The sequence below is a fragment of the Papaver somniferum genome, chromosome 5 (assembly GCF_003573695.1).
Source record: "Papaver somniferum cultivar HN1 chromosome 5, ASM357369v1, whole genome shotgun sequence".
In the NCBI taxonomy this organism is placed as follows: Eukaryota; Viridiplantae; Streptophyta; class Magnoliopsida; order Ranunculales; family Papaveraceae; genus Papaver; species Papaver somniferum.
The window spans coordinates 149111187-149183275 of NC_039362.1; the positions used below are offsets into that span (position 1 = coordinate 149111187).

Genomic DNA, 72089 nt, shown 5'->3' on the forward strand with positions numbered 1-72089 from the left:
GTGAGATATGGACAGTTCAGAAATGCATGTCGGTCAGTGGGTATGCGTCCTAAAAAGCTCCAAACTGATTGTGAGCACAGGTGGAACTCCACTTATATGATGTTAAAAGATGTACTTCCCTATCGTAATGCAATTCAAAGGTGTCTCGCAGATATGGCATGTCGTTACAGTGTAACTAATTCTGATTGGGAATATGCTGAACTGTTGTGCAATTTTTTGCAGCCTTTTTATGAAGCAACTAACTACTTTTCTGGCGTTGATTATGCAACAAGTAACTCTGTTCTTAGATTTTTGTTTGTTATCGGAAAAGTTTTTTCAGCTCACAGAAATATTCCTAGTTTGAAGGTCATTATTGCTACCATGGAAGAAGAATTCGTAAAATATTGGGGTGAGACTCCTCATTTGTTTGCGATAGCTTGCATATTGGACCCTCGACTTAACTTCAAAGGTATGGAAACTACTTTGTCTGACATTGAGGAATGCTTCGGTACTTCTGCATATACAATTCGATGTCACAAGGAGCAAAGCAGTTTAATATCCCAAAAGCTGAAAAGTCTTTTTGCTGAGTACGTAACTGCCATGGAAGTGGGCGGACAAGTGAATACCGTTTCTAATACTTCTGCAACTCTCACTAGTACACATCCACCTTTACAGGGAAATTCATGGGATGCTAGCTCCTCCTCCTCAGTTGAAGACATTTTTTGGGAATCTCGAAGTAGGCATAGAAGTGACCCGCTTGCTACAACATCACAAGAACTTACAAGGTATTATGCTGAGCCACCACCAAGTTTAGAGGAGATGAAAATTTTTGATGTATTGGCTTGGTGGAAACAAAATGAAAAGAGGTATCCAGTCCTTTCTTGCATTTCGCGTGATGTCTTAGCAGTTCAGGTGTCCACGGTGGCATCTGAATCAGCCTTTTCTCTCGGAAAGCGTGTTGTAGGTGATTATCGGAGCTGTTTAACGCCAAAAATGTTGGAGTCTTGTGTGTGTTTGAAAGATTGGTGGAAAGTTGAGTTTAAAGACTACCTTCAAACCATGGATCCATTGAACGATGATATTTCCATGGAAGATGAAGACGATCAAGTGTCCACTTGATTCAGTTTATCTTTAAGGTATGTTACTATTGACAGTCAAAACATATATGATTTCTATGTTATTATTAATTCTGACAGATTTTATAACTCAGTTGATAGTTTTATAAAAATGTGTAGGTAGTCTAGTACATAACATTAGTTCAGTTGATAGTTGATAGTTTTATAAAAAGATAACAAAAGTAACTAGTCAGTAGGCAACCAAAATATGTTTTTCTTTTCTGGTGATAAGATTTCACTGTATATTGTATAGTATAGTGTATAACTCTTTAATGTTGCTCTCTTTTTAATATGTGTAGGTAAAGGAGCATAGAGTTCCAAGTTGTTAGACTGCATGAATAAACAACTTCTTCAAGACTTAGAGAAGCGCCTGGGAGCTCATGGATAATCTTTTTTAATTATGAACAAACAATTTTCTTAGAGTTTAGTTATTCTTTTGATAGGAATTTTATGTTTGTTTTTTTTTCTGCATCCTCCAAGACTATAAGTATTTGTTCATTACATTGTTTAGACATTCTAAAGTTGCTTCTCTAGTTATATTGTAATTCAAACATGAATATGAGTCATATAACAGACAAGAAAAAGGTGGCCTGCCCGGCCTGCCTGGCCTGTTTAATATTTGGGCTTTGGGCAGGCTTTGGGCTTGGAAATTATTGTTACTGCCCGGCCTACCCGGCCTTTTGGGTAACTTAACTCATAGCCTATCCAGCCCGGCCTGATATACAAAACAGGCCAGGCAGCCCGGCCTGCCCGAATTTACACCCCTAGCTGAGACTGCTTTTTGTTTCTAGACATTCCAGAATTTAGAGAGATAGAGAAAAGAGTCCCTTATGCTTCGCTGTTACTCAAGACGCGCGTAAGAAAGTTGCAACCACCTAACAAACACCTGTATAAGCTCTCCGTTTTCCATGCCTGTTACATAGGTTTAATCACTGCATAATTCCTGGTTCAATTCCAAAACAGTTCCGAAACAAACCGATTTCTGTTCCAAGGTAAGTAAAAAAAAAAACATCTCTGTCTCCTCCTCATTCTTTTCGTTATTTAGGTTTTCTGTTTTGTGTTTGGAATTGGATTATTTTAGTAAATTATAGGGTTTCGATTGTTATAAATCAACATTTGCGGTTTTACAGTTGAATTTTTTTGGGTGAAGAAGGTTTGTTGATTAGGGCATTTTTTTTTAATATTTTCAGAGAAGGCTCGTTCGAGCTATTTATAGCTCGTCGAGTTCTCCTTATTCCTCTTTGAATGATGGATTTGACTGAATCAATTGATGAAGACAATCATGATGATCCTCCTGATCCTGATGTTGTTGAAACAGATCCTTCTGGTCGTTATATTAGGGTAAACATTTTCGTATCATGAAATTGATATTTTTGATGCGTTTGTTTAAGTGTTTTTGTTAGAATTTTTATTGAATTCATTTTCGTTTCTAATTTTGAGCTGAGCAGTATAGAGAGATTCTTGGTAGAGGAGCTTTCAAAACAGTGTATGTTTTCTTTTCATTTTTTATTCTTTAAATAATAATTTATTGCTCAAAATTATCTTTGTTGAACATGTGATTTTTTTGGTAATTTTGATTTGTATGATGAGGGTTATTGTCATCTATATTGGTATAGTTACAAGGGATTCGATGAAGTTGATGGAATTGAAGTGGCTTGGAATCAAGTTAGGATTGGTGAAGTTATTCACAGTGATCAGGATTTGGAAAGGCTGTATGCTGAAGTAAATATCTTAAAAACTGTGAAAGATAATAACATAATCAAACTCTATAACTCTTGGGTAGATCATGAAAAGAAGACGGTTAACATGATTACTGAATTGTTTACCTCGGGTAGCTTGAGACAGTAAGTTAATTCTCTATACTATCTCTGTTTTGGGTGATATTACTTTACTTCTTTGTTTTGAATGTAGTTGGGCACTAAGACTAATTTGGTTTTAGATACCGCATTAAACACAAGAAGGTTGACATGAAGGCCGTGAAAGGATGGGCAAGACAGATATTGAAGGGGTTGACCTACCTTCATAGTCACAATCCTCCTATCATACATAGGGACTTGAAGTGTGATAACATCTTTATCAATGGTAATCACGGCCAAGTTAAAATCGGGGACCTGGGCTTAGCCACTGTCATGGAACAAGCTAGTCAACAAAGCATTCTCGGTATAAAATATTTCCTTTCCTGTTTGCCGTTTGAATTCGTAAGTTTTAGTTGATGCATTGTAAGCTTAACCAGGAGACATGGCGACTAAAATGTGGCTTGAACATTGAGAACCTGGTTTACTAGCTGGACCAATGTGCCAAAGAAGTGCACTTCTGAACACTACATTGGTTGATGCAGAACTCGTAGCTAAGTTGCTTAAAGCATTTCAAAATGTTGTTGAAGCATATTGACAAAGTTATTTTTTGGGGATATTACTCCTATATTGTTAATTCGTTTGAAGTAAAAAAAAACGGTAATAATGAGTTCAAAGGAAAAGCTTTTGGCGATAAATATGGTTTTGCGCGCTAGTTGTCATGTGTTTGTGCAAGTGATTCGTCAGTAATATATGAGTGTGAAAAAAAGATATAATAGAGTCAATATTTGTTTTATTTATATGAAGAAGCACATGCGTCCATCCAAATTCTGGTTTCGCTTCCTTCTTCGTTTTTTATTTGGTTTTTATGCCAAATTACATATTTTTGCATCGCATCCATATGCTTATTGATTGTGTGTCTGGCTTGAGCTTTTTAGGTACTCCCGAGTTTATGGCACCTGAACTCTATGATGAGGATTACAATGAATTGGCTGATATATACTCTTTTGGCATGTGCATGCTAGAGATGATCACCTCTGAATACCCTTATAGCGAATGCGCAAACTATGCTCAGATATATAAGAAAGTCGTAAATGTAAGGCTTAAGGTACCTAGTCATTTTCTTGTTTTTCTTTATGGAGCTTATATATCTTAATTATTTTACAGCGAATCATGCCAGCCGCCCTTTCAAAGGTTAAAGACCCACAAACAATGCAGTTTATAGAGAAGTGTTTAGGCCCAGTAGCTGAAAGATTGCCAGCTAAGGAACTTTTGAACGACCCTTTTCTCCAATTAGAAGATTGTGCTGGTTATTGCCCTGTACAGTTATCTGGTGGTGTGACAGCCGAAAAGGAAACCTATGCAGAACAATGCGTGATATCGGAAGACCGAACTATTACAAGGCAGGTTTCCGCCATGGATCTTGATTCTGTTGATGAGGCTGTAATCTCTATTCTCCAGAATAAATTTTCCGGTGGATCCCATCTTATGTCTCTTGAGGTCCGAAGGGTAATAAGAGGCAATGAATTCAGGTTACAAGGGGAAAGATTCGATGAAAATTCTGTATCATTAAACTTAAAGATTGCTGATAAAAAAGGTAATCGACTAACTATATTTTGTTCATGTTTAGTATCTACTCTCAGAATGTTAGATTTGTAAGTACAAACTAACATTACCCTTCATTTTTTACTTGCAGAGCGTATACATTTCATGTTTTTCCTCAAAAGTGATACAGCCCTTTCAGTTGCAAGTGAAATGGTTGTGCACCTAGAACTGGCAGCTCAGAATGTCCTGTTCATTGCAGAGTTAATTGATGTGTTGATACTGAACTTGATACCAAACTGGAAACCTTGTGTTCCAATTGATCACCTGGTAACTAGGAATGCAAATCAGTTCTCACAATTGGCGGAGCCCAAGCAAAAAGATAGCTCTTTTGGATCTTTCTACAACAAATTCGAAGCCACAAACATATCCAGTCATGCTCCAAGTGTTGATTCTATTGCCAGTCATGAAGCTTCTGGCACAAAAAAGGTTGACGAGATTATGGCACATGCTGATTATGGGACGAGAAGTAAAGCTGCTGTAGAAGATCGAGATTCTGATATGTCGATGGTTTCTGGAACATCTTCTGAAGGAAACTACGATAACTATAACATCAATACATGTGTTTGTGCCGATTTAGGATTCATGGAGTACAATGGGTGTGAAATTAATGATGGAATAGTTATAGACAACCTATCTGAAGGTGAAGCAGGCGTCAAAAATTCTGCTATCGATGTGAGTAACGGTTCTTCTGTAAATGATAATGACGAAAGTGATGTGGATGAAGAGACTAGACTGGCGTTGGAGATGATTGAATTACAGTACAAACAAGCTATGGAGGAAATCTCAAGGAAAAGGGATGAAGCTATCATGATACTTAAAAACGGGGTATCACAAAAAAAGATGGTTACAGGTTACTAGTCTTAAGTTTCTTAGTTTTCAACTTCTTTTTACTCCCTTGCAATTTGTAGAAATCTCTGTTCTCTTATGGGAGAGAACACATTTACTTTGTGAAGTATTTTCACATTTCTTCTCATGTCTATAAATCCATCTTTAAAGAGCGGAAGTAGCAGAAGTTGTTATTTCTTCCCTCTTGTTTCCTCATATTTTAAGATAGCAAGGATCATCTATTAGTTTTGGCCTGTGTTGCAGAGCCCAAAACAGGGTGCACATTCCTCCCCTCCTAATTGGAGGGGATCAATCAAAATGTGTATTATTTTTTTCCTTTTCACAAGAACCCTGATTTTGGGCATACTGAAATCTTATTAAGCATACTTAGGGCTGTCAATGGGTACCCGTTACCCGGAACCGGACCCGAGCGAATATGGTCCGGTTCCGGGTCCCAAAATTGGACCCATTAACAAGTTAGGACCCGACGGGTAATTATCCGATTGGACCCGAATCTAAACGGGTCCGAACGGGTAATACCCGATGGGTACCCGTGGGTAACGGGTACCCGGTTATTCATTCTTTTATCCCTCTTTTTAGCAAAATTACAAGTATTTTGCTAGTTTGGTTTTGAATTTTTTTTCTCATTTTTCATTTCTTCTTACATTTAATCTTTATTTAGTACATTAATAAAGAAATAATACCAAATTTTTATAGAAATAAGTTTGATTCAAGCAAAAAAAAGGGAAAGACATCAAAATTTTGAACTTTTATGTGTGTTTTCCTAATACCCAACGGGTACCGGGAACCGATGGATACCCGGGGTTTTAAACGGGTCCGGTTATGGGTCCACTAATTTAGGAACCGGACCCGGAACCGCTAGTAACCGGACCCGACTTTTATAAATAGGGTCCGGATCCATTGATACCCGGGAGGACCCGGACCCGTTGACAGCCCTAGGCATACTGCATAAAGATAAAAAAGATTGTGAAATAGCAAAATCAGATTATCCCTTAACCCAAAATTTTTTAATGATAAATCTGCCCTTTACGTATTAGTGTTAGTAATATTGATTAGTGATTAAATATTTTGTTTAGTGATTAAGATAATTTTCAGAATTAAAAAGAATGTTTAGATGATTTTTTGGATCATGGTTCGGCGAAACAAGTTGAGGTTCGGCTCACATCTATGAGCCGAATCTACCAATTGATGAACGGTTCGGTTCACTGGATCTGTTTACTGCATGCGCCGAACCTATAATTTTCAATCCCAACCCTTTTGCTAGACACTAGTTTGGCTTATATGAAAGTTTCATAGTAAGCCCAACAACATCCTGAATAGCCCGGAAAAAAAATAATTACTGGTTCGACTTATATTTCGAAAATCGTATGAGCCGAACATCAATTTGTTATTTTTTGGGTTAAAATATTGTTATTGGTTCGGCACATATTGAGAATATCGTAATAGCCGAGCCTCGTAAATGTGCTAGGTTCGGCACATATTATGATTATCGAATACGCCGAACCCATATTCATATCTATCTGTGACTAGATTCGGCTTGAAATTTCATGCCAAACTGTTCATATACACTTACAGGAAGCTTTTGTGAAGAACAGTTCGGCTAAAAACGCAATTCAATTTTGAGCCGAACCCAACACTGTAACCGTCATTTAATCGATGAAAAACAGCAAATAGGAGATTGGGTTTGTAAAACTTACTTTCTTATCCTCATTTCCGGAGTTGGAGATGTAGTTGGTTCAATTTCTGGTTCAATTGGTGGTTGATTTTCAGTTTCTACACCTTCATTTTCAATTGGTTCTTCTTCTTTAATTGATGGATTAGAAGACGATTTGGTTTGCCTAGTCCCTGCTTTTCTTTGTACGAGTCATTATGTGGTTGAGTTTAATCGACGATCATATTTTTATGAATCGAAAATTAATCACGATGATGATTTTTTTTTTCGCAGGAGGGGGAAGAGTTCGGCTAGAGGAGGAGGAAGAAGAGATGTTAAGGGAAACTGATTTTGATTTTTTAGAAAACTGATTTTAGATTTTTGTATTAAGGGTATATAGGTAATTGAACTACCCATAGGGTACCACTTATAAGAGCAACCACAGTCATGAGACGGACCAAATACCAAAAGCCAGACTAAAAGCCAAAAAAAATTGGTATTCTGGGTGTTCAAGCGCAATGGGGGACGACCAAAATTTGGTGAAGCGTAACTTATACGAACGCTTGGTGCAGACAGAACTTATACTCACGTTTCTTGACCGAGCGTTCTTTAAAATATGCGTCTGAATGAAACGGAGTTATTACGTGCGCCTGATTGAGGCGTAGGTATAGTTCACGCCTAACATGGGACGGCAATGGGAAGTGCGTCTACTGGGACGGAGAAGTTATGTGCGTCTGATACATACGGAGATAGAAAGTGCGTATGACTCGGGCGGACATAGAAAGTGCGTCTAGTTCAGGCGTAGATGGATTGTGCGTCTAGTTCAGGCGTAGATGCAATGGCAGAACCAGTCAAGTTTTTGAGCATGTTAAGCTCTACCAAAGCTGGAACTGTAGTCTTCAACACATTCCTCACTACTTCATCCTTGATAATTGCCTCGCAGACAACCGACTTCCCACGTCCTTCAATCCAGTTTACAACAGCTGGTTTCTTATCGGAACAAAAGTTCCCTACAAATGAATCCAAAGAAAAATCAAAAACCATAGATGCACAAAAAAAAGTGATACATCACCAAATTATAAGCAAAACTTTCCAAATAGATTACAGTCAAACACAATCTGGTAGGTATGACGGTGGTCACAGGATTCAGAAAGAGAACGAACCAGATATTCCGATAACATCCATGTCGGGAAAATCAGCTTGAAGAAAATCCAAAACGTTCTGAACACCTTTAGAAACCATGTTCATCCCCATTGCATCCCCTGTGCTGCAGCTAAATCTCATGTATAGATTCTTGCCAGCAATAGCACACTGAACTTTTTGGAGTCTTCCAAATCTGCTAGATCTGTAAAATATTGACAATAAGATCAATTAGTACAAAAACCAAACAAGTGTCCACCCTTACCAAGCCAAAAAAAATTGCCCCTTTGTAAAATTTTCATCTCAAACTTCATACGTCAAACCCTAAATCTCAAATTAACACAACTTTAACGTTGTAAAAGAATAGAATCTCAATTACGTACACAAATCTAACCACCGACAGATTCAAATCAAAATCAAATCAAAATTTTGCTAAATTGAGGTCATAATGAAAACGATAAATTTAACCCAAATAAAACGAAACTTCCGATCAAAATTAGCAAAAACCTGACACTCAACAAATTCACGGAACTGTACAAATCTCATAAAGGGGAAAAAAAACTTACTTGTTAAAAACGTGAGCCAAGGTATCGAAATTGTTAAGATCTTCCATAAAGAATTTGAGCTCAGAAGCTCTTTTTGCAGTTCCAAACCTAACAACAGGTGCTCTTGTCATAGCCTCTTTTTCTTATGTCTTTGTTATCAACGACGGTCTTCATTTGATGGAGATTTGTGATGGAAGAAGGGAGTGGTGGTTTGCTGGTGGTGATGGTGTTTCGCCGGCGAGTGTCCATGAAGGGGACTTACTCCGGCAAAAGAATTGAAGGTGAGTAAGAAAGAGAATGGAGGATTGTTAATTTTGTGTTTTCTAATTGGGGGAAATTGAAAGTGAGGAGGGGACGTCTGGGTGTACGCCTGGTAAGAGACGCTCGTAATACATGCGCCCAAAGCAGGCGTAAATTAAAGTTGCGCCTGCTAACAAACGCTCACAATACGTGCGCCCATTCCAGACGCTCATAATACATGCGCATCACACAGACGCTCATAATACATGCGTCTCACACATGCGCACGTAATACATGCGCCTCACACAGGCGCACGTAATATATGCGTCCAAACCAGGCGTTTTTAATAACTACGCCACATTGGGACGTACATTCTAATTACGCCTGCTATGGGGCGTATGTTTTATCTCCGTATGGCCCGGCGGTGTTTATAAATACGCCTAATTCAAACACTCTGTATACATCCGCCCCAATATCATATGTTCTTTATACATACGCCCGGTGTGAAGCGCCCACTATACTTCCGTCTCGATTCATACGCTCGTAATAACCCCGTCCCACTATTGATCATTTTAGTCTGGGTTGGCGACCACATTTGGTCACAAACCCTAATTCTCTGGACTAAATATGGCTTTATTCCTCACCACTGCGGTACTTTCTGGGACCAAATTTGGGTTTAGTACTCAAATTTGGTCGTGACTGTGGTTGCTCTAAGGTCACCTAAGATGGGACTGTTGTTTTGTATGCCTAGAAAGATTTAGGTATGCCCAAAATCAGGATTCTTTTACAAGTCATATTCTTAAACAAAGTTTCTATAAAAATGAATACCTCTTGTTATTAGTTATTTAAACTTGAGATTTACAAAAAGACGCCTCAACAAGGTGTCCAACTTCAACGGAGAACAAGAAAATTTAGAACATGCCCAAATATGTAACCGGAGTGAGGATGCGGTCGTTGGGCCGCGACACGAGCCCATGTAATAGTTTTTGGAAACATGCAAACTTACATATAAAGTATTGTCTCCCCTTGTATTGTATCGGGAAGAAGCGCTTGTCTATCGCCGTTTCAGGTTAGGGTTTTTATCTTCTCTGTTTAGTAATTATAGATTACTCGTAACTGTTATGATTCTTATGAATATATTCATGATTATAGGTGTTTAGTTCCATTACGTGATGATATGCTGCACATGCTTTTTTTTCCGTTAGGAACTGAAACTCCCCATCTTGGTTTTTGATAAATGTATCAGATTCTGTAGGTATACCAGGGATGTAAGTGGCGCATAATGATTACGCGTTACAGAGTTGCAAGGCAAGTCAGTATGCATCCAGGATGTCGCGACACTGCGTAGACTGTCAAGTGCTAAGAATGACATAATCACGCAGGGCCAATGAAGTGCAAGAGTGGCACTACATTGTAAATGTATTTGGCTAAGTAATGAAGCTATTGGCCGACACAATGATAGACACATTTTTGTGTATACGTTGTCCTTAATTTCATGTATTGCTGGTACTCGATTTTTGTACTAATATTGTGTTTTTATGTAGTTTTAGGAAATAAACATTTTCGGAAAAATTGGCTCGAAAAAGTGTTAAAGGCAACCCGGAGGACATTTACTATTCGGAGCTGCGTTGAGAGATTATCCTGTCACGAGTTAGAATCAATATATTTCGAGAAATATGCATGTTGGAACACGTCAACACTAAACAGACGCGTGATAAGCTAAAACAGGGAACAAATATATTTTCGTTTCACTTACTGTTGGTGTTACTGTGGGAAATATACGTGCAGAAAAGAAAAAACTAGGAAATTATTCCCGAGAATAATATTCCTTCACTGTGAAGATTTTGAGGAGTAATTGGAGATATTTTACAGCTCATTCATGCGTGCAGGAAAGAAAAAAATAGGAAATTATTCCCGAGAATAATATTCCTTTACTGTGAAGATTTTGAGGAGTAATTGGAGATATTTTACAGCTCATTCATGCGTGCAGAAAAGAAAAAAATAGGAAATTATTCCCGAGAATAATATTCCTTCATTGTGAAGATTTTGAGGAGTAATTGGAGATATTTGTGGTTACTGCTGGGTTATAAATAGCTCCTGAGATGTAAGATAAGGGGGATGAGTGATTATGGAGAGTTTGGGGATCGTTTAGAGCAAACCCGGTTTAATCATTATTTTCTCCCATTTCATCACTTGTAAACACTTTTGAGCAATGAAAAATTATTCTGAGTGTGTTTCCAATATGCGGAGCTAAACCCAATCCTTGGGGCTATGGAGGAAGCCGTTGTTTCGGTAAAAGTGATATATTTTTATTAATTAATTACAACAACTTTATTATGATTTTTGCATTGAACTAAAAAATTGTTTATATGATTTTGATTAGTTAGGTGTATTTTCTCTTGATAGAATATGCTTGCTTTAGGGTTTTGATATTCTATGCTTGGATTAACATCTATTCTTTTTGAAATCTACATGTCTAGGCAATACTATTAGAATCAATCTGAATGTTGAGTTGCTAATTATTGTTTTATTAAATCACTAATATCAACCAATGGTGGAATCCTAGTCCTATTCTCTACATAATTTTAACAACATCTTTTTAATTTAGTTCGCTATTTTTATTTATTAAAAAAAAATCTAAAAATCCGATTTCACAAGTCTTGAACGAATCATACTACTACAACAACTTTGAAAACACATCACACAATGAAGCTTCATTAAGTAGAAGACAAGACTAGGCCAAAGTTGCAAGATGCAACATGCGATGTTGGCATGTCCGTGGAATTGAGTTGGCCCAAACTCAAGGATAATGCAAGAAGGTAGAATAGGCCAAGAGTTGGTCTATGCATTAGTTCAAGGCTGGCCAAAGCTTGAATAATGCAAAAAATCTAGCAATGCGAGATTGCACATTACTATTGTCAAGCAGATTGGCTAAGTGAAGCATATGGCTCCAGATAACCAGATTGAGCTAAGGAGTTGGCCTCGATGATTGAAGCATAAGGATTGTACGTGCATTAGCTTAGAGTGATAAGCATGCAGGGCCAAGATGGCTGAGCTTTGGAGCGAGGCACAATTCAGTAAGGCTTACATAGGAGAGTTTTATAGACATGTAGTCTCATAGTTGAGAGAATAACGGCATCACTAAGAGGGTGATGGCCTGTTTGGTCCATGTGATGGACTGTTTTGTATAATCTTCCTTAATGCAATGAAATGAGTTTATTGTGTTAGTTCTTTGTGTTCTTGATGTTGCTGATCTTGTGTGAGAATTATTGAAGTGCATGGCAGAATCTCTTATGCTTATGGGGGCATGAAGAGTTAGAGAGAAAGAAGAAAAGACTTCCGTTGCGTATTGCATTATGAGTGAAGGAAGATGCATACTTTGGTGCAAGTATGCAAGGCTGAGTGATTTTGGGTGAAGTTGATTCACTGAACCACAATCATTTCCTGTCATGTCCCATGGAAATTTTAGGCGATTAAATGGCCATGTGGCAGCTGGTATCGGGGTGGTGTTTGGGGACACTGTTCTTGATTTTTCTCTCTTTTACTCAAGTTGGTTGTCATTTGTTTGTCAATTCAGAGGTGAATTGTTTGGGTTTCACCAGTATGAAGGCTAGAAGAAGTTGGTCCTGTGTGGAAAGATCAACTGGAATGAACTTTGAAGCTTGAAGTAGCAACATGCCATGAAAGTTTATGACAAAGGTGTCAAAATTCCTGCCCAAGGTATTAGACGAACGTGCGAGAATCATTGAAAACCGGGTTTTCAAGTGATGGCATGACAAAACTAAGGAGTATGCTAACTTCTATGATGCAAGTCAGGCGGTAAAGTCCATGTTTCTCATAAGTATACAAAGATTACGCATTTGGAATGCATATCTTTGTAGTGTTATCAGTAGCGAGTACATTACATGAGTGGTAATGGGAATTTTACGAAAATTTCAGAATGCAAAGATGTTGTTGGCCTTTGCAGTGGAAAAGAAGATGAAGAACATGTCTATGTGATATATTTAAGGTGTTTTCATCATATCCAGTTAGATAGAAGATTAAAGTTATCTCTCTTGAATGCATGTACCTTGGTGGTAATGCAAAGTCTGGTTGCGAACAAGCATGTTTGTGGCAATGTGATGCCATGAAAGAAGAATTGGATGGCCAATTCTTATCTAGCATAAAGCTTATGGAAATATAGAAGTGCAAGTTAGGGGAATAGCCGATACACCACGGTCTTGTGTTTGCAAATAGTTCTTCATTGATGCTAGATGCACACAAGGAGTGTGCTTGCACCTGGTTTTTGAGTGGGATCAGTATGCTTAGACAAGGGCGTCCAAAGACCTGCATTTGATCATAACCACAAGCGGATGTTCTTGTCAACTGCAAATCAACAATTGTTGCTACTGAAGTTGATTTTGGAGAAGGGGAAAGATAACACTAACCAGACGTGCATGGACAGTAAAAATGAGTTCCAAGCTTGAGGAAGAATGCGACATTCTTACTTCATGGAACGTAGGCAGTGGCGCCTCATTTGCAAGGATTAGGGCCTTGTTAAAATTTTCCAAAGTGTTTATCCGCGGAAATCATTGAGTGATATGACTTTGCTTAGCTCTATGGTGATGATCAGAATCACCAAGTTAAGTCTGTTCTAGTTGTGTAAAGGTGCACAAGTTTGTGTCAAGATTTGGGTGCTAATTGGCATAGCATGTATGCAACAGTAGCATGCGCCAAATGAGATTTGGGCATGGCCAAGATGCATGATGCGGTTGGAGATGTAAGTTAGGCGAATCATAGATGCATGGAAAAGAAGGACAAAGTAATGGTAATGCATAAGAATGACATGAGGTCATTTTTGAAGAAATCTGCATAAAAGCTAAAGCAAATTGATAGCATCAGTTTGAAGGAGTATTAAACTAAGTTTCAATTATATTGTGCTTCGTTATGGGAGTCGCATAAGAACGTTGATATTTGGCAGAGTGCGCGTGGCAAAGTGAATTGCTACATTGGGGACAATAGGTGCTGTCTCGCTTCCTTTGTTGCTTAGAAGCAAAGATGAAGTCAGTATTGCAAGGCTTGTTAGGTCCTACAAGTTCCAATCAGTTGGCGCAAGTATTTTCTCAAGTTTGAGTATATTTTCAGTTTGGGTCAAGCGGACCTTGGTGTTGGAAATTGTCTCTCTATGTAAGGTAGTAGTGAATGAGGGTATTTGAGATGAAAGCCTTGCCTCTTTCGTTCAAAGTAAGGCTAGTTCGCGTGGAAGATGCTACATAGCATACTAAGACAAAATATGCAATAGAAGACGCTGAAAGTGAAAAGAAGCAAATATAGGAGTTGGTGGCATAGTCGAGTTTGTTGTTGGGAGTTATGTGGAAGTGCGAAGGCATTTGGCAGTGAATGCATGGAGTAACGCAACAAGAATGAATATGTAAGTCCATCAAGTATATGAGTTAAGAGTAACTCATTATTTGGAAGAACATGATGATATTTTTCCGCCACATTAAAGCGTAACAGTTTGAAAGAGCAAGTGATGCTTAAATTGCTGGTTTCAAAGGCGTGTGAAGAGGATGCCTGGTCTAAAGAGACGGTGTGATGTCATAGGTATCCTAAGTCATGACTATACCAAAGTCATGCATTTCAATCATGATGTTGCGACAGTGCATGCAAAGAACATCAAGGTGCGAGTTCTTTGGCATACAGATGATGCAAGTCCAAGAAAGTGAATTTTGCAATATGATTTGGAGGCCAAATCTAGTGAAAGTCCTGAAGTTTGCAAAGTGCAGCAAAGGCTATAATTTTTGGTGCATACCAAGAGTGGTATAAAGTCATAGAGTGCATACCTTAAGGCATGGAATGTTTCGCGAAGGCGCAACATGATTGAAGCATAAGGCCGAGTCTTGTATAAGTCTTGATTGTTGCGTGGTGCAACTAAAGTCGGAAAATGAAGGCATAAGATAATGGAATTGATCATTGCGATCAGTTGGGAAGAATCATTGCTTGCGTACACTTAGGCGCAAATGATTCATGCGAATTTCAAGCCTAATTCATTAAATTGGCAAGAAGAATTTCCAAGATGCATTTGGGTGTTGATATGCGATTGTAGTGGGAGTTGGAACATATGCGCAACGTGACAACAACAGTGCAAGTCAGTAAGATCAATGGCAAGGCAGTAATCTAAGTGATGGCATATGGTACTAGGTAGAAAGAGTTAGCAAGAATAAGGACCAAACAAGTTTTCTGAATTCTGAGGGTGGCTCAGAAGTGTACAAGACCGAATTGAGTATACTTGGTAGCATTCAACGAGGAGGTTGAACAGATTGGGTGGGGGAGGTCTATAACAGGGATGCAAGTGGCGCATAATGATTATGTGTTACAGAGTTGCAGGCCAAGCCAGTGTGCAGCCAGGATGGCGCGACACTGCATAGACTGTCAAGTGCTAAGAATGGCATAACCCCGCAGGGGCCAATGAAGTGCAAGAGTGGCACTACATTTTAAATGCATTTGGCTAAGTAATGAAGCTATTGGCCGACACAATGAAGCTTCATTAAGTATAAGGCAAGACTAGGCCAAAGTTGCAAGATGCAACATGCGATGTTGGTATGTTGGCATGCCCGTGGAATTGAGTTGGACCAAACTCAAAGATAATGCAAGAAGGTAGAATAGGCCAAGAGTTGGTCTATGCATTAGTTCAAGTCTGTCCAAAGCTTGAATAATGCAAACAAGCTAGTAATGCGAGAGTGCGCATTACTATTGTCAAGCATATTGGCTAAGTGAAGCATATGGCTCCAGATAACCAGATTGAGCTAAGGAGTTGGCCTTGATGATTAAAGCATGAGGATTTTCCGTGCATTAGCTTAGAGTGATAAGCATGCAGGGCCAAGATGTTTGAGCTTTGGAGCGAGGCCCAATTCAGTAACGCTTACATAGGAGAGTTTTATAGACATGTAATCTCATACTTGAGAGAATAAAGGCATCACCAAGAGGGTGATGGCCTGTTTGGTCCATGTGATGGATTGTTTTGTATAATCTTCCTTAATGCAATGAAATGAGTTTATTGTGTTAGTTCTTTGTATTCATGATGTTGCTGATCTTGTGTGAGAATTGTTGAAGTGCATGGCAGAACCTCTTATGCTTATGGGGGCATGAAGAGTTAGACAGAAAGAAGAAAAGACTTCCGTTGTATATTTCCTTATGAGTGAAGGCAGATGCATACTTTGGTGCAAGTATGCAAGACTGAGTGATTTTGGGTGAAGTTGATTCACTGAACCACAATCATTGCCGGTCATGTCCCATGAAAATTTTAGTCGATTAAATGGGCATGTGACAGTAGGTACAATGGATAATTTATCTGTAGGAAAAATGAGAAACATGCCACTGTTGGAACCAGATTTTAAACCACCGATCACTCCAAAGGAACCTTATGATGCTCGAGCAACGTTTATTTGTTCCATTAGGTTATCTGCCAAACGATTGCATAAACTTTTGATGGAAAAAAAAACTTTCTCGTGAATTGAATTTACTGAATATTTACTTGTCCAACAGCAAAGTAAGCATTGCCTCTCGAGTAAATATCTCATCTCGCAAGTTTTTTTTTTGTTTTCTCTTTTGTTGGTACTTTTATAAATTTTCTTGGTATTTTCATGATTTCCTTTAAAGTTGTCGTTCCTTTATTTTGTCTGTTAGCAGGATAGTGTTATAGTGCCCACCAAAGAACCAATATCCTTTGTGGTCGGTCACAAAACTTTTATGTATTGCCTTTGGGGAATGATATCAGGTAAGGAAATTCATCGGATCAGGACCGTCTCTGACATTAAAATGACCTTGTGCGAAAATTCTTGGATCGCGTTTCGATTGTAATTTTTTAAAGATACATATAAATAATATAGTTTTTCCTTCGTGTCCAAAATGTCATTTTTAGCCGACATGGCCGTTTCAGTGCGTATTAGTACAATATAGGTATCAAACAGTAGTAGTTATGTTAGACCTAATCAAGTGCCAAGCATTTCTAAATAGCAATGTAATATTACATGGTTATCTTTGATGAAAAATAGGGAGAACAAATTCGGTTCCAAATGGCAAAATGATATATAGTAATATTGTTCCCTGCACAATCCTCTTAATGAATTATGAACTTCCTTAAGTTCTTAATTTATAGCTAAACTACCAACAAGTAAGGAGAGGGTTGAATTCCAAGGTTTTTAATGCTTGAAATTTCCCTTAATTTACACTTTGGTAACTACCTAATATGGAGGGGAATAAACATAAGTTTCAATACTTTGGGCTTGAGAACGTTTCTATATTTCAACCCATCTAAATTAGAGCCGATCAAGAAAGTTGGGCCTTCAATTGATAACTCAAAAATGTAATTTTTCTGGGATGCCTTGTGCGGGAGCACACCTTGCCACCCTTCAAAGCCGGCCCTGCATCGGATTCTTCTTTCTTATATACCGGAGGATGACGTGTTGATGCTTGAGTAAGTTATTTCATGAATTCTGACTTGCTAGTTTGTTTATCCGTCTAAACAGGGATGGCCGAACCCATGTGTGCATCGATACAGTCCTTTGTAACTGGCGTCCATCGACACAGTCCCTCGTATCAAAAAAAGAAAGGCGTCCCTCGAAGCAGTCCCTTGTGCCAAAAGAAGGAAATAAGCTAGTTCCTTGCACCACAGAAGGAAAGGCGTCCATTGATACAGTCCCTTGCACCAAAGAAGGAAATAAGCTAGATGAGAAGGAAACAGATGGACAAAAGGTGTAATTAATAAATTATTCTTTTAAAATAAAATTTCTGTAAAAATGAATGCTCAGAAGATTTTCTTATATATAAACCATTACAGAAGAACGCCTCAACAAGATGCTCAATGGAGCTTTAGTGTCGTTTTTGATGAACAAGAAAAATTAGAAAATGAATAACATAATCTCGGTTCAAGGTTTGTTGTTGAAGAACCGTTTTTTGGGCACCACTCTTTTTTTTTTTGAGAGTACCATCATTTTATTTTGGGCAAGTTATTTGAAGTAGTACGAGGACATCCCTTATCCATATATTTATTTTAATACCAAAACTACGCTCTTGATTATTTTTGTGTAATAATTAGTATAATTAATCATTGATTAAGATTAAATTAATAGATGTTTTTTTTTAAAAAAGAAATAGAATTATTGAGTGATTAAAGTAGTAGAAGAAGAAGAAGACGGAGATTTCTTTTTTTTTTTTGAGATCGGTGAATATGGAGAAAAAACATCCTTTTGGTATTGAGGCATGCTTTTAACTTAGTTAATGTTGCTATAAATGGCCTAAAATATCTTCAAAATGAAAATCGTAAGAAAAAATTTCAAATAGGTCAACATAGTTCGGTTATATTATATGAAGAACATGTAACCGAACTTTCTGCAAATGTAGTTCGGTTAATAAATCCAAAATACACCGGTAGCTGAACTCACTTTTAATGGAGGTTTTGATGAGTTTGGTTAATAGGTTCCGGGATAGGTAACTGAACTTTTATTCCAGAGTATACAGAGTAATGTTCGGTTTCCAACATTAATTTTCGACTGAACCGAACTCAATATTAGAGTGAAGTTCGGTTAGAAAACTTTTTTTTTTTGCGAACTAACCGAACTCAACATATTAATTTTCAGAGAAGGGTTCGGTTAGCAATTTTATTTTTTGCAAACCAACCGAACTCAACATACTGATTTTTAGAGAAGGGTTCGGTTCGTTTAGCAATTTTTTTCTTTAGCGAACCAGCCGAACTCAGCATTTGTTGTTCGAATACAAGTGTTTGGTTAAAGGGAAAAAAATTCCAATTAACCTAACCAACCAAACACAATATATTGGTTTCCAATGAGGAGTTCGGTTAAAACTATTTTTTGCGAACCAACCGAACTCAAAGTTCGGTTATGAAAAATTAAATTCGTGCTAACCGAAGTGTTCTTCGTGTTCTTGATTTCAAAATGTTCGGTTACAAAACTAGTTTTTTCAAAACTATTCCTAACCGAACATGCCACTTTAACTTCCATTTAAACCATATTTTGATGATTTCTACTCAATTTTCCCAATCAAAAAACGAATTAAAAAGATTGATGGGTTTTTCAATCGAACGAGGAACGTCAAGGAAAGTGAGAAGAATAAGAGAATAATTTTTTTTTCAAAACTAAAAAAATTCGATTCCCCTCCTGTTTTTGTTTATGATTTTGATTTTGATTTTGATTAATAGATTCATTTAGATTAGATGTATATGATTAGATTTATATAGTTATTAGGTTAGTTTTAATTTAAATTAAAGTAAAGGGTAAATGTGTATTTACCTAACTTTAGGACACCCCTTATAAGTATAGGGAGGTTGGCCTAATAAGACCATGGTCCCTCCCAAAAAAACCATGGTCCCTAAAAAATGGTTCTTGTTAAATAAACGGTCTGCCACACTGGCCCAAGGGAGTTTTAAAGAATGTACAAGTATGCAAGCCCAAAAAACTACTATTTAAGCCTTCTTGGAACATTAAAATTTGAACCATGTTTTAGGGCATACATGAAAATTTTAGTGCATACTGAATAAAGACAAAAATAAATTGTAAATAGTAAATCCAAAATCCCCTTAATCAAATATTTTAAGTAATGACAGATTTACCCTTTTTGCATTAGTGTTAATAATATGATTAGATTAGTTCTTAATAATTTAATTAGTGTTTAACGTAAATAATTAGTGGTTAAGAAAATTAAGTTTTACAAGTTTGCCTTGATGATAATTTTTGGGGAAGAAAAAAGAATTAGGTTTTTTTTGGAGAAGAAGAAGGGAAAGTTAATTAGGAAAAACTTGTATTTTGATTCAAACATCTACAAGGAACCCGATGCTTTAATACACAGGTATACATCTATTTTATGTTTAATTTCATTTTTGTAGGTTGAAATCATCAAAAAAATTAATTTTTTAATCGCTGATTCGGCAAGCCGGGTACATGTTCGGCTTATAATTATCAATCGAACCCACCTGGTTCATTACAAATGATCAATAGTTCCGCTCACTGAAATGTTTGAAGTTTTCGGCCGAACTTTTATTTTGTTACTAGTTCGGCTTATTTGAAAATTTCATAGCAAGCCGAACCTATTCCTGAAATTTGTTCATAAGAAAAACTTGTTAATGGTTCGACATATGTGGTGAATATCGTAATAGCCGAACCTTCAAAAATGCTAGGTTATGCTTGCTCGTTAATTAGTATATGTGCTGAACTTTGTCATTAAATTTCCTAAACGCATAATAAACTAGACGAACTATGTTCGGTTCAAGATTAAAATCATCGAATTAGCCTAACAACAATTGAACCTCCTATCTGTTCAAGGTTCGGCTTATGTGGCGAATATCGTAATAGCCGAACCTTCAAAAATGCTAGGTTCGGCTTGCTCGTTAATTAGTATATGTGCTGAACTTTGTCATTAAATTTCCTAAACGTATAATAAACTAGACAAACTATGTTCGTCTCAAGATTAAAATCATCGAGTTAGTCCTATCTGTTCAAGGTTCGGCTTAAAATTCATATAAATTTTAAGCCAAAATGTTCATAGACACTTTCAGGGTGAAATTTCAAGAACAATTCGGCTTAAACCCTCACTAAATTATCAGCCGAACCTTCTACTGTAATCGTCAAAAACCATAAATTTTTAGCAATTTAACTCATTCAATCGATGACAGACAACAAATAAGAGATTGGGTTTGTAGGAAATACCTTCTTAACCTCATTTCAGGAGTTGGAGATCGGGTTTGTAGGAAATACCTTGTTAACCTCATTTCAGGAATTGGGTTGAATTTCCGATTCAATTTCTGGTTCAATTACAATTTTTAAACCTTCATCTTCAATTGGTCCTTCTTCTTGATGGATTAGAAGAGGATTTAGAAAGCCTGCCTTCTGCTTTTTTCTTTATATGATCCATTATATATTTCAATTTAATCGACAAGAAAATTTTCACGACTCGAAAATTAATTACGGTGGCGGAAAACAATTTCCAGAGAAGAGAGTGGTGGTTAGGCTGGAGGAAGATGAAGAGATGTTTTGGATAGAAACATATTTTGTTTTTTGTTTCTTGTTTTTTGATTTTAGGTTCAAGGGTATATAGGTAATTGAAGTACCCAATGAATACCCCTTATAAGATTACCTAGGATGGGAAAATTAATTTGTATGCCCTGAAATTTTCAGGTATTCCCTAAAACAGGGTTCTAAAATTTTCCCCTTATCCAAAGTTCCAGCTCGGCTTGAGAAGTTGATCTCTCGGTAGACATGTCTAGAAAACATAATTTTTGCATACATTTTCTTTAATCTTATCCATCTAACCATAATATGCCAAGGCAATTTCCCACTGATAAAAGCACTAACTGTACTCTTCGGGTTTGACACAACCACAATACTTTCTGTCAACCATATCCGGTATCTAATAAATTCTACCGATTCCGGCATTATGAAAGCAATACTCAATCCACTGGATTAATTACCTTGGTCTGTCAAGAGAAAAAAAACAATAATTTGCAACCAGATTTCCTATCGGATATACCAAGGCTGAATTGGGGGTCCTGGAAAAATAATTGGAAACCCCTAGCTACAGGACAAAAAATGGTCATGAAATAGTAATAGGGAGTTATCCCTTATCCCTAATTTTTTAAAATGGCTACTGTAGGCCAAAGATAACAAAATATCAAAAGGTCGTCAGAATTTTTTATTTAAAAAAACGACCCTTACAAAAACTAACGACCACATGTGTTTAGTTAACGATTCACAATTTTTTCTTGCAGATTCAAGCGTTTTTTCTTAACGACTCTTTCATTATTTGGGACAGGGTGATGGTTTGGCATATCATAGAATCGTTAATGGATAAAAATGGTCGTCTAAAGAATGGGCCACATTTAAATTATATGATTAGCGACTAGAATCGTTATCATACAACAAACTTAGAATCGTTTTCACCTATTGCTCATGGTTAACGATTTTTGATGAATTGAAAATGCATATCAAAAATCGTTAAGAAAAAAAAAGAAGCTTAATGATTCTAACATAATTACACCAGGGAGTTAACGATTCACAATTTATGCTTGCCGATTCAAGCGTTTTTCTTAACGATTGTTCCATTATTTGGGACAGAGAGATGGTTTGGCATATTATAGAATCGACCACATTTAAATTATAGGATTAACAACTACATGCTCTAGCACACAACCAATACAAAATCGTTTTCACCTATTGCTCATGTTTAACGATTTTTGATGAACTGAACATGCATATCAAAAATCTTTAAGAAAATAAATTTGCTTAACGATTCTAACCTAACTACATCAGGGATCGTTTTATCCGCCACCCTAATGGTTGACGATTTCTCAAAATTCCAACATGCAGATGAAAAATCGTTAAGCATACAAGCCTCGTGATTAACGACTCGGTTTCTGAGAATCCAATTTTTTCGATTCAAACCCTAATTTTTCAGTATAATATCAAATTTATCTCAAACCCAAATTAGAGTTGGGGGTTTTAGTAGACATACCATCTGATTGGAGCCATTTCCTTCGGCGGCTGATTTGATTTCTCCGGCTGATTGAATTTATTTCTTTCTCTCGAATAAGCCGCCTTCGCTGCATTAACTGCGTCGACGAGATTAGGAATTCGATTTGCCTTTATAGCGGTCTGCTTTGTACGAGCCATGTATGTAAAAGAAGTTAATCGACGATTACGTGATGAATCGGAAAAAGATTTCTCCAATCGCTAATGGAGGAGATGGAAGACCAGAGAAGGGGGGGAGGAGAAGAAGAAGAAGAGTTTTGGTTGAAAAGAAAATGGGGGCCTCTTCTTAACTGTTAATAGGATTTTAGGGTTAGGTATTAGAGAAGGGTACAATGATATTTTCACCATCATTTTAGAAGTCCCTTACAATTTTTTGGTGTGGGTATAAATTGGATGAGTAGAGTATAATGTGGTATACATCTTCCACACGGCCCTCAATTATCAATTTTTCTACTTTAAACTAAAAAAAGAATGACAAATAATAATTATTATTTATTTATTTTGGTCCCTCTCCCTGTAAAATAGAGCCACGCACTCACTCATTATTTCAACCGACGTCTCCGGCGTTAAACTAACTATTTCTTCTCAGTGGTTTCAGTGGTTACAATGGAGCTTTTTTTGATGAAAAAGAAAATGTAGAACGCGCCCAAATATGTAATGAACCATAATATTGGGCATACCAAAATCTTTCAAGGCATACTGAATGAAGACAAAAAAGGTTGTTGAATAGCAAAATCAGATAACCCCTTAACCCAATTTTTTTTTAATGGCAAATCTGCCCTTTACGTATTAGTGTTAATAATCTTGATTAGTGATTAAATATTTTGTTTAGTGATTAAGATAATTTTCAGAATTATAAGAGTTGTTTAGATGAAAAATTTGAGGAAAAAAAAAATCAAATTTTGGTTTGGTTAAGAAAGAGAGAAAGAGAAGGAGAAAGTGAGAAAATTCTAATTCTTGATTCAATGGAGGATGAGGAGGGTCATCATTCATCTACAAAACCTAGGAAAATACACATCAACTACAACAATGATCCAGAAATGGCTGATTTCTTAGATTATGAGAATGATTTTACACCCACTCAAACTCAAGCTCAAACTCAAACACAAACTCAAGATGATGATTTTTATGAGCCAAATCCTGATGATGAATACATTGATGAGGAACCCAATTCTTCTAATACACAGGTACACTTATATCCTATAATTAATCTCACTTCTATAGCTCTCAATTATCAAAAGTTAGGTTTTTTGAATCATGGTTCGGCGAAACAGGTTAAGGTTCGGCTCACATCTATGAGCCGAATCTACCATTGATGAACGGTTCGGCTTACTGAATCTGTTTACTGCATGCGCCGAACCTATAATTTCCAATTCCAACCCTTTTGCTAGACACTAGTTCGGCTTATATGAAAGTTTCATAGTAAGCCGAACAACATCCTGAATAGCCCGGAATAGAATCATTAATAATTCGGCTTACATATCCAAAATCGTATGTGCCGAACATAATTTTTTAATTTCTGGGTTGAAATATTGTTACTGGTTCGGCACATATGGAGAATATCGTATCAGCCGAAACCTCTTATGTTCAAGGTTCGGCACATAATTTGATTATAGTATGAGCCGAACATAAATTTGTAAATTTTTGGGTTAAAATATTGTTCGAGGTTCGACACATATTGAGGATATCGTATAAGCCGAAACCTCTTATGTCCAAGGTTCGGCACATAATATGATTATCTTCTGAGCCGAACATAAATTTGTAAATTTTTGGGTTAAAATATTGTTCGAGGTTCGGCACATATTGAGGATATCGTACAAGCCGAAACCTCTTATGTCCAAGGTTCGGCACATAATATGATTATCTTCTGAGCCGAACATGCATTTGTTAATTTTTGGGTTAAAATATTGTTTGTGGTTCGGCACATATTGAGGATATCGTACAAGCCGGAACCTCTAAATGTTTATAGTTCGGTGCATAATGTGATTATCGAATGCGCCGAACCTTGTTATTATATTCCCTTTCTAGTGTTTAACCTTGTGATATTCTTTGTAGATCGTGCTTGGACCCATGGAAAATCAACCTGATCCAGTAGACATAATTCACGAGGATACCAAGGATCACTTCCAAAATGATTTGGTATGTAAGAACCTTTTGCTTACCTTAATGTTGTCGGAATATTCCAAAGTTTTGCTTACTAATTACTTGTTTTGGAATGAACTTAGATATGGAAAACTAAACCAGAAGTTCTGTATTGGCTTGAGGAACACGCGATGAAGATAAATTGTGTACTAGTTAAAGGACAACAAAGCCGATGGGATCGGTTTGAAATGATTTGTGAGCGTAGTGGAACCGGCGCTAGCAAGGTTAAAAAGGGTACTGTATACGTTGGGAAGACCGGGAGAAAGAATAGGACGAAGACGAATAAAAGAAATTGCCCTTTCAAGATCGTTTTCAACCTCAAGAATAAGTCCATGAACAAAGAAGATCAATATTGGATAATGAATAGAGATATGGATTGTCGTCATAACCACCCACGTCCCAAAGACCTTCATGGACATGCGAAAGTAGCGCGACTCAAACCCGACGAGATGCTAGAAGTGGATAAAATGACACGAGCACGTTTGCCACCTTCTAGGATTCTTAGCAAATTGAAGGCGGACAACAACAATAACAAGTCGACTATGCAAACTATCTACAATGCAAGACAAAAGATTAGAATACTCAATTTGCAAGGTAAGATGGTGATGCAACAAGTAATGTGGTTAGGGGTGAAGAATAACTACGCTTGCCAAAAGAAGTTGGATGACTTCGGTCAAGTCACACACCTTTTCCTTGCCCACCTGTAATGCGCCCAATTGGCTCTATGCTTCCCACAAGTTATTATATTGGATTGCACGTACAAGACTAATAAATATGAGATGCCGTTGATGAACATTGTGGGGCATACTTCGACAAAGGCACCGTTCACCGTGGCTTTTTGTTTCATGAAAAACGAGAAGAAAGAGAGTTATGTTTGGGGGTTAGAACAATTAAAGTTAATCTTCCGGGAGGGTGCTCTTCCTAAAGTGTTCGTTTCCGATCAAGATTCATCGTTGATGTATGCTATTAAGAAGGTATTTCCGGATGTATTCAATTTTCTTTGTACATTTCACATATGGTGCAATGTGAGGAAAAAATGTCAACCGATAATTCAACCACTTAAGTTGAAAGAATTAGAGAATATTTCTAATCTACCGTTGGAGACACGAGTAAAGAAAAAGAAGGAATTCTTGAAAGCATATGAACATAATGAGATATTGTGGGATTCTTTCCAAGGCGAATGGGAAGCTTTGATATGGTCAATCACCGAGGATGTCTATGAAGAAAATTTTAAAATGCTTATTAAGCATTGGAAGACCGCCTACCCCGATGTCATTACTTACTTGGTCAAAGATGTGTTGGGACCTAATAAAGAAAGGTTCGTGAGTTGTTTCACAAATCGACACAAACACTTCGACAACCAAGCCACAAGTATGGTAGAGTCGGCTCATTATCGGTTGAAGAAGAACCTTTTTGGTTGTGTTGACACTTTTTTCACGGTTTTTGATGCAATTGATGAATATTTCAAAAGTGATGTTGTGAGAATTAAAACCGCGTTCGAGCATGACCTTATGTTTAGACACAAGAATTATGGTACTAATTGGCTACGGGAATTAACTTATAAAGTCTCCCATCTATGCATCGACTTGTTGATGAAAGAAGTGGATTTGATTGAGACATTAGGCGCCACCTTGGAGGAAGAGTGTGTTTGTACAATGAAGACATCTATGGGACTTCCATGCCGCCATGACCTACTTCGGTACAAGGATGGTATCATACCATTTGTTGATGATTGCATCCCACTTTTTGTAGAGGTAGTTTTGTTCTTCCACGGTCATTGGTGTTTTGGAATCAATTTTGTCCTTCATTTTTTTCAACATCTCCCTACCCGCGGCATTGGTCCTGACACAAGTATGAAAGTTATAAGACTAATTCGGCGCAAGTATGAATCATGTCTTGAAATTTTTATTAGCTTACACAAAGAGTGGATCGGCTCATACCACAAAATAATTATACGCCGATCCTAAATATTCGGCTCAAAACCTATATTGTCGAGTAAGCCGAACCCTGTATTCGGCTCACAACCGATATTGTCGAATAAGCCGAACCTATGATTATGAACTCAAACATGTATTCGGCGCAACATGATATCATATAAATAAGCCGATCCTACACACTTGTAAAATTTATGAAATTTTAACAATGATATTCGGCGCAACCCTAATACTATCGAATAAGCCGAATCTAGACTTATGAATTGAAACATTTATTCGGCGCAAAACTAATACTACCATACAATCCGATCCTAAGCACATGCAAAAATTCTGAAATTCAAACAACATTTATTCGGCACAAAACTAATACTACCATACAAGCCGATCCTAAGCACATGCAAAATTTCTGAATTTCAAACAACATTTATTCGGCACAAAAATAATACTACCATACAAGCCGATCCTAAGCACATGCAAAATTTCTGAATTTCAAACAACATTTATTCGGCACAAAACTAATACTACCATACAAGCCGATCCTACGCACATGCAAAATTTCTGAAATTCACAAAACATATTCGGCACAAAACTAACACCATCGAATAAGCCGATCCTAAATATAAGTCTCTGTTTTACTAAGTTCGGCTCAAAACAGATTTCAGATATACGCCGAGCCGTTCATATGCACTTTCAGAGTTCAGTTTCAAGAACAGCTCGGCGCACATCAAACATTTCTTTTACGCCGAACCATACCCTGTAACCGCCGCAGAACACATGATTTTGACGAATTAAATCGACCAAAACAATCAAAAACATCAAATATGAGATGGTTTTGTAGAACTAACCTTCTTATTTTCATTTCCGGCGTTGGTTCTTTTTCAATCTCTTCTTCCGATTGATTTTGTGGTTGATTTTGAGTTTGTTCTTCACTCTCTAAATCTTCTTCTTCATGAATAGGTTGTTCAATCGATCGATTTGAACGAGATACTGCCTTACGACGATCCATTATATAGTTTCACAAATCGACAATTAAATTTCCGCGATGAAAAAAAAAGAAAGGGAAGGGTGGAGTTCGGCTGTGGAGAGGAAGAAGAAGAAGGTGAATGAAATTGATTTTAGGTGTAGTTGATTATAGGTTTTGTATTAGGGTTAGGGATAGATTAGTAGTAATTTAATGGATTTAAGGGCATATAGGTAAATGAACCACCCCATAGGGTACCCCTTATAAGGTCACCCAAGTTAGGACTAGTCCTTTGTATGCCTTGAAAGTTTTAGGCATGCCCAAAATTGGTGTTCTATGTAATCTTGTTCTGGGGAGTGAGGTCGTTGAACTAGCGGGCCGCGACACGAGCCCATGTAATAGTTTTTGGAAACAGGAAAACTCATATATATATATACTCCCCCATTCCAATTTAGTTGATGTTTTAGGGGTTTTTTATGTTCCAAAATAGATGAGATTTTAAGTATTTTCCCCAATTTCTCACTAGTTTTGGAGTATATAGTAATTGTCTCCACTAGTTTTGTCTTGTGAAGAAGCGCTTGTCTACAGCCGTTTCAGGTTAGGGTTTTTATTTTCTATGTCTGTTTAGTAATTATTGTATGTTCAAGATTACTCGTAACTGTTATGGATATATGTTCATGATTATAGGTGTTTAGTTCCATTACTTGATAATATGTTGCACCAGTTTTTTTTTCGTTTTGTTCGTTAGAAACTCTCCATCTTGGTTTCTGACAAATCAATGCATCATTTTATCCGCAGGAAAAATGGATAACGCGCCACTGCCGATCACTCCAAAAAGGCCTTATGATGTTCGAGAAACGTTTATTTCTTCCATTAGAATATCTGCCAGACGATTGCATAAACTGATAATGGAAAAAAAAAGTTTCTCTTGAGTTGAAGTTACTGAGTGTTTGCCTATTGTTAATGGTGGATTTTAGTTCAGTTCTAAAATTGTAAAGTCTATCTACCTGACCCGACATCGGAAGTAATAGACCTTAATATGTCCATATTCCGCAAGGAATTTGAAGAATATATCAAAATCTGATGAGTGTCAATGCCGCTTTTCATATTATATTGAAACTCAAGCTCCTAGATGAATTATTCACTAGTATAGAGCCTAACGAGTATTTAAGCTCCTAGTTGCATTATTCACTAATGAAATTGAGTCATTTAAAAGTGTTGAGTGCCTAAGCCTCTTCTCTCATATATGTATTGAGAATTTCAATATATTTATGTGTATAAAATTTACTCAGAATGGTGCATGTAGCAACAATCCCAAATATTCTATAAATTTTATCTTGCACCAGCATTATTCACTAATGCATGGCATGCCTAGTGTTTCCTATGCTATGTTCCCCAGCGAACTCTCAATATTGGCATGACATGAGGATTAAATGTTCGCTCGCAACAGAGTAGCATGAATCTCCCGAAATTTCAATATTAAGACCTGCATGAAAACACTCACATAGGCTACACCACCCTCTGACAAAGAGATCAGCGCGTTCGCACACCTTTTAATTAAAAGTTGCGCGATTGAACGCGCTTAAATTCCTTAAGGGAAATCTAGATTATCCATGTCAGTCTCAGAAAAGATCACGGCCACACAAGTTGGCCGCATGATTTAACCATCATATCCAAACCCTGGAAGGAATAGGCGATCATCGTGATGACCACTGGCGGGTCCACTAATGCCCCAACTGGTCGAAAACCACACATAATTCCCCAGCGTCGTCAAACGCCAACCTAAAGAGGGGTGGCCGTGTTGTTTTTGGAGAGGCTCGAACGAGCAAGACTGTTCAGGACAGTCTTAAAGCCATCGCGACCGTCCAACTTCGCCATCCAGGTTGGACGGATTAAATCATTCCATGAATGATCAGGGAAGCGCTAACGCACACGTTGGCGGGTCCACTTCTCCTTCACCCGATCGGTTTTTTCACGGCGAGGCCATGGAGCAATGAAACGATTACTCAAACCATGACAGGCGTGATGCTTCTAAGGATCGCGGAATTCCACTAGTGTCTTAAATCGATCACAACCATCCAACTTAGCCAGCCTATTTGGATGACTTAGATCGCATTTAAAGCCGTCAGGAAGGTACATATGCGTTCACCGTCAGCCCAACATGGGCCTCACATGTTCGATCTCTCCAAAGGAGGATCACGGCGTGCCAAACCGCTTGGCCAAAGTCACGTGTGCGTGACTGATTCAAAACCCTAATTAGGGTTTGCGGCAATGCACATCTGTCATAGCTCGATCATGACCATTCATCTTCGCCAGCCTAAACGGAGGGTGTAGATATATAATCAAGAGGTCCCAAGGATGTCAACATGGTCACCGTGGGCCTACCTTTGCGTGTGATCGACCGACCTATGCAGACTAGGGCCCGGCGCCTCGAAACGCACGCCCAAAGGTGGCATGCCACACAGCTTTTAAACCTTTGCGGCAATGTATTTCTTTCACAAATCGATCACGACCACTCATCTTTTCCGGTCAAATTGAGTGGTCTAGATCGAATCTTTGTGGGACCAAGAGGTGTAGACATGCACGCCGGCGGACCGTCTCCCCGCATGCCTGGTCGGTCCCTCCAAAATTAGTGCCCATGCTTGGATTCGATCAAGCCAAAGAGAGGATGTTGCACACCTCTAAAAAACCCTAAAATCCATCAACGGCAACAAATATGTGTCGTAAATCATCTCGTCCGTCCAATTTTTCCAGCTTGGTCGGACGGCTTGGATTAAAAGTTAGGCGATCAATGAAGCGTCTCGATGATTACCGTCCGCCACTATGCCACAGGGAGTGATCGACCAGATGGTGGCCCGCCCATGCGGCCTCCAAATGACCACTCGAAGATGGTTGGACGTGCTGCCATTTTAAGACGCTTAATCCGCGACTTGTTCAATCAAGCTTTAAAACAACGATGCTTCATACATATCGACTGTTTTGAGCTGCTTTCTTAAAAGCGATGCATTACATGCATCGAGCATACACGATATTTCATGAATATCAATTCCATAAATAACTTAGTTATTTAACCTGATAGCACCGTATGTTATTTCTTGTGGCGGGTCCCACAACTCGATCCACTCATTCGAGACATCAAACATGTCACAAACCGTGGGATACTTACTGGGGTATTGGTCTGGCGGTTTACAGCGTGCGGCGTGCAACACGCCCATTACGAGAACGTGTCATGAGGCATGGACGGTTAACGATGATGAGGGAAGTGGGTAAAGGCGTGATCGTGTGACAATCACCTACACGACCTCACTACTCCATCTCTCAACTTCCTCCACTTCCTACGAGATGAGAGTTGCGCTCAAATGACTTGTATAAATAGGTTCTTCAACCTATTTTTAAAAGACAGAAAACCAAGTGTTGTTAACTACGTATCCAGAAACACCCAGAACTGATAGCTTACATTATGCAAGCCAGATCAACATTCTGATACAAGTCATAAACAGCCAACACCTTCACAATCTCAACACCTTCTTCGCTTCCCTCCCTAAGATCAACCCCATCTCCTTCACTTTATGACCGAAGCAAGTCTAAAACGACAATTTCTTGGTTTATGCCAGAATTGTACAGATTGATCTCTCGAATCTAAAGTACTCCCGTGCAGTGCATTTGTTTAGAGTTTAGAATCGTTTCCCATCCACCGACACCCAAATTTACCAAAACCAACAGAAACAGTTTTCACTCTCAAACACCTATCCAACAGCAAAATAGCATTACCTCTCATATAAATATCTCATCTCGCAAGGTACATTATTTTATTTTATTTTTATTTATTTTTTTGGGTACTTTTTTAAAATTTTTGAGTACTTCTCCGATTTCCTTTAAAGTTGTTGTGCCTTTCTCTTCTCTGTTAGCAGATGAGTGTTATAGTGACCACCAAAGAACCAATATCCTTTGCGATCAGTCACAGAAGGTTGTTGTATTGCCTGGTGAGATGATATCAGGCCAGGAAATTCACCGAATTCTTCTTTCTTATATACCGGAGAAAAACGTCCCCCGAAGCAGTCTCTCGTACCAGAAAAAGAAGATATGCTAGTCCCTTGCACCACCGGAGAAAAGGCGTCTATTGATACAGTCCCTTGTACCAAAGAAGAAAACGAGCTAATATTCGATGGAGATGGGATCGACAAAAGGTGTAATTAATAAAAAAAAAATTAAACAAAATTTCCCCCCTAGCTATAACTATGTCTGCAAATGGTCCAGAGATTAATCAGGTCTCTAACAGTCATATTCACCAAATTTTGTTTCTGTAATGACATTTCCGATGCAACTACGATAAACGGAAGCATTTCAACCAACGACTCCCACCATACGAAAGCAATACTCTAACCACTGGGTTAATTACTTCTGTTCCAACCAGATTTCCTACCAGATATGCCGCAAGTGACAAATAATTATTGCTTTTGTTGCCTTGTTTAATGCACAAAAACCATTATGGGTCCATGTAGAAGACACATCCAAAGAAATTCATGACCAAAAATCTAATCTTTATTTTTTACAGGAAAAAATCCAATTAGAGCATATGTATACATCTTCCACATGGCCCTCAATTATCAATCCTTCTACTTTAAACTAAAAAGACATGAGAAATTATTTCCTCTACTCTTTTTTGTCTCTCTCCCTCTAAAATAGAGCCACGCACTCGCCCATTATTTCAACGCCTCCGTCGTTAAACCAACTACTTCTTCTCAGTTCTTCTTCTCACAGTCATCTCCACAACCAGAACCCACCACTCTCAATCAATCGAAAAACTTACCTAACACAACACCAAAAAGATGGAGCCTCAGTATGAAAACCACGCCGGGAAATCATTTTCCGGTAGAATTATTGAGATAGACCAGATGACGGAAACACCACGGACGCGTCATCGCAGAGCACAATCAGAAACTCTTTTCAGATTTCCTGATGATATATTATTTGATGCTGATGTTGATTTTAACATGAATGGGTTAGATATATCTGAAGAAAATGACGGAGGAGGAGGGTTTCAGAGGAAATCAGAAGAGGAAGAAGAATCTAATGGAGGTTTTGATGGTAGTGAGAAATTTATGGGAGGTAAAGTGGCGGGAACTACTAATCATTTTAGGAGTTTATCAGTTGGAGCTGATTTTTTTGAGGGGTTAGGGTTTCAACCATCACCTGGTGGTGGTGGTGATGTTGAGAAATTTGGTGGGAATGGTGGAATTCAAGAGAGAAGGATGCATCATAGACATAGTAATTCAATGGATGGGTTTTCTTCGTCTTATGAAGCTGATTCTTCTATGGATTATGCTAAGAAAGCTATGGGACCTGATAGATTGGCTGAATTGGCTTTGATGGACCCTAAGAGAGCTAAAAGGTATCATTTTTACTCTCTCCCTTCACTACTTCAATTCAATTTTTAGTGGCTCCCCTGTAAAGGGGAAACAATGGGTCTCTGTGTTCATCATATTTGTAGGGCAATCAAAAAATATTTTTGTACTTTGTCGGCAGGGTTTTAATTTTTGAGTTATTTTGAGGTGTTACTAAGAAAAGTAGATGATCATTCCCTTCCTAGATGAAATCTGAATGTTTGATGTATTTATGAAATTGAGCCTCTAAAGCCTAAATGCTCTAGTTTTCTTTATGATATAATAGATAGAAGAATTCGAGCTCTTCCTTCATTTCTGACTTGTATTATTTTGCGAGATAGAATTCTTGCAAATAGACAGTCCGCAGCAAGGTCCAAGGAGAGGAAGATCCGTTACACCAGCGAATTGGAAAGGAAGGTGCAAACACTTCAAACGGAGGCAACCACACTCTCGGCACAAGTCACAATGCTACAGGTACATATTCTAAAACGAGACACTTCACTTGTCTGACGTTTTTATATGTGGAAACTGTTTTGCGTGTTTGATTTGTCTCAGTGGTAACTATGTTGGTGTGCTATGTTTACTGTCAACTGCAGTTATCAGTGGTTTATTTTCTTTTTGGCATCAAATTTGAGTCATTATCTAAACTGTTAAGGTTCTAAGTTTTGGCCAATTCTTTTTAGAAAAGAAACTCTTAAGTTCCTCATTTATGGTGCAGTCTAAATTAGTAAATTGTTGATCTTATAAGTTGACTTACCAGAGCCTATGTTCCCCTAGCATTTGAACTGGTACTGATGGCCCTAAGCTCATACAAGATACCCTCATTCGCCTTAAATGGTGATGAGCCAATGCATATATATTACAGTTTTTGTTGCCCGATGCACCTTAATTTTTGGAACTCAGAAGCCACTTGATAAACCATTTACGAAGGAAACATGTTTGAGACTCTCTTAACATCCGACTCATGCACAACAACACCTTACTGTGAGGTCCATGTAAAATCTTATGCGGAGATTATTAAGTAAGATGTTTGTCGATAACATGCCACAGTTTTCCTTCATCGCAAAATACAAAGTCTACAAAAATAAATAATAGCCATCCGATATCAAATAACACAATGAAGGGATAGTGTCTTTAACAACTGTGATTCTTTTGAGATCAGTTGAGGAGTCAGTTGTACTTTTAAGTATTGCAAAACAGATGACCCTCAAAAACTTTAAGCTCAGCTGACTAATAGATGAGAAATATGAATATAAACCAACATGGTTGGTGTATAGATTTAAACACCATTAGTTAGAACACTACATATACTACATCCTTGTGCTTCCGGTGGGGTTAGAATCTAGTTGTCAATTAAAGCTATAAGAACTAGTCTAGTTTTGATTATCACAAAGAATCTTTATATCTTCATCGAAAATGCTACATGCTTATTACTTACAGACTAATAATTAGACAATGATAATACAGATTATAATCAATTTTCCTGTGTTCATTGTAATATGTTACAGAGAGACACCACTGGTTTGACTAATGAGAACAAAGAACTCAAAATACGGTTGCAGTCAATGGAGCAACAAGCACATCTTAGGGACGGTATGCATGAATGTTTTTGTGTAGTATGATTTCACTCTAGTAAATTATTTGTTGATAAATCTGTTCCTCTATTTTTGACTTGGTTGTGAAAGTATGAACAAAAGAATGGGTATGGCCACAAAGTTTCCTTTTTACATCATTTTAGATGATGAACTAAGTGTTTTATCGGGGGTTGTTTTGTGGACACATTTGCAAAGTGTCCACATGGCGGCACTATGGATTAGCTCTTTCAAGTGAAATACTTATCCACGTGCTAAGTACCTCTTCCCAGGACTTTAAAACATCAGATAAAATGATAAGTACTTAGTTTAATACTCATAGTATCATGTGGCAACACTATAGAGAAGAGTCCCGAGACCCATTCGCCGTTTGTAAGCAAGTAACTCTTACTCCGATAATACACAAGACGTGATAGATTGTTTGGTCAGTATCGAGTCTTACCAGCTGAACAATAAGCTTCTGGTTTATTGCAGCTTTAAATGACACCCTAAAAGGCGAATTGCAGCGGCTTAAGATTGTTACAGGAGAAATCCCATCTTCCCACGGAAACTCTTTCAATCGAGGAGCTCCTCAACCATTTTATTCCCATTCACAGCCAATTTGTCACTTTGGCATTCCCCAGAACCAACAAGTACATCATGCGTCCCAGTCATCATCCAATAGTCAGGGTCCCAGTGGTCAACCTCAACTCGGTTCTGTGGACTTCCACCAAAGGGTCTGAAATTCAGCTTTTCAGCTCGGCAAACTTTCTGTACTCATACATTGGGTATCCAAGACTTGGAAGGCAAAATCATCAAAAGAAAAGTGTTTGTTTCTTGTGTATATATATATCTAATATGTGTACTGTAGTTGCAGGTGAAGCTTTTGAAGAGTATATTACTTCAGTCAGTATGTGTCTGTATTTTATACATAATAGGCATGATGCGGCCTTTTCCAGTCATAAACCTCGTTAGCGACACAAATTTAGATTGCAACGGGCAATAGTTTTAAATTGTTTTCTGATTTTTGCTGTAAAAATGTCAAGCTTAAATAGTCGATGGGTGTTGATGAAATTATTTCCTGAACTTATTAAATATTACGATTCTGTTGTATTACGTGTACAGTAGATCTCTAAGTTCACTGCACAGGGATTTTATTAAAATGTTTCAATTTTAACCAAAGAGAAAACCTAGGTGAGATGTTCTTCCTTTGATTGTTCACTTAGTTAACCAAAGAGAAAACCTGATTCTGTTGTAGTATTTTTCTGATGAAAGAGATTTCTTAAGAAACACATGAGAAGAAGACATCTAAAGCTGTCTGCAAGAATTTTCTGGCCAATGGAAACTTGGTCCAACGCAAGCCAATGCACCTTATATCTTGGCAAAAAATGTGAGATTGGTGGCATTCAGGCAAGTCCGCTACAACCTGCCAAAAATCCCATTTTGCTAGGCCATGCGGCTTGGCAAATGGGTTGTCTTACAATAAAGAGGTTTATCGAGATTTTTCAACCGAGAAATCTCCCAACTGAAACAAACTTGGTGGGGTCAGACTCACCCCTGTATTTTTCTCCACTGGGCCCTGACTATTTGTGTCGGGATATTTTTTGGGATATAATCCCAGTACGTCTAGCATCACCCGTTATGTTACTACGAGAAACCCACGTCAAAGTTATGTTGCAATGCCTACAACAGCTATATTTGCCATTCTATATATATCTTAATTTTTACAAATTAATTTTCACAAGTTTTTACCCCTTTCTCATAGTAAAAGCATTATTTTTTTAAATTTAATTTTTGATTAATAGGCAATAATTTTTTATTCTTCCGATGAGAAGGTGGAAATGGATATAACACGCTATGATAAAGAGCAACTAAAGTACATTTATATAGTACAAGAATTGGATGTTGAGTCAAATGAGGATAGAGAACTGGAAAAACACTATGTATTTGTTGATGGTAGATTTTTGACGAAGGTTAAATTCGTAAAATCGCATAGGGAAATATTGTATCTCTGACAGTATCAGAAGCAAAAGAAAATGCATATCTTCATGTTCCCCAAGAGAAGTGAATTGCAGTTTTGTAACCTCATTAAAGCAATAATACATGATGGCAATTTTAGAGCCTCTGACGCAGAGATTTCCCATGTATTTTACCATTTATGTTGAGCGGCTCAATATCTCTTTCCATATTTGAAATTCATTGGAAAGATGCGTCTAGTGCTCTAACTCATCGAGAATAATATTCAGAACAAGCATGATGTTGTCATGTCAAATCTGAATCAATTAAATGCTCTTAACATGCCTGCTAGTATAGAGCGACTAATTAATTAAGTCTAGTGTTGAATATTCATCAGATGAATTCCTAGAAAAATATACTAATTTACCCCAATATTTACTTACTTCAAGGTGAATTCCATGGATTCGTAATAAATTACATACCTTTCGGGCATAAGGGTCACCACCGAGTAAGCCCCGAGTAAGATGCATGGGTGTATTTAGTAATAATGCTCCAAAGACCATCCAAAATATGGATGGAAGAGGATGCGGAAGGCTAATCGAAAGAGGAAAGGAGGAGAGAGAAAATATAACAAAATAAAAATAAATCGTGTGGGATCATACCCAGCCAAGCCATGCCCGATCCTTTTATTTTTTTAATATTATTTTATTATTGTTATTAGGGTTTCCTCTTTCAAAGACTTTCTCTTTCGATCGAAACTCTTTGATTTTCACATATTCTCAAATCATGCTAATTGACCATATGGTTTGCAAAGCAAGTGGTCATGCAACCATTATGACTTTATACCAAAAAAGTATTAAAATAATATTGTCTTGGTATTTGCAAATATTGGTCTTGCAAGCAAAAATTTACTTCCTCGTTTGAGCAAAATCAAGAGTTTCAGTCAAGATCAAATTCTTCTGAAAATACAAAATAATGCTCAATCAACCATCAGAAAATACCAAAATTTTCAGGAACGGTCGGCGAATGACATAGTGGCACGAGTACCACCATAGCCTGATGTGGTCGGTCCCTTGGCCATCAAAATGCCGGTCCCACCTTATTCATTGATTAATCACCTAATTAATCTTATGAAGTCCATATTTTGTTCAAACTCTCCCCAACAACCATCATCCATGCACCACTAGTTGGTCCCACTACTACCAACGACGATTCTGACATCGCTTGATTGGTCCCTCTTTTTACCATAATTAGGTTTTACTACCTAATGCTCTGCAGAGCACAATTTTAATTATGGTAAGACATTAATTAATCATCCACACACCAAGTACTCTGCAACTGACTTTGGTGAATGCTTAACAAATCACCTGGGTGCCACTTGGTCGGTCCATCACCACCAATTTTCAGTCCCCTCTCATCCATTAGTTGGTTCTCACTCAATCATTTATGGATTACCCATCGATCAAAATTAGTGTTTTGAACCTAATTCTGAACAGGTTCAAACACCAATTATTGTTTTATTGATTCAACAATCAATATTTTAATTAATTATTTAATATTCGGTCCAACTACCAATATTTTATTAATATTTTACTGATTCAACTATCAATTGCTTTGCAAATAAATATTTTTCATAATGATTCAACTATCAATATTCGAGAGGTAATATTTCTTACTGACCCAACTATCACTGTAGCTTATTAATATTGATAATACCATTTCGACAATTGATGCTTGCTTTGGATGTAGCTAAAAACGGGAGACCTAAAATCACTGGTATTTGGTTCTCTGGGTCAGGGTCAGGTTGGGTATCTAGGATAACAAAATCCACCGCATAAATAAACTTGTTAACCTCAATAAGAACATCATCGATAACACCATGAGGAATTTTAACGGACCTATCAGCTAACTGGAGTGTCATATGGGTAGGTTTGATCTCACCAAGTCCTAGCTTTAGGTACACATTGTACGAGAGGAAGTTCACTCTGGCTCGTAAGACAAGTAACGCTTTCTCAACACGGTATTTACCTATTATGCAAGAAATTGTAGGGGAACCTGGGTCCTTATACTTAGGAGTAGTGGTATTCTGAACAATCGAACTTACATGACTCGCTAAAAAGGATTTCTTTTGTACACTAAGCTTTCGCGTATACATATCCTTAAGGAACTTGGCATATGCGGGAATCTGCTTAATTGCATCTAGTAATGGAAGGTTGATAGTGACCTGCTTAAAAACCTCCAAAATATCTTTAAAGTTGGACTCCCTCTTAGTTGGAACTAGCAGTTGTGGGAATGGAGCTCTGGGAACAAAGTTGGGATTATCATGACCCTCATTGGTTTCCTTAGAGATTTTATCAGTCTCTTCATTTTCTGGTTCAGAAGGGTGAACTAAAGCATGTTCACGATCAACTATGGCAAACTTATTGTCAACTTTCTTTCCACTCCTAAGGGTTGTAACAGAAATTCACATGATAGAACGGTTTCTCTCCTTTGGGATTAGGATCAGTATGACTAGGGAACCTACTGTTATCCCTCTCACTTAGAGTCTTAGATATTTGGCTAACTTGAAGTTCTAATTTAACAAGAGTCTGGGCATTAGTTTGAAAATTATGTTTGGTTTCCTGTTGAAAACTAACATGCCTTTGTTCTAGCATCTACTGGGTCTTTGTTAACATACTAATAAATTGCTCTAAGCTAGTCATTTTTATTCTCTGAAGGGTTTTGGAAGTGGGATTGACCTGAAGAGTTCTTATTATAACCAAAACCCGGGGGAGGTTGAAAACTACTAAATTGACCTTGACTCTTGCCCTAAGACCAAGAGAAATTAGGATGGTTTCTCCAACCAGGGTTGTAGGTTTCTGAGTATGGTTCAAACTTCTGACGGTTTTCAAACCTAGAGTTGTTATAAAGAGCATGGGCTTGTTGTTCACTAACTTGACCTTCCGAAGACGAGTTATTGGGATTTTTTCCACAACTAGAGAGTTGAGAGGCTCTAATCCTATCATCAGGTTCAACAAAAGACCTATGTTTAACTGACTCAATATTAAATCTTATAACCTTCTATACAAAGCAACAAATTTAACATCTGACTCAAAACCCTTATCGACCATGTTGGTGCTACTCCTATTGAGCACAAGTCTTTTAAGGGGGGTTCAACACAAGAATGCCAAAATGTTGGGATTTTTTAGCCACTTCTTCTAAAAAGGAGTAAAGCTTCATCATCAGTTTTATTCTGGAACCGACCAACGCATAAAGACTCGACCATGGCTTTGTTCGAATAGTCTAAACTGTCATAAAGAATTTGAACTAGTTTCATTTACTCGAACCCATGGTGAGGACATTGCGACAAGAGATCATTGAATCTTTATAGATTCCTATAAAGAGATTCTCCTTCTTATTGCATACTAGAATTAATTCTCTGCCTAACAGATGCAATTTTATGCTTAAGGTAAAACTTATGAAGGAAGCCAGCATTAAGTTCATCCCACTTTTCTATAGACTCGGATAGTAGGTTATGCAACCATGACTTAGTCTTATCTCTTAGGGAAAAGGAAGACATTATAAGTTACAAGACCTCATCAGTAAGGCCTTAAAACGCAGAGGTACCAAAATACCAACAACATTTTCTTAGGGAACCTGTATGGACAAACTTAAATACAATTCCGAGAGTTCAACTTAATGAATCTAAATCAAGGAATAATATTTAGAGTTATATCTCTTTCTCTCATAATCATAAAGTTTATAGGGACAAGTCCGTGAACCTGATTTACGTGTGAGAGTTCTTGGATGATTCCAAAGATCGATATCCAAGAATCAATCAAGTCGTACCTAAAAAACAAGGATGGATGTATTTACTTTGATTAAATTACATACAACCTGTGATATTTCAATTATAAAGATAAACAATATAATGCGGAAAAAAAATAACACATACACCAGAAATTTTGTTAACGAGGAAACCGCAAATGTAGAAAAATCCCTGGACCTAGTCCAGATCGAACACCAAACTGTATTAATCCACTACATACACTAGCCTACTACCAATTAACTTCGTAATGGAATGCAGTTGAGACCGAATTAAACGCTCACTGCAATTTAGTTACAGTCATGCTCCTTACCCCTCTTGAATCCCAGCAGGACTCCGCGTAATTGATTCTCTTAGCTGACGTCCTTTACAGCCTAAGAGTTGCTTCAACTCAATTGAAGACTTTAAACCAATCTGCCTCCCATAGATAAGCATATATGTGTGATTTCCTTTTTGTTCGTAGATCAAGGTGAGACTGGAAATCGCTAACAATAAACAAAGTATAACTAACCTCAAAATCTGGACTTATGCTTCTTGAAGAGTAGTCTAGATTATTATTCACCTCACAAGTATTAAAATTGTGGAATCACAAAGTCTGAGACGAAGAGAACTTTGCGATTTATATCTATCTTGTTCGAGCGAGCAGCTCAACAATCAAACAAGATCAGGATACACGAACTATCAAGATAAAAGATAGTTGGACTTGGCTTCACGAATCCCTAGGAAAAGTCTTTTTAGTCATTGGGAAGAGGACGACTACAGTTTACAACTAGGACACACAAAGAATAGTGTCAGGGATTCAAAGATCCCAATTGCTTGAGGTTCCCCTTATATATACTTTCAAAGTATAGGTGGCTTTAGGTTTAAGCTAAGATAGCTTTGGAGCCAAGCAAACACTATCCACCGTTAGATGAATCTTTGAAATGAGATTAACATATCAATATATACACTCTGGTTAGGATGAAGTACCGTAACTGAACCATGAGCAAAGACATTGTTCATGAATGGTTTGCCGAAACTATCCGATTGAACTATAAGCTTAATCATTTTCATAAACACTTAAGACTTTTAATCTTGAATCACAACCATATGCTATAATGTGATCAATCATGTCTATATAGTGTTTTTAGAAAGTACGTGTACTAGGTGTTATAGTAACACTATATAGACATGATTGATCAACTTCGTAACAAAACTCATCTAGAGTCGCTTAATTAAATACTAGAGTCAACTTCGTTTACGTTAGACTAGAAAGTCTAGTAATGTTGAGACGTACAAGTATTACTCCGAAGACCTGAAGAATGTGAAGAATTAACAATTACAACGACAACATCATCCTTCTTCTTGAGGTTAGTAGTATTGACTTGATCTTGTTTCCATTGCTATCGTATCTTTCAAGTCAGATTATATTGAAAACAAAACATGCGAAGATGTATATAAATAATACTCTAGTGGGTTAGACTTGGTCATAACACTATGATCAAAGTGAAAAGGCGAGGGTACCCAAATATACCACAAGCTAAAACTTTTCCTACCTATAAGTCCTTTGTTCGAAAGTGATTGTCTATGGATTGAGTCGAGACAATACAACTAATCGGTTCACACTTCGTGTGATCGTCTATGGATATGAGATCGAGAAAATGCAACAACGAAGTATGTTTACTTGATACAAAGGTTCGGAATTAACCAAACACAATAGGATTTCTTATCAAGTAAATAGGAATTAACGTTTGTGTAATTTACTTTAATTATAATAAAACAATTATAATGCGGAAATATAAAGTAAATGACACAGCAAGATTTTGTAAATGAGGAAACCGCAAATGCAGAAAACCCCCGGGACCTTGTACATAATTGAATACTCTCAGGATTAAGCCGCTACACAAAATTACACCTAACTTCGTATAGTTGAGACCAAGCAACTAAACCTATAGTTCACCTAAATCCGTCTGTATTCCCACGCCTCCAACTTGTAAACAAGTCACGTACTTGGAACAATTCCTTTGATTCGTGTCCCAAAAAGTAAAGGAAAAATAAATCTTTTTGGTATCAACTCTCTTCAACCAAGTGATATGAGTTGGACAAAGGCTCTTCTGTTTATCTTAACATAAACTCCTTCATCAGGTCCTTAGATCTATCTTATGTTCAATCACCCAAGGTAAGCGTTAAGATTTTGCAATCAATACCTTTAATCCCAAGGAAACGTATTGATTCTGATCTACATAACTAATCAATCCAATCTACCACAAGGATAAACCGATTATTAATTGGATCCTCTTTTACAGAAACAAGTATTGTGCACACCAAAGATTAATAAACCCACGTCAAAAATATTCTATCTCTTCTTTGTCTTCAAATCTTCTTAGATCTTCAATAAACACCTGCACACAACTACTTGAATCTCTTGTGATCAATCACATACAGAACATAGTCTGTGAACAACGGATTATCACAAGATCGTCTTTAGCACTAACAACAGTCTAAAGATCCCTGTCGAAACTTCGAACTAGTTTGAGTGAATCTTATATCAGAAGAGAAGATTCTCAAGCATAAACAAACTAGGTGCAATCAAAGTTCAACCCCCGTTAGTCAGTCAAATCAATCGAAAACAAAGATAAACCATAATTATCTAAGTTCCACCAATGGTACTCTTAGAGCTTCTCAATCCCAAATAAGAATTTAAACTGAGCGACCGTAAGAGATTTATTCTAATTAGGTTACTCTCCTCTCCGAATAGGCGGCTACACCAGTAACAGTACAACAGAGAAAGTTTACTGTCACGAAGGATTAATTTGCTAGAAATGCAAACTCAAGTATTTATACACAGGGAAGTTTGGACACCAAGGAATTTCCAAAACCGAAAATATTCTCATGATATTCAATAATAATTTCCAGATTCTTTTTTCATAATTCCTGAGAATGCTATGTCCAAATATAATGATCGGAATCTCTCGGAAAATCTAATTAGTAAATGCACATTACTAATTCTTATATTTTCCTACAAAATGAAATTAATAACCTTAATTAAAAGATTCTTAACTTACTTATGTTTCGATCCTGAGTTTTTCTTCCTTTAGCTATTAAGGAATAACTTTGAACAATTAAAGAAATAAACATTCACAGCACGTGTTCAAAGTATGTCGACATCCTTTCTTTGTAAGTTCTCTTTCACGCTTACAACCTTGAAACCGATTTTCCACACTTCCAAACAATTTTATAATTGGTTCATCTGACTTTCAAGAACTATGTGATTGATCAAAAAAACATTCAATCAAATCATGGGTGTAACGGTTCTACCAAAACAAGTTTCGTTTCTACCTCCATGTGAGTACTGTGCATAGTCACACTAGCTTTCCAAAAATTCGGTTGACTAGGAATTAGGATCGATTCCCCACATATATATGGTATCTAACTTATATGTATTGCACATGTCCATATGATCAGTTCCCCTTTGCCTAAAAACGTGTTGCACATGTCCATAGGATCGGTTCCCCTTTGTGCTATAAACCTTGCTGCACCTTATACAAGGATCTGTTGTTACGAAGGATTAGTTTGCTAAAAAGTCAAACTTCGAGTATTTATAGACAAGGAAGTTTGGACACCAAGGAATTTCCAAAACCAAAAATATTCTCAAGATATTCATAAAAGCACAGATTCGGTTTTCATAATTCCTGGAAATGCTTTGTCCAAAAATAACAATCGAAATCTCTCGGAAAATCTAATTAGTAAATGCACATTACTAATTCTTATATTTCCCTACAAAATGAAATTAGTAACCTTAATTAAAAGATTCTTAACTTAGTTATGTTTCGATCCTGAGATTTTCTTCCTTTAGCTATTAAGGACTTACTTTGAACAATCAATGAAATAAACATTCACATCACGTTTTCAAAGTATGTCGACATCCTTTCTTTGTAAGTTCTCTTTCACACTTACAACCTTGAAACTGATTTTCAACACTTCCAAACAAGTTTAGAATTGGTTCATATGACTTTCAAGAACTATGTGATTGATTAAAGAAACATTCAATCACAATCATGGGTTTAACGGTTCTACCAAAACAAGTTTCGGTTCTACCTCCATGTGAGTATTGTGCATAGTCACACTATCTTTCCAAAAATTCGGTTGACTAGGTACTACGATCGGTTCCGTACATATGTATGGTATCTAACTTAAACGTGTTGCACATGTCCATAAGATCGGTTCCCCTTTCTGCTATAAACCTTGATGCACATCATACAAGGATTGGTTACCCTTTGTGATGTACTGCACCTCTTACTAGGATCGGTTCCCCTTTCCTAATTTTGGTAAGACATAACACAAACCCGATCATACCATCTCAGGTGATTACTTAAGATCGGTTTCACTAATAAAAGTCATACCAATACATAAGTCAGGCCTTTGTGAATAGTTCTACCAAGAACACAAACAAGTTGTGAGCGGTTATACTACTCAATCACACATATTGGTTGTTCATATGATATGCAATGAATAACAAAATAAATAACACCTGGCAATTTCCTTTTCGGTTCACAAACAAGTTTATGAACTTACTTCCTTAGAACACATGTAAACATTGTTCCCTAGGATGAAATCCTCACCTCATACCCATACATAATCACAATAACATTCAAATGATTATGACGATGTCTTATCTACAAAGTTTAATGGTTAAGCAATAAACCTCATATTGTATTCCTTAATACTATGTCTATCTAGAGTTCAAATATGCTTCGCAATTATGTTTTCAATTTGCATGATTTGAAAGATACGTTAGGGAATGAAACAGTTCAATTCAAATATCAATAACCTCAGGTGGAAGGATGATTTTTATCGTTGTAGCTCCTTGCTTCTTCACGTCTTCAAGTCTTCGCAATACTTGTAATGTCTCATATCCTAATACTTTCAATCTAACCTATACGAAGTTGACTCTAGTACATAATCAAGCGACTCTTAACATGAGTTTTGATTCACTAAAATATGACAACCAAACTTGACATACCAACGCTTGGTGGGTTCAACCGAGCAATGCTCTAAAAATCTTCCCCTTTGTCAATTTTAGTGACAAAACTCTTATATCATATGGATAAACAAATTACAACAATTCATTACACATACGCTTGATTCCCGAATTCAACAACACAGTAAACTGCTTACATTCAATCCTTGAAAATATCGTTGTTGACATTATAATAACAAAGCTATTACTCCCCCTAAGGAAGATAAGTAGATATTCAATCTGCACGTCTTTGTTATACCAATTCAAATGACATGTTACTCCCCCTTAGTACGTGCTTTCACTCTTTCGTTAGAAAAACGTTCAAGTACCACTGTTCTTTTCCTTAGCGATACCAATCAATATAAAATAAATGCCAGTATCACCTGTTTACTCCATATATTTCTCCCCCTTTTTGTCACAAAAATGACAAGGAAACGAAAAAATAAAGGACAACACGAAAAGAATCTTACAAATCTCAATAGACTTGCAACCTGTAGAGTTAGGCACGAGGGTTCCATACATCATGTTCTGATAACCAATATCAAAACCGAAACTACAAGTAGTTTTATTTTGATATGTTACCAAGGAAACAATTGTCCGGAAAAAAAATTCCACTTTAGTTTAGCAAAACACAAATCAACCAAGCACGTTAGTCCCTTTGCTAAACCGATTGTTCAAAAACAACCGCTTAATTCGATAAGACCAAAATAAAGATAACTCTATTTTTCTCATCAGGTTTTAATTATCCATAAACTTAGACCTTTCAATTTTAAACAAGACAAGTACTAGGTTAGTTAACTAGCATTTCTTGTTAAGGCATTCGATTAGACTTGAATAATCGAAACCTCACTTCGATAAGTCTAACTAAGATCAGAATTAACTTAGTTTCTCTAATCCGAAATCGAATTGGACTAAACAACTCATCTCGTACACCTTTTATTTCATTAAACCATAAATAATTCATACAAACTAACATAAATCAACTTGCATAATTATTCACCTCAACCGGAAGCAATTGAAACAACATAGACATTAAAAGCACCGCAATTGCACCGAATTTTTGTAAGCCTAAACAATTGATACCATAGAAACGCAAGATAACAATAGTTTTTCTTAACCGGAACCAATTGAATCACACACAACATCAATTGTACCGAAATTTTGTAAGCCTAAACAATTGAAACCACCCAATAAAGCAAGATAACAATAGTTTTTCTTAACCGGAACCAATTGAATCACACAGATCCACACACATATCATGGAATAAACATCAATTGTACCGAAATTTTGTTAAGTAAAAGCAATAAATATATATGATATAAACTCAGGATTTTCTTAAACAGGGAAACAATTAACTAACAAGGTTGTTACCTCAAATTTCGCATCCACTTCTCCAATATGTTTGCATCTTCGTCCACAGAGAATTGATATCTAAATATCGTCATGTTGTCATCCTTATGCAAAAACAAAATAATAACAACAACCAACCTTTACCAGAGAAAGGTTGAAAATCGGTTTTAACAATTGCAAGCAAGAGTTGAAAACCGTCGAAACACATATGATTTTATGCTAAACCAAAACCGATTCAACATATTGTGACTTTTTCACATATTGTTTCTACCAGAATCCCTCATGATTCATCGATAAAGCCTACCAACATTGGCTAGAACTTAATCCTTCTAAATCAAGTTTAGCTTCATGAGCTAAACTTGTATTACTTTTCATGGTGGCCACTTATTTGTGGTAATCATGTTTTTCTCTTAATATATTTAGCCCTTTTTGAGTAAAAAAAAAAAGTCACCCAAACCACAAGGGTTCACAATATATGAGATCGAATATTAAGGTAGTAAAACCGAAATCAAACATCCCATAAACATACATAGCAATAAGATAAAAGCATTCAAGCACAGGCTATGTAAAACGAAAACTATCACAAGAAAAATTACCAATCATAATTTTATTCATAATAGTTTTATTCATAATAAACCAATACAATCAATGAAAGAAATCAAAAATTGATGTCTATTATTCTTGCAACCTAGTCCTTCATGTCAGAGCTGAATGAAGGTGGATTAGTACTCTTCAGCTTTTGAATTTCTTCAAGTCCAAAACCTTGTTGCTTGACCAGAATCTCTTGCAGATGAAAAATTTTCGTGAAGGATTCTTCAAGAGCATGTAATTCTGTCTTAGATTGAACACAAAAATGTGTCAATGCCTCAATACACTGATCTTTCTTCAGGGTATTCTCTCTTTCCTTCTTGCTAAGCCAATCTCCATTTCTGATTTTATCCTTAATATCAAGAGACAATCCAGACTTAGACTTAAGATGATCTTTCTGATCTTGCATCTTCCCCAGAGAACCCATTTGATCCAGATCCATAGTTCGGACAAGGAATGATCAAAGTAGGAGATGAATCTTTTTATATTTTACATACTACCGAAAATATGACATTCTAAAAATATGAATATATCAAATATCTTCAAATACTAGATGTTATTTCCATAATTTACACAACAGTGCCTTGATTTTTCTTCTTCCTCACTCAAAGATTTGGCACACGTGGTGAGGAAAATTTTCTAATACCGATCAAGTGGTATTAGTATGATATTTTCTCTCATTATGGAATTTTGAACAACCAGAGTGTTCTTGATCTAGTATAGTATGAAAAGATCTCCTTTTGTTACCCCGAACTAACGAAGTATCTTGAGATTGACTGGAATTGCATATGCAACTTTTAGCAATTCTGTTTTTAAGACAGTTTTTGCATCTTGTTTTATTTTTCCTTTTTCCATTAGATGATTTAATAACATCGGAAGACATGTCCATTTTTAAAATGGGTAAATCACTAATGAAGGAGGAAGAAATAAGATTGACAACTAATGCAATATAAGTTGTTTCCTCTTCTTCAGAATCGTATGAATCAGAGGTCTCATCTAGAGTTACATCCAATGCCTTGCTTCCAGTGTATTTCTTAAGATTGGGATAGTCTTTAGCAATATGACCAAACCCTTTACACTTGAAGTACTGCGGCTGATATTCATCATCATCTTCAAGATCTTTTTTGACAGGAACTCGATCATGTGGGCGAGATGATCGATGAGTATCTTTAATGAATCTCTTATTTTGCTTCTTTAAGAGATCGTGAAACTGTCTAGTAATCAATGATAATGATTGTTCAATTTCATCATTAGAGTTTTCTGCAATCTGTTCATCTGAATCATCCATCTGTCTATTCCTTTGCATTGGAGCTTTCAGAATTCTTGCAGCTTTAAAAGCAATTCCTTTACCTTTAATAGAATCTGATTCATGATCAAAGATCTTTAAATTACCAACGAGTGTGCTTCGTGAGAGAGTTGAAAGATCGTTTGCTTCCATGCTTGCATGCTTCTTAGAGTCTATCTAGATGGCAACAATCTGAGAATTTTGCATAATATATCTTTTTCAGAAATAGTCTTTCCTAACGAGAAATAAACATTGATTATCTAAGAGAGTTTAATACGAAACTCTTCAAAAGTGTCGTTGTCATCCATTCGAAGGTTTTCCCAATCGGAAGTGAGAGTTTGAAGTCTAGCTTCTTTCTCTGATGAATTCCCTTCGCATACGATCTGAAGATTATCCCAAGCTTGTTTCGAAGTTTGACATGTTGACACATGATGTTGTAAATCACGACTTACAACATGAATAATAACATTCAAACCATCTGAATTCTGCTTTGCAAGTGCCTTTTCTTCGTTCGAAAAATTTACTAAGCGTTTAAACTCAGTTTCCGTATTTTCTATCTTTGGACGAATATAACCATCGACGACTAATAGCCAAGTATTAAAGTCTCCTGATTGAAGAAAATAAGTCATAGTAGTTTCCATCATAAATAGTTTGTTTCGTCAAATCTTGGCGGTACGTTAATTGAAGTCGATTCATGAGAACTCGAGCTCATTCTTATAGGTTAGATCGCACCAAACACAGATTGTTAGATCTTTTCGTGTTTTCCTGCTCTGATACCAATTGAAAAGGTGAGGGTACCCAAATATACCACAAGCTAAAACTTTTCCTACCTATAAGTCCTTTCTCCGAAAGTGATGTCTATGGACTGAGTCGATACAATACAACTAATCGGTTCAAACTTAGTGTAATCGTCTATGGATACGAGATCAAGACAATGGAACAACGAAGTATGTTTACTTGATACAAAGGTTCGTACTTAACCAAACATGATAGGATTGCTTATCAAGTAAATAGGAATTAACGTTTGTGTAATTTAATTTAATTATAATAAAACAGGTATAATGCGGAAATATAAAGTAAATGACACAACAAGATTTTGTTAACGAGGAAACTGCAAATGCAGAAAAACCCCGGGACCTTGTCCAGAATTGAATACTCTCAGGATTAAGCCGCTACACAAAATTACACCTAACTTCGTATAGTTGAGACCAAGCAAGTAAACCTATAGTTCACCTAGTTCTGTCTGTATTCCCACGCCTCCAACTTGTAAACAAGTCACGTACTTGGAACAATTTCTTTGGTTCGTGTCCCAAACAGTAAAGGAACAATAAATCTGTTTAGTATCAACTCTCTTCAACCAAGTGATATGAGTTGGACAAAGGCTCTTCTGTTTATCTTAACATAAACTCCTTCGGCAGGTCCTTAGATCTATCTTATGTTCAATCACCCAAGGTAATCGTTAAGATTTTGCAATCAATACCTTTAATCCCAAGGAAACGTATTGATGCCGATCTACACAAATAATCAATCCAATTTACCACAAGGATAAACTGATTATTAATTGGATCCTCTTTTATAGAAACAAGTATTGTGCACACCAAAGATTTATAAACCCAAATCAGAATTCTTCTATCTCTTCTTTGTCTTCAAATCTTCTTATATCTTCAATAAACACCTGCACACAACTACTTGAATTCTTGGGATCAATCACACACAGAAAGGAGTCTGTTAACAATGGATTATCACAAGATCGTCTTTAGCACTAACAACAGTCTAAAGATCTCTGTTGAAACTTCGAACTAGTTTGAGTGAATCTTATATCAGAAGATAAGATTCTCAAGCATAAACAAACTAGGTGCAATCAAAGTTCAACCACCGTTAGTCAATCAAATCAATCGAAAACAAAAGATAAACCGCATATCTAAGTTCCACCAACGGTACTATTAGAGCTTCTCAATCCCAAAGAAGAATTTAAACTAAGCGGCCGTAAGAGATTTATCCTAATTAGGTTACTCTCCTCTCCGAATAGGCGGCTACACCAGTAACAGTAATACAGAGGAAGTTTACTGTCACGAAATATTAGTTTGCTAGAGATGCAAAATCAAGTATTTATAGACAAGGAAGTTTGAACACCAAGGAATTTCCAAAATCGAAAATATTCTCAAGATATTCAATAATAATTTCTAGATTCGGTTTTCCTAATACCTGAGAATGCTCTGTACAAAAATAATGATCGAAATCTCTCGGAAAATCAAATTAGTAAATGCACATTACTAATTCTTATATTTCCCTACAAAATGAAATTAGTAACCTTAATTAAAAGATTCTTAACTTAGTTATGTTTCGATCCTGGGATTTTCTTCCTTTAGCTATTAAGGACTTACTTTGAACAATCAATGAAATAAACATTCACATCACGTTTTCAAAGTATGTCGACATCCTTTCTTTGTAAGTTCTCTTTCACACTTACAACCTTGAAACCGATTTTCCACACTTCAAAACAAGTTTAGAATTGGTTCATATGACTTTTAAGAACTATGTGATTGATTAAAGAAACATTCAATCACAATCATGGGTTTAACGGTTCTACCAAAACAAGTTTCGGTTCTACCTCCATGTGAGTATTGTGCATAGTCACACTAGCTTTCCAAAAATTCGGTTGACTAGGTACTACGATCGGTTCCCCACATATATATGGTATCTAACTTAAACGTGTTGCACATGTCCATAAGATCGGTTCCCTTTTCTGCTATAAACCTTGATGCACATCATACAAGGATAGGTTCCCCTTTGTGATGTACTGCACCTCTTACTAGGATCGGTTCCCCTTTCCTAATTTTGGTAAGACATAACACAAACCCGATCATACCATCTCAGGTGATTACTTAAGATCGGTTTCACTAATAAAAGTCATACCAATACATAAGTCAGGCCTTTGTGAATAGTTCTACCAAGAACACAAACAAGTTGTGAGCGGTTATACTACTCAATCACACATATTGGTTGTTCATATGATATGCAATGAATAACAAAATAAATAACACCTGGCAATTTCCTTTTCGGTTCACAAACAAGTTTATGAACTTACTTCCTTAGAACACATGTAAACATTGTTCCCTAGGATGAAATCCTCACCTCATACCCATACATAATCACAATAACATTCAAATGATTATGACGATGTCTTATCTACAAAGTTTAATGGTTAAGCAATAAACCTCATATTGTATTCCTTAATACTATGTCTATCTAGAGTTCAAATATGCTTCACAGTTATGTTTTCAATTTGCACGATTTGAAAGATACGTTAGGGAATGAAACAATTCAAGTCAAATATCAATAACCTCAAGTGGAAGGATGATTTTTATCGTTGTAGCTCCTTGCTTCTTCACATCTTCAAGTCTTCGCAATACTTGTAATGTCTCATATCCTAATACTTTCAAGATAACCTATACGAAGTTGACTCTAGTACATAATCAAGTGACTCTTAACATGAGTTTTGATTTACTAAAATATGACAACCAAACTTGACATACCAACGCTTGGTGGGTTCAACTGAGCAATGCTCTAACACAAAGTGTCAAGGAATTTATTGAATTACGAAGTATAAATGCTTATCCTTTGGAACTTCGTAAATACGACATCAACATAATCTTTGTATATAGTCTCTTGATTATGTGTGCATGATATAGGTTTGATTTCACCCTGGGAAACAATGTTTTATAATATTTTTTTAAAGGAAGTACATATATGAACTTGTTTCATAATCGAAAGGAAATCATGATTGGTCAGGTTCTTTACTGAATATCTTTTGAATGACTAATATAATATGACAAGGTATCTTAACTTCATGATCTTATGGAATAACTGGTCATAGCCTATATAATATGGCTAGTTGTAATCGGTCACAATTTACTGTGGAAATCAAGGTGTAACCAATCACAAGCTATATTGGAATGCAAGTTGTAACCGGTCACAAGTTACTTTGGGATCCAAGGTATAACCGGTCACAAGATGAATTGGGAAGTTAGTTGCAATCGGTCACAAGCTACCTTTGGGAAACAACGTGTAACAGATCACAATCTACTTCGGAAAACAAGGTGTAACTGGTCACAAGCTACTTTGTGGAGCAAGGTGTAATCGATTACAGACTATCTTGGGAATCATGTTATATCCGGTCACAACATATTTTGGAGTGATGGTGTTAGAGCATTGCTCGGTCGAATTCACAAGTGTTTTTATCTCAAGCTTGTTGTCAAATTTAGTTGTCAAAATTGTATCTTGATTTCTAGTCTACAATTAGTTAAGTCTCGGACTAGGATAAAAATGTAGTTGAGAAATAGAGGATCACGACATTCATCATTGCTTTCTACCATTTGAAGGCGAAGATCAACCGAAGCTTTTGGAGAACTTCATCTACAAAAGGTAAGTGAAGACTGAACCACCTATATCTCAAGTTATATTCACTTTCTATCATTTGAGATGATATCGCATAACTATTAGACTAGTATGCATATGCAAGAATTTCGAGTCAAGTTTATCTTGATAATTTCTCGAAATATAATGACTAAGCTTAATGAACATTTGTTCATACTTGATGAATTTCGGTTAAGGAAAATTTATTGTTCGGAATCAAAATAATGATTCTAGTTTATCATTCGGAAATAATATGGAACAGCGATATGTGTCACTAATGTTATTCATGATTGATTCAAATCGATTTAGAAAAATATGGAACTACTATTGATTCGGATATAAGACAACGGTATCAGTTTTACTGGGAAAATTTTTATAAGTTTGAACCAATATTACATGTATTCGTACAAGTAGCGGAGTAGCTATATGCATATCGACTTACGGATTAGTGGTAAACATATTTTTATGTATATCATATGAAAATATGTGTGACTTGTGAACCAGATCGGTGTGCATACTTGTATGCAAACCCTTCTTGAACCGTAGTTACGAAACTGGGGGTGAGTATCCAAACTGGTACGCAAGCTAAAACAGTTATGTGTTCTTGAACTAGGTAGCGCTTCCAAACCGGTACATAAACCGATTCAATTTTGTGAGCTCCGGAATCGACGACAGTCTTTGAGTTTCCAAACTGGTACGCAAACCTTAAAGTTTCTGTGACCCAGAACTTAGGTTTGGTGCAAATTTTGCAAACTGCTGCACAAACCTAAAAAGTTCTGTTGACTACGGAACTTGTTTTTGGTTTAAATTTTCCAAACCGGTTTGCGAGCTGTGACTGAACCGACTCACGAACTACTATGTATTTCTACTCGTACATCTACTAATCATGTCGATTGTATATTCAAGTATGTTTAAATTATTTCTTCGAGATAATACATTTGATTAATTCTCTATAAACACTAGACTTAAATGATCACATGTTTGTGACTCTGAGTTAAAGTCTTAAGTGTTCATGAAAATGAAGATTAAGCTTTTAAGTTCAAACCGTTTAGTTTCATCTAAGCATGTTGAACATAGTCTTTGTACACGGTTCGGTTACGGTCTCACCTAATCAGAGTTTATATCTTGTTTATGTAAATCAGATTCAAAGATTCATCTAACGGTGGATATTGTTTGCTTGTTTCCAAAGCTATCTTATCTTAAACCTAAAGCAACCTATACTTTGAATCTATAAAATGGGAACTCCAAGCAACTGGGATTTTTGAATCCTGACACTACTTTTTGATGTGTCCTAGTTTTATTTAGAGCCGTCCTCTCCAGAAACCGTTTTAGGGTTTTGCGACTATAAACACTTCACTGGGATTCGTGAAGTTAGGTCCAGTTATCTTTCCTTGATAACTTGAGTATCCTTATCTTGATTGTTTGTAGAGCTTGCTCCAACGATCAAGATAGATAGTAATCATCAAAGTTCTCTTCGTCTCAGAGTTTGTTGATTCCACAGATTTTATACTTGTGAGGTGAATAATAATCTAGGCTGCACTTCGGGTTGCATAAGTTCGGATTTTGAGGATAATTATACTTCTGTCGAATTGTTAGCGATTTCCATCACCTTGATCATACGTTTTGATTGTAATCAGGAAATCAATTATCTGTGGGAGGAAGATTTGGTTTAAAGTCTTCAATTGAGTTGAAGCAACTCTTAGTTGGTGTGACGTCATCTAAGGGAATCAATTGTGCGGAGTCCTGCTGGGATTCAAGAGGCGTAAGGAGCGCGACTGTACCATAATCAGTGGGATACCTTTTAGGGATAAACTACATTCTAGTCCTAAGTTAATTGGTAGTAGTCTAGTGTCTGTAGCGGCTTAATACAGTTTGGTGTTTAATCTGGACTAGGTCCCGGGTTTTTCCTGCATTTGCGGTTTCCTCGTTAACAAAACATATGGTGTCTGTGTTATTTGTTTTTCCGCATTATATTGTTTATCTTTATAAATGAAATACCACGGGTTGTGCGTTGATCAATCACTGTACAGACATTCGACCTAGTTTGTTGGATACGACTTGATTGATTCTTGGACATTAGTCTTTGGTACCGTCCAAGTTATTTCTTTGTGATTAGGTTCACAAATTCAATTCTGTAAACGTTCTAATATCTAGAATATTAAGAGATAGTGATATAAATCTAAGATACTATTTGCAATGACACGTCCCTCCACCGATACTGTCCCCACTTAGCCACTGCGGATATCCGACAGTGTGGGATTTTTCAACGGGCATCGCTGCGGTTATCCAGCATCAACTTCCCGGGAGGTCACCCATCCCAGTATTGTTCCTGTCCGAGCACGCTTAACTGCAGAGTTTTCTGCCAAATCTGGAGCCAATTGTGCTGAAAAGGCCTCGGTGTTAGGAAAGGACAAATCATTACTTATATTCCATTCGGCCAACCACTGCCGACTATCGAGGGTATTACAATACCACCACCTTAAATTGGAGCCGTCCTCGACTCCGGAATATATATACAAGCCCAGATCTTCGACGTTCCCTACCCTTCATGAGAAGCACCTGGACAAAGCCCGTCCAGCGTACCTTCCCACCCTCGGCAGGTGAACCGTCGTCGGCTCTGATACCATTTGTAATGACCCGTCCCTCCACCGATACTGTCCCCACTTAGTCACTGCGGATATCCGGCAGTGTGGGATTTTTCAATGGGCCTCGCTGCGTCTATCCAGCATCAACTTCCCGGGAGGTCACCCATCTCAGGATTGTTCCCGCCCCAGCATGCTTAACTGCGGAGTTTTCTGCCAACTCTGGAGCCAATTGTACTGAAAAGGCCTCGGTGTTAGGAAAGGACGAATCATTACTTATATTCCATTCGGCCAACCACTGCCGAATATCGGGGGTATTAAACTATTCCTTGATTGGGTTTAACTCTCAGAGTTGTATTGCGTTTGTCCATACATATTGCCTAAGTAAAAAGTGGTGGTGTATTTTGGTACCCCCCGCATTTTCAATTGGTATCAGAGCAGGCAAACATGCTAAGACCTAATAAGTATGTGTTTGGAAATCTCATGGAAAAACACGACGATGCAATACAGAGACCTCGTAAACAAGCTACTTGAGATTTTTGACAAGGTCATCATCAGGCATGTAGATATAAACAAAGTAAGGCACGTAGATGCACTAGCTTTACTGGGATCTGAAATACCAGGAGCTTCTAGAAGAACATTTAGTGTTGGAGTTCTTGATAGACCAACTGTTAGAGCATTGATCGGTCGAACTCGCATGCGTTGCTATCTCAAGCATGTTTGTCAATGTTAGTGATCAAAACTATAAGTCTTGATTTCTAGTATACTATAGCTAAGTCTCGCACTAGGATAGAAAGTGTAGTTGAGCTCAAGGACTTCATGGCGATTCATTATACAAGAAGAATAACTACTCAAGCAACCGGTGGAACTTCTCGACAAAAAGGTATGTGAAGACTTGAACTTATCTGTCACTCAAAAGTCTATCTATTCTATCTCCTACTTCTTGAGATAAAAAGTCGTATGCTATATATAGACTTAGATTATACACATTTGGTATTTCGAGCCGAGTATACCTCGCCTATCTATATCTCGAAATATGTGTTGGTAAGCATTTCGCTTCGACCATGTTTATCTTTACCTAGTGACGAAAGTCATGGTATGTTTCAATCACTTTGAAAATTGCTTTGACGATAAATAGTGTAACAACTGTATAACGTCCTCTAAGAATGTTTCAATGGTTGGAATGGGAGTTTAGATTACATAACCAATGATGGACATAAGTATTGTTGTGGAAACACATATGTGCATAAGTCCTATCCCTTGAACCAAAGTTTGCGAACTTTGTTGATCAAGAGAAACCGGAAGAATGGCTTGTTGCCAAGTCCGCGAACTGCCGAACTTCTCATCCCGAGAAATTCTTCTGGAGTTTGTAAACTCTGCCTGGTTACTTAAGTCCGCGAACCTAATGTGCGAACTTAAGAAGCTTATATATCTGAAGATGATTTCTGAACTTAAACTTATAAATACTAAGGAATGCAATTTGCAAACCGTGACTATAAAGTTCACGAACCGATTCGAGTGAATCAAATCATCTTTGCTTCAGTTGTGTCTTGTGTAGTACATAAGATTTCCTTGTAATTGGACAACTCTCTAACTAGTTCATTTGAGTCATTTGAACTAGTTATGGTGAAGAAGAATATGGTTTGGGTACGGTTAAAAAACCTAGAAGCGTGCATTTCATTTGTGTATAACAAGCTAAGTTTTCGATCTAACGGTTGAGAAATATTAGCTTGAATCTAAATCAGGTTTTCATCTGACGGTGGATATTGTTTGCTTTGTGACCAAGGCGAAACCCTGATTTGAAAGACTATATAAGGGGACATATAGCAACTCTGCAAAACTAATCCCCACACTTCACTTGTGATACTAGTTTGCGTGCTAGAGTCGTTTCTCCTTTAACCTTTGGTTTTCTTCTTCTAAAACCAGGTTAACGACTTAAAAACTTCATTGGGATTGTGAATCCAGACCGATACTACTTTTATCATAGTTGTGTGATCTGATCTTGCATCTTCTATCGTACGAGTACAATCAGATTGATTGGCTTGAGATTAATATCTCCGATAGGCAAGATATAAAAAGTAGTCACAAACATATTCGTTTCATTGTTTGTGATTCCGCAACATCTTGTTTCTCTACCATACGATTAAGATTGTTGTGAGGTGATTGATTTATCTAGGCTGTTCTTCGGGAATATAAGACCGGATTATCAATTGGTACCTGTTCACCTTTATTATTATCAAAAGACGGAACAAAAACTTTAGGGCTTTTCTGTGGGAGGCAGATTGATCCTTTGATAGACTTGTCTGTGGGAGACAGATTTGTTTATTGTCAAAGCCTGCGATTTTGGGTCGTAGAAACTCTTAGTTGTGGGTGAGATCATCTAAGGGAATCAAGTGCACAATATCCTGCTGGGATCAGAGGCGTAGGGACTACAACTGTACCTTGGATCCGTGGGAGACTTATTGGGGTTCAACTATAGTCCAGTCCGAAGTTATCTTGGAGTAGGCTAGCATCTGTGGCGGCTTAATACAATGTGTGTTCAATTTGGAATATGTCCCGGGGTTTTCTGCATTTGCGGTTTCCTAGTTAAAAAAATTTCCGGTGTCTGTGTTATTTCAATTTCCGCATTATATTGTTTTATCTTTATAATTAAAATAATGCAGGTTGTGCGTTAGATCATCAATTAGAGTAATCCAACCTTTGTTTGTGATTATCATTGATTGATCCTTGGATATTGGTCTTTGGTACCATTCAATTTATTCTTTGTATTTGATTAGTACTCGCAGTTTCTGTTTGAGGAAATCAAATCAAGAGAGAGAGAGAGAGAGATAAACTCGTTGATGTATTTTTATTTGATTGAGTCTTGTTGATTCTCTTAAAAGTATATTCGAGTTTGTCCATACAGATTGCTAAGAGAAATATTGGGTGGTGTTGTTAGACCCCCGCTTTTTCAATTGGTATCAGAGCAGGCAAACACGTTCAAGACCTTACAAGTCTGTGTTTGTAGCGATCTGACTCTATGGATAGAGGTGTTATCTCTATTAACGTACCACCAGTCTTCTATGGCTCTAATTAATTATGGTGGAAAATTTCTATGCGAGCTCTTCTTCAAGCGCGTGATTTTCAACCATGGGTATACGTTGTTAATGGCTATGATGCTACCGTTGTGTCAGTTGGAGATGTAAACGTTCCCAAGAATATTGGTGAATATAATCCTGCCGAGATACTTGCTGCAAAGAAAAATTCCGACGGTTTGAATGCCATCATACATGCCATTACCCCAAATCTTCAGCACCGTGTGTCAAATTGCACTAGGTCTAAAGATGCTTGGGATATCTTAGAAACCGTATTTGAAGGAAACTCCAGTGAAAAGGAAGCTAGGCTTCAAAACCTTAATTCCGATTGTGAGAGCCTTCGTATGGCAGATGAAGATACATTTGATGAGTTTAATCACAGAGTGTCTGAAATTGTTAATGCATCTTTTGCATTGGGTAAGACTATTCCTGAAAAGGACATTGTTTAAAAATTCTCAGATCGCTGCCATCTAGATACGAGTCTAAGAAGCATGCCATCGTTGAGGGAAATAACCTTGATAATCTTTCCAGAAATACATTAGTTGGAAAGCTAAAGATCTTTGATCATGAGCATACATCCAAAATCAGAAAGGATGTTGCCTTTAAAGCACAGAAGAACACTAAGTTACTTGATAAAAGTAAAAGTGTATATGTCTCTAAGGATGATCAGTCTGAGGGTGATTTTTCGGATGAAGATCTTGACAAATAAGTCTCCTTGATCACAAGATACTTTAGGGATCTTCTATTGAAGAGAATTAAACGGTTTTCAAGAGACAAACCTAGGTCGTCAGATAAACCTCACAATCGCGTTCCTCCTAAAAACATGGATGCTGACGAGGCTGGTGACGAGGATATGCCACAATGCTTTAAATGTAAAGGTTTTGGTCATTTTGCAAACGAGTTCCCAAATCGTAGAAAATACACTGGGAACAAAGGTCTTGCTGTAACACTTGATGAGATGTCTGAAATCTATGATTCTGATGAAGATAGGAAATCAAGTATTGGTCTTCTATGTGAAAAAATTGATTTTGATAATTGTAGCAATACATATATCAACCTTGATGGTTTCGGTGAAGAAGAGAATCCAATCAAGCTATAAGAATCAATTGACCCATCCTTTGGAAACTCTGGTTGTAATGTTTCAGGATCTACTATGTGTCTGGCTGCTTTCACACCACAGATGCCTGAATACTATCCAAGTTTGACGTGCTCGTTTTGTTCTCAGAAGGGTCATGAACTATCAAGATGTTACAAGTACAAACATCAAGTGAGGCACGACAAAAAATTTCAACGAAGATCAAATCGATTGGCAAGGAAGCTTAAACTTGCTCAGAAGACTGCTGAGGTATGTAGAATTTTATCTTCGTCTAAGAAGTTGGTTTCCAAAGACAAAATAAGACCAGTAGAGAAGATGGTATGGTCAAATCGCTTTGATAGACAGAAGTCTGAGGATTCCTCTCAAGAGGAAAATGGTGGACAAATTGTTGTTCACCACAACACAAATTAATTGTGTTGTTTGGTAAATCCTGTCTCATGTGCCTGATCAAAAAGAGATAAGATTCTGTACCGCTCAGGCTTTAGGAAAAGTTTTTTTTTATTAGGATTGTTTTTCCTGTCTATCAAATAAAGTAAAGGGTTATTATCGACAATTCTACTCTTTATAGGGTTTAGAATTGGGCGTCCACGAACCTGTTTAAAGGTTGTGAACCCTACATTCCTTTTTCCTCTCTGATATCTTTTATACCTTAAGACTGCTTGATGAGATTGTGAATTCCACTCACAAAAACCAGTTGTTTATAACTTTTCTCTAAGCATCATGTCTTTGGATGGAAAAGATGTCAATACGATTGTTAAGCCATCAATCAAGGAAAAAGAGAAATCTCCAGTAAGTCCTTCCTTGAAAAGAAAGAGGAGGAATACAAGAAAGCCAAGGGCTGTCCCTTCTAACTCTCAGAAGTTTTCCGATGTTCTTGATGAGTTGAAGGAAGTAAGAAAGGATATTAGTGAAATAAAGGCTTGTGTTTTAAGATCTTTGGAAATTCAGAAGGCCATGGTTCGACATCATCATCCAAGACGGTTTCCTGGTATTGACTCCTTCCTCCACGAACCTTATATTCCAATGGATGTTGACGACAAGGAGTTTGGAAATGATAAGGAATTTCTCAAAGATATTTTTGCCTAGTATGTCTTATTTTTGGTTTAGTTGGAAGAACAACTAGTGCTCGAATAGCAATGATTGTGACTACACATGGCTATTATTTTTCATCTTCTTGTTCTTTTTAGGTTTATTTGGTTTAAATTCTAAAAATATTTGGAGGATGATGGTTTGCAGTATTTAATCCTTATGATTTGTTATGGGATATTGGTGTTTACGTCCGTGAACTATGTTGTCCCATATTTTGTCAAAAGTAAAGTCGTTCATGATCGGTATTCATGTATTGATTTAAGGATGAATAGACTTTTGACATATACAAAAGTTAAGGCTATATTGTCAATTCTTTGATGGAAGATAGGTTAAAATATTTTGTGTTCAAGGATTATGTCTATTAAAAAAATTTATGCAAATAGTGATGGAAGATAGAATGAATCCTTGTGTATTCCACAACATTGATCTTCACTGATTCATATTTTATGTAATACTGTGAGGCTCTGTAATGTGTCTTATGTTGAGCACGATACAACCAAGTTGATTAATTATTGATTAGCTTTGTTGGTTGTTCCGTAAGGTACTTTATGTTGAGCATTCTTGAACTAAATTAATAATATTGTTTTGTTATTTAGTTATTGCTCCATAAGTCTTTTTATGTCGAGCAAAACAAACGACACTTAAATTGATTACTTTTGTAATTAGTTTGGTTGTGTATTCCAATTAGATTAATTACGGGTTCTCTTGTAATTAATCTAGTTGAGGACTATCCTATTCATTTTCTAATGGGTATGTTAGTCATATGCTCCGTAAGTTCTCTTATGTCGAGCATAATCAATTAAGTTGATCACTTTTGTGTTTAATTTGATTGTGTATTCCGATTAAATTAATCATGGGTTTACTTGTGATTAATTTGATTGAGTTTTTGGATATAGAAAATCATTCTCATGATTTTTGATGTCCAATCAAAATCCTTCTTTTCTTTTGAAATTAAGGTCGCTCTTGTTGTTCCCTTGGGAATGACATCAAATGGGGAAGAATTCTTTTGAACTTGTGCTTAATGGTCATATCTTAAGGGGTGTGCGGCTATGGAATTTTAAAGGGGTTATCTTGTATCTTTAAACTCCTTGATGAATGCTATCAGTTTCGGCTATATGATTGCATCTAAATTAGATGGTCTGCATTTTCTTTTAGTCATGAAATGTCTCTTACGGAAATTTCATTATGATCTCGTTCTTGTACCTTTGCCAATTTTATTGACAAAAAGGGAGAGAATTAATATGTAGTTCACACTACAAATACATATGGTTTTTGGATAATTGTGTAAAGGGGAGTGGTTTCCATGTGAGATGGAGTATTGAGTAAGGGGGGGTGATACATATCACCATAGTATTATTGTTGAATTTGTGATACAATAGGACTTTGACACTGTGTAATAATACTATGACATTGTATAACAATGATCGAGACCGATGCTTTCTCATTGTTATAGATACGGATCTTCAACAACGATGATGCTAAACTTACAACCTTTGGGATCACTGGAGTACTTGGAAGTGACGAAGATTTCGAGGAATGTTGAAGATTAGACATGTGGAATAGGAGCTACTAAAGTTTCTTTATATTTTTTGTATTCCATATGTATTGATAGTTTTGTCACTAAAATTGACAAAGGGGGAGATTGTTAGAGCATTGCTCGGTCGAACTCGCATGCGTTGTTATCTCAAGCATGTATGTCAATGTTAGTGATCAAAACTATAAGTCTTGATTTCTAGTATACTATAGCTAAGTCTCGGACTAGGATAGAAAGTGTAGTTGAGCTCAAGGACTTCATGGCGATTCATCATACAAGAAGAAAAACTACTCAAGGAACCGGTGGAACTTCTCGACAAAAAGGTATGTGAATACTTGAACTTATCTGTCACTCAAAAGTCTATCTACTCTATCTCCTACTTCTTAAGATAAAAAGTCGTATGCTATATATAAACTTAGATTATACACATTTGGTATTTCGAGCCGAGTATACCTCGCCTATATATATCTCGAAATATGTGTTGGTAAGCATTTCGCTTCGACCATGTTTATCTTTCGCTAGTGACGAAAGTCATGGTATGTTTCAATCACTTTGAAAATTGCTTTGACGAGAAATGGTGTAACATCTATATAACGTCCTCTAAGAATGTTTTAATGGTTGGAATGAGAGCTTAGATTACATAACCAATGATGGACATAAGTATTGTTGTGGAAACACATATGTGCATAAGTCCTATCCCTTGAACCAAAGTTTGCGAACTTTGTTGATCAAGGGAAAGCGGAAGAATGGCTTGTTGCCTAGTCCGCGAACTCGTCCGTGAACTGCCGGACTTCTCATCTCGAGAAATTCTGCTGGATTTGACAAACTAGCTGCGTCCGCGAACCCAATCAGCGAACCGGCGGAAAGTATTTGCCGAGATTTTCTGCTGGAGTTTGTAAACTCTGCCCTGTTGCTTAAGTCCGCGAACCTAGTGTGCGAACTTAAGAAGGTTATATATCTGAAGATGATTTCTGAAATTAAACTTATAAAGACTAAGGAATGTAATTTGAAAACCGTGGCTATAAAGTTCATGAACCGATTCGAGTGAATCAAATCATCTTTGCTTCAATTGTGTCTTGTGTAGTACATAAGATTTCCTGCAATTGAACAACTCTCTAACTAATTCATTTGAGTCATTTGAACTAGTTATGGCGAAGAAGAATATGGTTGGTATGAAATGCTCATATGGCTAAACTTTTGGTTAACTATTGTTGAACCAACAATGTACACGTTAACAAACGTAGAAGCGTGCATTTCATTTGTGTATAACAAGCTAAGTTTTCGATATGACGGTTGAGAAATATTAGCTTGAATCTAAATCAGGTTTTCATCTAACGGTGGATATTGTTTGCTTTGTGACCAAGGCGGAACCCTGATTTGAAAGACTATATAAGGGGACATCTAGCAACTCTGCAAAACTAATCCCCGCAATTCACGTGTGATACTAGTTTGCGTGCTAGAGTCGTTTCTCCTTTAACCTTTGGTTTTCTTCTTCTAAAAACAGGTTAACGACTTAAAGACTTCATTGGGATTGTGAAGCCATACCGATACTACTTTTATCGTAGTTGTCTGATCTGATCTTGCATATTATATCGTACGAGTACAATCAGATTGATTGGCTTGAGATTAATATCTCTGATAGGCAAGATATAAAAAGTAGTCACAAACATCTTCGTCTCATTGTTTGTGATTCCGCAACATCTTGTTTCTCTACCATGCGATTAAGATTGTTGTGAGGTGATTGATTTATCTAGGCTGTTCTTCGGGAATATAAGACCGGATTATCAATTGGTTCCTGTTCACCTTGATTATTATCAAAAGACGGAACAAAAACTTTATGGTTTTTCTGTGGGAGACAGATTGATCCTTTGATAGACTTGTCCGTGGGGAAAACATATTTGTTTATTTTCAAAGCCTGTGATTTTGTGTCGTAGTAACTCTTAGTTGTGGGTGAGATCAGCTAAGGGAATCAAGTGTGCAGTATCCTGCTGGGATCAGAGGCGTAGGGAGTACAACTGTACCTTGGATCAGTGGGATACTGATTGGGGTTCAACTACAGTCCAGTTCGAAGTTAGCTTGGAGTAGGCTAGTGTCTGTAGTGGCTTAATACAGTGTGTGTTCAATCTGGACTAGGTCCCAGGGTTTTTCAGCATTTGCGGTTTCCTCGTTAACAAAATTTTTGGTGTCTGTGTTATTTCAGTTTCCGCATTATATTGTTTTATCTTTATAATTGAAATAATACAGGTTGTGCGTTAGATCATCAATTAGAGTAATCCAACCTTTGGTTGTTTATTGTCATTGATTGATCCTTGGATATTGGTCTTATGTACCATCCAAGTTATTCCTTGTATTTGATTACTACTCGTAGTTTCTGTTTGAGGAAATCAAATCAAGAGAGAGAGATAGAGAGAGAGAGAGAGATATAAACTCGTTGATGTATTTTTAATTGATTGAGTCTTGTTGATTCTCTTAAAATTATATTCGAGTTTGTCCATACAAATTGCTAAGTGAAATATTGGGTAGTGTTTTAGACCCACGCTTTTTCACCAACAGTCTATAAGCTCGAGATTGAAGAAAACCAAATACAGAGCTCGAATATGACACAGTCAGAAATTGAGGGTTTCCGGATGAAAAACATCTTCAAATATTTGAAATACAAAGTACTTCCACATGATCCAATGGAAGCACGAAGGACTACAACTCAATCCGCAAGATATCAGCTCATGGGGGAAAACCTGTAAAGGGAAACTTACTTGGGTCCTCTGCTAAAATGTGTGACAGAAACAAAAGGGAAGCTGATAATGAGAGCGCGAAAATCAAGGTGAAAGGCGATCTCTATCTAACAAAGCAATATCACAAGGCTAATTCTGACCTAAAATAGGCTCCACGAGGAAGAAAATTCCTAGTGGTGGATTTTGATTACTTATAAAAATGGGTTGAGTCCAAGGCCGTAATGACAATCACAGATAAGGATATCAGAAAGTTTATCTGGGAACACATCATCTGCATATTCGTTATGCAATGGGACTAGTAGAAGACAATGGACCTCAGTTCAAGTCCATTCAGTTGGAGAAATTTTACAGGAAGATGAATATACAACAAAATTATATCTCTAACTTTACCTAAGAAATCTATATTAAAAGATATCTTATATGATGAAAGCTTCAGAATTTGAGAAGTTCATCATTTATCTCAAAGTGTGGAGATCACCTGATAAAGACATTTAAATGTCTAAAATTAACAGGTTCAACACGCCATATTACCCATAAGGTAATGGTCAAGCAGAAATATCCAACAAAAATCTGTTATCAACTATAAAAAAGAAGTTGGACGCAGCTAAAGGAATGTGGGCTGACATCCTGCATGAGGTACTATGGGCTTACAGGTCGACGAAAATATTTATATTTGAGTCGCCCTTCTCCCTAGCCTTTGTTATGGAAGTAGTTTTCTCCATAAAACTGAAGTTTCCAACTGCACGAGCTTTAGCATGGGATTCGAATCTAAATGACGAGTTGATCTTCAAAAGCTTGAAAGAAATAAAAACTTAAAAAGGAAAGAGCCTTAATTCAGCTTGAAAGGCACCAAATGCATATGAAAAAACCCCAGCAAACTATAAAACCAAGATATTTTCATCCTGGTGGCCTCGTACTCAGAGAAGTACTATCTAGCAGCACAGAGTACAAACTCGTTAAGCTTGCAGCAACCTGGGAAGGACTATATGTCATATCTGACAAAATAGGTCGAGGATCTTATCGATTGAAAAACTTGTTAGGGGAAGAATCGGGATACCCATACAATGTATCTCACCTCAAAAAGTACTATCAGTAAAACTGTAACTGGACATCCAGAGTGCAGGGAAATAAAAAGTCACGAGACTTCTGGATTGTAACAACTATTTTCTAGTTATCTAAAATGAAAGCGTTACTTTCGGAAGCTAGATTTACAACTCGAACTAGTACGACCAATAAGCCTGGTGAAGTGATCAAACTCTCACTACAATTATAAGAACGCTAATAAAGCAGTGGCTGACAAGGTTAGCAGAAAAAGTGAAGTGACCAAGCACTCACTATAAACATGAAATGCTCATGGAACACAAAACTGAGAAAGTCATAAGAGTAAATTAAAGTGACTAAAGTGACCACTATAAATGCAAAATGCTTATAAAATCTCGAACTGACAAGGTTCGTAAACCAGGATAAGTAACCAAACTCTCACTACAATCCCAAAAATACTTATGAAAACTATACTGACAAAGTCATCAAAACAAGTGAAGTGATCAAACACTCATTGCAAACAAAAAATGCTTACCAATCTTAAAATTGACAAATTCGGTAAAGCTAGTGTAGTATTAATGCTCGCCATAATCGCTAAAAGATCTTTATTCTCAAAATATTGGTTATTAAGGTGTATCGAGTCATAGTTTTATGGTTAAAGGAAAACAAAGAAATTGATATGTTAAAAGGAAGAGGAAAAGGCCATATCTTAGTAGAGAGCATGCCGAACATTAAGACCAATTACTAAGCTCCAGACTAGTATCTAACTGGTACAGAATAACACCTTGGTCCGGTAGCATCGGAAATATGTCCCAATTATCTCTGCTATAACGGTGAAACCCACATCATTAGCATATAAGGTAAGCAACTCATAAAACCCACTATTTCAGCGGCGATAAGAGAAATAAAAAATAAGTGAAAAATTCTGAATGAGCGGCCTCAAAAGAGATATTGGCAAATTAAGGAATAAAAAGGAGCTGCAACGTAAGCAAGGCTGAATTAGATAATTATATCTCTAATATATATATATATATATATATATATATATATATAATTGAGCTGCAAAACATCCAAAGAAGGCAAAGCTGATTAAGCTAACTAAAGCCATAAGGAAACAGAAAAAAAAAACAAGATACACGATAGCCAGAGCTGGCAAAGCTAATTAGGCCACATAAAAATAAGATGGTTGAAAAACTAAACCCAGAGAATATTTAAAGCCGAAAAATTCAAAAAAATATATAAGACATAAAAAGTCAAGAAACTAAAAAAGCTCGACTTCAACGGATCTGGTTGTGAGCAAGCAAACAAGAGTAAAATAAAATAGAGTCAAACACGATGGACTGAAAGACCGAGCCAACACCAACCTGGGTTAAGAAAATAAGAGTTGAGGTCAAAATACCCATAAGCCAAACAACGTAGATTGGAAGACTAAAAGAATAAAATTTCCCAAACAGGTCGACATGCCCAAGGAAAAATAACTAAATAAGAGCTCGAATAAGCTTTGAAGTCGGGTTGAGTCACGCGTCAAATTTTAGCCCCTTGATCTCTTCGGTGGAGATTAACAGGGGACCTTTTGTGTGGCATTAGACCACTATCTCCATGACACCTATTGGTGGAAAATTGTGGGGAAATTTAGTGGGACAAGTGTAGCACTGATGATGACGTCGATCTGATATTGTCCGAAGCTGCTACGTACCCCCAAAATCTCCTCGCCACTTTCTCCCCCAATAAGTAGCATCATCTCCCACCATTGATTTAGCAAGTGCGCCCACCCCATGGAGAAAACAAGTGAAAAAACGGGGGTCTAAAAACCACACCCAACATTTCGTTTGGCAATCTGTATGGACTAACTCCAATATAATTCCAGGAGAATCAACTAGACAGTCAGGCTCAATCAAGGAAATATATCCAAGAGTTATATCTATGTTTCTCAATGTAATCGGCAAATCAAACAGATATAATCCGTGAGCCTGATTATTATGAGAAAAAACTTGAACGGTACAGAAGACTAATGTTCCGGTGTCAATCAAGTTCAGTCAACAACCAAAGGATAGATTTACCAATCGATTGAACTACGCATAACCTGTGATATTTCAATTATATAAACAAATATAATGCGGAAAAGAAATAACACAAACACCAAAAGTTTTGTTAACGAGGAAACCGCAAATGCAGAAAAACCCCGGGACCTAGTTCAGATTTGAACACCACACTGTATTAAGACGCTACAGACACTATCCTACTACAAGTTAACTTCAGTCTGGAATGTAGTTGAGCCCAAACCAAGTCTCACACCAATTAAGGTATAGTCACGTTCCTTACGCCTCTGAATCCCAACAGGACTCTACGCACTTGATTCCCTTAGATGATCTCACCCACAACTAACAGTTTCTATGACCCAAAGTCGAAGACTTTATAAACAAATTTGTCTCCCACAGAAAAGTCTATTCTGATAAATAAATCTGTCTCCCACAGAAATACCTATGAAGTTTTGTTTCGTCTTTTGATAAATCAAGGTGAACAGGAACCAATTGATAATCGGTCTTATATTCTCGAAGAACATCCTAGAAATATCAATCACCTCACAATAACATAATTATATAGTAGTAAAACAAGTTATTGTGGAATCATAGAGACGAAGATCTTTGTGATTACTTTTTATATCTTACCTATCGGAGATAAATCTCGAGCAAAAATCTTAGAGAAGATAGTACTCAATATGATAGAACAAGTAGGATCAAAACATGTAACTACAGAGAAAATAGTTAGGTAGGACTTCAGAATCCCAATGAAGTCTTTAAGTCGTTATAATGGTTTTAGGAAAAACCTAGGTTAAAGGATAATCGACTCTAGTCGCAACTAGTATCACACAGGAGGTGTGAGGATTAGGTTTTCCAGCTGCTAGAGTTCTCCCTATATAGTCTTCAAATCAGGATAGCTTTGAAACAAATCAATCAATATTCACTGTTAGATGAATTCTTGATTTAAGATTCAAGCTCAGTTTGCTTAAAACCAAAGCAAGATCTCTCCACCATTAGATGGTCTTAGCTTGTTACACACAAATAAAATATACCTTCAGTTAGATATGGGTAACCGTACCTAAACGTGTATATTGAGTTGGCTCAATAATAGTTAACCGAAGTTAGCCATATGAACACTTTTGTATTAACCACATTCATCTAACACTTCTATATCAAATGATAATCAAATGAATCTAATTGTGTTACTCATAGAATTGTTCAATTTTTTGTATTCTCATAGAAGTATACAAGACACAATTAAAACAAAATCGGATTAATTCAAAAGAATCAGTTCATGAACATTTTATCCACGTTTTACATAGATTGCATTCCTTAATTTATAAATATATTTGTTCATGAGTATGAAATCATACTTAACCAATTTTAGAACTCAAACCAACTTAGTTTGCAAACGAGTACGCAAACTTAAGTTTCATACTTTGATCACGTCCGACAGTTCGCAAACGGGTACGCATACTGTCGTTCCGGATCTAACTCAGGTAAAACCGTTCGCATATTGGTATGCAAACTTGGTTCCCGGACTTTGACAGTTAAAACTGTTAGCATACTGGTATGCAAACTTGGTTCCCGGACCTGAATCATTCTAGAGCAGTTCACATACTGGTATACATATTGTGTTATATCCAGACGATGGTTATTTTTTCTAAACTCCCATTTCAATCATTTAAACATCCTTAGAAGACGACAATAGCTGTCTCACACAAACTATTAGCTTATAAGTAATTTTCAAGTAATCAAATGATCAAATATTTATCGTCTGAGCAAATATTGCTCATTGTTGAGTATTGGCAGTTGAATCAATATTCGACGGAAAATTACTGAATATATTGATAGTTAGATCAATATTCGAGCATTTGAGGAAGTATTACTTATTCGATAAATTACTGAATATTGATAGTTGGATCAATATTCGAGAAACTGAGAAAGTATTGCTCATTCGATTAATTACTGAATATTGATAGTTGGATCAATATTCGAGCATTTGAGCAAGTATTTCTTATTCGATAAATTGGTGAATATTGATAGTTGGATCAATACTCGAGCAACTGAGCAAGTATTGCTCATTCGATGAATTATTGGTAGCGTGACCCAATAAAATATTAATTAAAATATTGATATCCTGACTGAATATTATATTTTTAACCCAGTTGTTGATTGCTGGATCAACATAAAACTATTATTGTTTGAACCCGCTCCGAATTATGATTTTTAGAGCATTTGTTCGAAACCCTAATTTTGAAAAATTGCTGATCAATCGATAATTTACTGAAAATAGGTCAGATTGAAGGAGTGACCGGCTACATGGGATGATGGCGAACATGTAGCGCCTGAGTGCTCGAGTGAGCATGCACCAAAGGCCTTTGTTGACCGGTTGGTGAAAGAACGATCAAACGCTGGTTTAATCATTTATTAAAATAATTTCGTGTGAGCGTTAGGTAGTAAAACCTAGTTATGGAGAGATGAGGGACCGACCAAGGGGTCATGGGACCGGCCCTTGGTGGTTGTGGGACCAGCTGACGGTTGATTGAGCGAGTCCCAGTCGATTGAGAGAGTTTTGACCCAATACGAGCAATTGATAGCAAATTAGGTCAAAATTATAAAGATGTGTGAGACCGGCTCATTGCAAGCTTTAGGGTCGGCCTTGGTCGGTCAAGGTAGCATGCCTGTGTCACCACAGTGTTCGTGTCTCAGTCTTGAGAGTTTTGGTATTTTCTGGTGCGCGTTTGAGCAATACTTTGAATTTTCAGAAGAGTTTGATCTTGAATGAAACTCTCAATTTTGCTCAAATGAGCAAGTATAACTTCGTTCATGTGACCAGTATTTTGAGAATATTAAAATAATAATATTTTAATATTTTAGTGAGTATCCTAGTCGGTCATGTGATCGTTTGACCTTTTGGCTTTTTCGTGGTTTGAGCAATATTTGAGAAAATATTGAAAAACTAGAGTTTTTTGTCCAAACGATGGAGTTCCATGAGATGATGGAAATAATAATATGAGAAAATAAGGGATTGTGAGGTGTGGGACCGGACACGGATAGGGCATGGCCGGACGTCTAGGTGGCCCGGTCCCGTGACACCTTTCCCTATTTTTGTTCGATAAAAGTATGGAAAATTAAGAGTTTCACTCAAACGAGGGAGATTGCTCAAATGAGGGAGTTTCCATGAGATGAGGGAAACAAATTAGAATAAAATAAAATTATGGGAGAGGGGGACCGGCCACCACGGCATGACCGGCGGCCAGTGATACGGTCCCATGCCTCTTTTTTATTTTATCTAATATTATTTTCTTCATAAGTTCCTCGTTTTTCCATATTTTGGAACATTCGTTCGTGCGTTCGGGTGCTCGTTCGTGCACTATTTTTAAGTACACTTGCACCATTTTCTCAGGACTTACTCGGTGATGGTCCAAACGCCCGGTTGTTGAATATTTATTACTAATCCATGAAATTCAGCTGGGAATGATTCATGAAACGGAGTAATAAAATGAGTTGAGTATCTATTACTAATCCATGGAATTCAGTCAGGGAATTCAGGAACATAGTAATGAGATGAAATGGTTATCTATTACTAATCCATGAAATCAGTCGGGGATCAGCCATGAAACAGAGTAATGAGATAAAATAGATTAATTTATAGAAATTCAGTTGGAAAATGACACAGTAGAATTAATCTATTTGTAGAATCGAGATATGAGATAGTTGAAGCATCATATTCATTCTGAGGGGGTGTATAGTCAGGGAACAACGAGCGGCGTGACGTCCTGAAGGCGTTAATCTCTCTAACAAACAATTATGTTTAGAGAACCGCCCAATCATCAAGAGATTCTATACATGTTCTCTCTACGTAGTCAGGTTACAACGTGTAGCGTGACGTCCTGAAAGCATTAAGCTCTCTAACAAACAATTATGTCTAAGGAACCGCCCAATCATTATGATTCTATGTAGAGGTGGGTCTCTCTCTATATATTCAGGGAACAACGTGCAGCGTGACGTCCTGAAGGCATTAAGCTCCTTAACAAACATTATGTCTAGGGAACCGCCCAATCATTAAGATTCTACACAGAGGTGATGATGAAA

The 72089-nt window shown here is 36.9% G+C and overlaps 3 protein-coding genes across 3 annotated transcripts; 2 read left to right on the plus strand and 1 right to left on the minus strand.

The window, feature by feature from the left end:
* The first annotated feature begins 2182 nt into the window (after positions 1–2182).
* LOC113283159 (probable serine/threonine-protein kinase WNK7) lies at positions 2183–5535 on the plus strand. Its single transcript, XM_026532328.1, has 7 exons — positions 2183–2435; positions 2543–2580; positions 2711–2938; positions 3034–3254; positions 3826–3983; positions 4055–4484; positions 4584–5535. Exons 1-7 carry the CDS (start codon positions 2340–2342, stop codon positions 5348–5350), a joined length of 1938 nt encoding a protein of 645 aa, XP_026388113.1. The 5' UTR covers positions 2183–2339; the 3' UTR covers positions 5351–5535.
* Positions 5536–7784: 2249 nt separating this feature from the next.
* Positions 7785–9485, minus strand: LOC113279850 (3-hydroxy-3-methylglutaryl-coenzyme A reductase 2-like). Its single transcript, XM_026528501.1, has 4 exons — positions 9411–9485; positions 8696–8808; positions 8153–8334; positions 7785–7999 (listed from the first exon to the last, which is right to left on the minus strand). Exons 1-4 carry the CDS (start codon positions 9483–9485, stop codon positions 7785–7787), a joined length of 585 nt encoding a protein of 194 aa, XP_026384286.1.
* Positions 9486–32111: 22626 nt separating this feature from the next.
* LOC113283160 (transcription factor VIP1-like) lies at positions 32112–35539 on the plus strand. The gene is made up of 4 exons (XM_026532329.1): positions 32112–32860; positions 33194–33326; positions 34361–34445; positions 34919–35539. The coding sequence occupies exons 1-4, from the start codon at positions 32298–32300 to the stop codon at positions 35164–35166; spliced, it is 1029 nt and encodes a 342-aa protein (XP_026388114.1). The 5' UTR covers positions 32112–32297; the 3' UTR covers positions 35167–35539.
* The last annotated feature ends 36550 nt before the right edge of the window (positions 35540–72089 follow it).

Coding starts and splice junctions, on each gene's coding strand:
- LOC113283159 (XM_026532328.1), top strand. CDS start 2,340: ATGATGGATTTGACTGAATCAATTGATGAAGACAATCATGATGATCCT. Junction 2,581..2,710: donor AGAGGAGCTTTCAAAACAGT/GTATGTTTTCTT, acceptor ATATTGGTATAG/TTACAAGGGATTCGATGAAG. Junction 3,255..3,825: donor TAGTCAACAAAGCATTCTCG/GTATAAAATATT, acceptor TGAGCTTTTTAG/GTACTCCCGAGTTTATGGCA.
- LOC113279850 (XM_026528501.1), bottom strand. CDS start 9,485: ATGATCAATAGTGGGACGGGGTTATTACGAGCGTATGAATCGAGACGG. Junction 8,809..9,410: donor GTGGGCGCTTCACACCGGGC/GTATGTATAAAG, acceptor TAAGAAAAAGAG/GCTATGACAAGAGCACCTGT. Junction 8,000..8,152: donor GGATGTTATCGGAATATCTG/GTTCGTTCTCTT, acceptor ATTCATTTGTAG/GGAACTTTTGTTCCGATAAG.
- LOC113283160 (XM_026532329.1), top strand. CDS start 32,298: ATGGAGCCTCAGTATGAAAACCACGCCGGGAAATCATTTTCCGGTAGA. Junction 32,861..33,193: donor GACCCTAAGAGAGCTAAAAG/GTATCATTTTTA, acceptor TTTGCGAGATAG/AATTCTTGCAAATAGACAGT. Junction 33,327..34,360: donor CACAAGTCACAATGCTACAG/GTACATATTCTA, acceptor AATATGTTACAG/AGAGACACCACTGGTTTGAC.